Here is a 72,089-nt window from a genome sequence, read left to right as displayed (position 1 = left end):
GTTAGATTGACTGACTCTAGTACGATCCAAATAATACTTATAAAAATTTTAGTTCAATAACTCTGAACCGAATCCAATGGATAGACATATATCAAACTTGTTTAGATAATTAAATCGAACACGAGTTAATTCATAAGACAAATCGCTAGTCAATGACCGAGCGCAAAATCAGGTATTTAAAGGAAGTTTGGACGAACGTCACTGAAGTCTTGAACGAACATCAATAAAACTATTGGACGAACGCTAATTAAATTTATGGACGAACGCTATTTCCGCTTGTTAATAATTACAAAAGGAACGAACGTTCGATAAAGGACCGAACGCTACTTATCATTTACACTGTTGGGACGAGCGTTCGATATAAGACCGAGCGCCACTTAGGACGTACGTTCTTAGGTTAAGGCTCTTAGCTGAATTCAAATTCATAGAAAATTGGGATTCATATAAGATGAGATATTTAAAGTTTATGTTTTAATAATTTTGACTAAGACTTCAAAGGACTATTATCAGGCTTCTCAATTCTCTACCAACACTTGTGATGTATACGTCTGGCCGAACGCACAACGTAAAGCTATATAAGAGGGCGTTCGTCCTCGAGGATAATCCTTTCCAAATGAAAGGGTTCGACCCATTAAAAGAATTTACTACGAATACCGAACGGTCAAAGACCATTTCGATAACGAACGTGCATTTTCATAGGATTCTCATATTTAAATTCCACATACAGTAATCATATTTTCCAGCAAAACTTTCATGCATTAATTCACTCCTATCATAGTACAATCAAACATTTTCATTGCATCATCTCCTCATACAGTTCATGTTTCCAATAAATCAACCATAGCATATTTCCTCATCAAAATCATATAGTACAATCTGATATCATAATTCATACTCAATACTATTTACAGAACATACATTTAACACAGTGCAACATCACGGATCGTTCATACAACACAGCATAACGCAAGAATTAAATTTTATAAGCTCCCCTTACTCGGATTCAGTAGTGAACGTTCTAAGATGAATGGTTTCTACTCGTCCAAGGTGACTTCTATCCTCAACGTTCCTCTTAAACTCTTCAACTAAAATTTACAAAAGAAAACGAAAGAACTGAGTTCACGCCCATGCATGCAGATGAGTACGGTTTGCAGAAATTCCAGAGACGAGCTTTCAAGTGAAACTTACCAGAACTGGAAATGGTTCGGTTCAAGGTGAAGCTCACGGTGCAGGGAACGTTTCTGTGGTCTCTGAAACGTAATCGGAGAAGAAGAAAGTGAGTTATGGTAGAGAGAAGGTGGAGGTTCTAGAGAGAAGGCAGAGAATCTGGAAATCAAAGGTTTGAGGAAGAAGATGAAGCGTGCAGAGAAATGTGAAAAGTGTTTTTCAGAAAATCAAATCTTTACTCACACAGGACGATTGTCCAACCGCCTGCTGCCACTTGGAGTCCATTAACGTTTTAGAACGTTCCAAGTAACACTTGTCAGCATGCATGCAGTGTGAGGGTGAGTGCGTTTTAATGGAATGGTGTGCGTGTCATGGTGCATTTATGGGAGCCCAGTGGTGACTCAGCGGAGTAATTATTGGGGCGTGACAATCCCCCTATCTACAAAAATTTTCGTCCTCGAAAATTAAATCTTACCAGGGAATAGATGAGGGTATAAGTCCTTCATGGCATCCTCAACCTCCCAAGTAGAATCGCCAGTCTTGTCGTCCCACACCACTTTCACTAGACGAACGTCTTTCCTTTTGTGTAGTTTAGTGCGTTCGTCTTCAATGCGAATCGGCTTCATTTCTAGCGTTCGATCTTGTCGAAGACGAACGTCCTCCAGCTCCAATATGTGCGAGGGATCAGCTACGTACTTCCGGAGTTGAGAAACGTGAAACACTGGATGAAGGTTGGACAATTGTGGAGGTAAAGCTAACTCATATGCGACAGGTCCAATCCTTCTCAAAATCTGATATGGCCCCACGAACTTAGGAGACAACTTCTTTGATCTCAACGCTCGTCCTACTCCAGTAGTTGGATTCAGCCTTAGAAAAACATGATCGCCAGCTTTGAACTCCAGGGGTCGTCTCCTCTTATCTGCGTATGACTTTTGCCTGCTTCTAGACGTCTTCAATCTCTCTTGAATTAATTTCACCTTTTCAGTCGTTTGTTGAACGAGCTCCGGTCCTGTTAATACGTTCTCTCCTTCTTGAAACCAGCAAAGTGGTGTGCGGCATTTGCGTCCGTACAGAGCTTCGAAGGGAGCCATTCCAATGCTCGACTGGAAGCTGTTGTTGTAGGTGAACTCCACTAAAGGCAAGACTTCATCCCAAACGCCCATGTGATCGAGTACGCACGTTCTCAATAAGTCTTCAAGCGTCTGGATCGTTCTCTCGGATTGACCGTCCGTCTGAGGATGGTACGCTGAACTCATTTGGAGTCTGCTGCCCAGTTCACTTTGCAACGATTGCCAAAACCGAGAGGTGAATCTTGTGTCTCGGTCAGAAATGATGCTGGACGGCACTCCATGCAGACGAACGATCTCTTTGATGTAGAGCTTGGCCAAGTTAGTCAACGACATCTTCAGGTTGATGGGTAGGAAGTGAGCACTCTTCGTTAAACGATCCACTATTACCCAAATGGAATCGTGATTCTTGAATGTGCGAGGCAAGTGTGTCACAAAGTCCATTGAGATGCTGTCCCACTTCCATTCTGGAATCTCCAAAGGTTGCAGTAGGCCGCCCGGTCTTTGATACTCAGTTTTAGCACGTTGACAGGTTAGGCATGATGCCACAAAACGTGCGACATCACTCTTCATTCCTGGCCACCAAAACGACTGCTTGAGGTCATAATACATCTTAGTCATGCCGGGATGCATGCTAAGACGACTGTGATGTCCTTCCTCCAATATGATACGCTTCAGCTCTCCATTATTTGGAACGCACGTCCTACCCATATAACGTAATAGGCCGTCCGTTCCCGTGTTGAAAAATCTGGCCTGATCTGTACCGAGCGCGCCTCTTATCTTCAGCAATTCTTCATCTTCCAGTTGCTTCATTCTGATCCGCTCAAACACATTACTGGATATCCTAAGGTTACAGCATTTGATGCTGTCCGGTTCCAAGTCGAACTGTAACCTTAGATCTCTAAAACTTTCCACTAATCTTAACTCACGTACCATCATGGACGACACATGCACCACTTTTCTGCTTAGAGCGTCCGCCACAACGTTCGCTTTTCCAGGATGGTACAGCAACTCGAAGTCATAATCCTTCAAGAACTCAAGCCACCTCCTTTGTCTCATGTTTAACTCCTTCTGATCGAATAGGTACTTGAGGCTCTTGTGATCGCTGAAGACTTGGAAAACGGATCCATACAAGTAGTGTCTCCAAATCTTCAAAGCGAAGACGACCGCTGCCAGTTCCAGGTCGTGCGTCGGATAATTCCTCTCATGTATCTTCAATTGCCGAGAGGCGTACGCCACTGCCTTCTTCTCTTGCATAAGAACGCACCCCAAACCTTGGTGAGATGCGTCACAGTAAACTTCGAAAGGTTTTGTAGTGTCCGGAATCACCAAAACTGGAGCGCTCGTTAACTTATTCTTCAACTCTTGGAAGCGCTCTTCACACAAATCAGTCCATGCGAACGGTTGGTCCTTTCTTGTAAGATGAGTCAATGGTGCTACTATCTTAGAAAATCCTTCAATGAAACGCCTATAGTAGCCTGCGAGTCCCACAAAACTTCTTACCTCCGTGACCGAGCGTGGACTCTCCCATTCCAAGACCGCTCGTACTTTAGCTGGGTCAACTGAAATCCCACCAGCGGACACAACATGACCCAAGAACTGTACTTCCTTCATCCAGAATTCACACTTAGATAACTTAGCGTACAGTTCTCTTTCTCTCAACACTCCAAGTACCAACCTTAAGTGTTCTTCATGCTCTTCACAGCTCTTGGAGTAGATGAGAATATCGTCAATGAACACCACCACAAACTTGTCCAAGTACGGCCTGAAGATTCTGTTCATGTAGTCCATGAAGACTGCCGGAGCGTTCGTCACACCGAACGGCATGACCACATACTCATAATGTCCGTAACGTGAACGGAAGGCCGTCTTTTGGACGTCTTCTTCCTTAACCCGAATTTGGTGGTAGCCCGATCTCAAATCTATCTTGGAGAAGACGCTCGCTCCATGCAATTGATCCAGTAGATCGTCAATGCGAGGCAATGGGTATTTGTTCTTGATGGTCAGCTTATTCAATTGACGATAGTCAATACATAGCCGTGAGCTGCCATCCTTCTTCTTCACCAACAATACGGGCGCTCCCCAAGGCGACACGCTTGGACGGATGAACCTCTTGTCCATCAATTCTTCAATCTGCTTTTTAAGCTCAACCAATTCAACAGGTGCCATCCTGTATGGTTGAACGGATATGGGAGCTGCGGTCGTTACCAGATCAATGGTAAACTCAACTTCACGAACGGGTGGTAGTCCAGGCACCTCATCCGGAAAGACGTCCGGGAATTCGTCCACAACCGTTCGTCCTTCAGTGTACTTATTGGACGAACGTTCACAGTTCTTATCCGCAACCCCTATGTCTTCATGCGTCATAATCAAGAAACAACTCGCGCCCTCCATAATGTCTTCTTTCAACTGGCTGAGCGTCACACCCAAATACTCCTCGTCTTCTTCAGGAAACACCAACTCCTTAGCTCCACAATCTATGAGAATGCGATTGGTATTCAGCCAATCCATTCCCAAAATTACTTCTAAGTCTTTGAGAGGCAAACAGATGAGATTCACCTTGTACCTACGTCCTTCTACCTCAATAGGGCATCTAACACACATGGTAGACGTCCTAACTTCCCCAGCTGCTGGTGTTGATACCACCAAATCAAACTGCATCTCACTCTCAATTAATCCCAGCTTATCAACGCACGCCTTTGAGATGAAGGAGTGCGTTGCCCCCGAATCATATAACACATAGCAATGAATTCCATGAACTAAGCAGGTACCAGTGACGAGCGTACCTGAGCTCGCTGCTTCTGCCCCAGTGATTGCATACACACGCCCAACAGCTTGGGCTCGTCCACCTCTTCCTTGTTGATTCCTTCCAGCGTTCGGCGGCCTCATCACTGCGCGTCCGCCCATATTACACTCATTCTCCAGATGGCCATTTCGCCTACACCGAGTGCAATATTTTACTCCAACCAGCTGAGGGCATGATGATCTGAAATGTGGTCCTCCACATTGAAAACATCGAACCGGCCCCTGTTGCCCAGATTGTCCAGCAACCACCAAAGCCTGAGACCCGCTATTCTGTGCTGGACGTGCGTACGGTGTCCTGTTACGATTCAAATTTGTCCTTGTCAGAATTGGACCCCGAGACGCCTGTTGTTTCTTCTGCTGTTCTACCTCAGCCATGTTCTTCTCCAACACTTTAGCCCTCTCCACCATTGCAGGGAAAGACCGAATGCAAAGACTGGAGATTAACACCTTCAAATCGCTTCTCAATCCATTCTCAAATTTTCTACATTGCCACTCCTCACTTGTGGCCATAGTATTGAACCTGACGAGATGCTTAAACTTATTGGTGTATTCGGAAATGGACATACTCCCCTGAACCAATTGTAGAAACTCAACTTCCTTTGCAAATCGGACGCTATCTGGAAAGTACTCCTCATAGAACTTGCCTCTAAATACTTCCCAGGTAATAGGACTGTGAGCGTCCGTTAATATAGCTTTCGCGCTCGCCCACCAGTGGCTTGCTTCTCCAGTGAGTAAATACTCCGTGAAAGCTAAGCGATTCTCATCTGGACATCTCTTAGCATCGTAAATCCTCTCCATGTCACGCAGCCATTGATCTGCCTCATCAGGAAGGCACGTTCCACTGAACTTGGCTGGGCGATGTTGGAGAAAACTTTCTAAACTCCATTCGGCATTTGGTTGGGCAGCGTTGGAAGAGGACGCTCCAGGCGTACCTCTAGTGGCAGCAATAATTTCCATTAGCTGCCTCTGTGTGGCTTCAGAATTGATGCGTGCAGCCTCCAAACTCTGTAGAGCAGCAGCGTTTTGCTCCATTAAGATAGTATTTTGTTGCTGCAATCGCTCTATCACAGCCTCCAACATTCTATTGTTGTTGGGAGCGTCAGACTCGTTAGGCTGTGGTGGAGGAGGGAGTCTAGGCGCCATCGTTTTCTGAACCAGAGAAAACGAACGTTAGAACTGTCTAAGAGTTGTAACAGTAACTCATTAAACATAAAATAAGCACACAGCAAAACGTAATGCACTCATAACCTACAGCGTCCTTAAGAGAACAAAACTGCTCTGATACCAATAATGTAACATCCCAAAATTATACAGTCATCAACTATATACTTAGAATAATCACATTAATTGATATGGCAAAACAGTCTTAATAATAATGAAGCAGAAAATTCATAAATGGCCGAACGGCCTTTCATGTATAAAATAATGAGCGTTTACAAAATGAATGAGGACGAACGTTTTACAAAACATGACCGAACGTCCTAATATTTACAATCAGCAAAATGGGCGCTCGCTCACAGCCGCTCGCTAATCTAACTACACTAAACCGAACGCCTCTACTGTTCTGCCTTCACTTCAACTTCAACTAAGTTTTCTTCAGCAATGATTTCCTCCTCAAGGGTTTGCTCCAAAGATGCATCTCCCTCTGCTCACATCCACACGGATGATCATTGCATTTGACAAGACGGATATACATAGACAAGACAACACAATGGAAATGCAAGGGTAAGCTTATTGAATTTAATTCAAGTCAAACATACAGTTCATACTTATCAATTTCAGCAAGTACTTACACAACATACACATACAATTCATACATTAATTCCATCCAAAATTCTGATACTAGACCGACCGTCCGGACTGTATGAAACCTGTGTAGCTAAGGCGTCCGTGCACCCAGGTGGGGTAACTGGAATGCTCATCAGTAGCCACCTGAGGTTAGTCTTTTTGTCCAAGTTACAGTTATGGACTAGACCTCCTGTCATTCCCACACATGACATACTCATCTCTACCTGAGAACGAGCACTCACGGAATATCAGGATGAACCACCATCTATGCTTACCACGTTCATACTAACAAATCTCAATTTCCATTCAAGAGTCGTTCCTCCCTGGAACGCTCGTTCAAAAACCATAATCACAATTTCAACTCTTATAGTGTTCGCACATATTAATTATTCCTCTTAAATACATTTTCATTCTATGTTCCACTTACATAAAAAGACGAACGTTCACTCCCCTTCATAACGAGGACGAACGTTCAGAGTGAGACCGAGAAAAGACTCCTTTGAATCAGTTAGATTGACTGACTCTAGTACGATCCAAATAATACTTATAAAAATTTTAGTTCAATAACTCTGAACCGAATCCAATGGATAGACATATATCAAACTTGTTTAGATAATTAAATCGAACACGAGTTAATTCATAAGACAAATCGCTAGTCAATGACCGAGCGCAAAATCAGGTATTTAAAGGAAGTTTGGACGAACGTCACTGAAGTCTTGAACGAACATCAATAAAACTATTGGACGAACGCTAATTAAATTTATGGACGAACGCTATTTCCGCTTGTTAATAATTACAGAAGGAACGAACGTTCGATAAAGGACCGAACGCTACTTATCATTTACACTGTTGGGACGAGCGTTCGATATAAGACCGAGCGCCACTTAGGACGTACGTTCTTAGGTTAAGGCTCTTAGCTGAATTCAAATTCATAGAAAATTGGGATTCATATAAGATGAGATATTTAAAGTTTATGTTTTAATAATTTTGACTAAGAGTTCAAAGGACTATTATCAGGCTTCTCAATTCTCTACCAACACTTGTGATGTTTACGTCTGGCCGAACGCACAACGTAAAGCTATATAAGAGGGCGTTCGTCCTCGAGGATAATCCTTTCCAAATGAAAGGGTTCGACCCATTAAAAGAATTTACTACGAATACCGAACGGTCAAAGACCATTTCGATAACGAACGTGCATTTTCATAGGATTCTCATATTTAAATTCCACATACAGTAATCATATTTTCCAGCAAAACTTTCATGCATTAATTCACTCCTATCATAGTACAATCAAACATTTTCATTGCATCATCTCCTCATACAGTTCATGTTTCCAATAAATCAACCATAGCATATTTCCTCATCAAAATCATATAGTACAATCTGATATCATAATTCATACTCAATACTATTTACAGAACATACATTTAACACAGTGCAACATCACGGATCGTTCATACAACACAGCATAACGCAAGAATTAAATTTTATAAGCTCCCCTTACTCGGATTCAGTAGTGAACGTTCTAAGATGAATGGTTTCTACTCGTCCAAGGTGACTTCTATCCTCAACGTTCCTCTTAAACTCTTCAACTAAAATTTACAAAAGAAAACGAAAGAACTGAGTTCACGCCCATGCATGCAGATGAGTACGGTTTGCAGAAATTCCAGAGACGAGCTTTCAAGTGAAACTTACCAGAACTGGAAATGGTTCGGTTCAAGGTGAAGCTCACGGTGCAGGGAACGTTTCTGTGGTCTCTGAAACGTAATCGGAGAAGAAGAAAGTGAGTTATGGTAGAGAGAAGGTGGAGGTTCTAGAGAGAAGGCAGAGAATCTGGAAATCAAAGGTTTGAGGAAGAAGATGAAGCGTGCAGAGAAATGTGAAAAGTGTTTTTCAGAAAATCAAATCTTTACTCACACAGGACGATTGTCCAACCGCCTGCTGCCACTTGGAGTCCATTAACGTTTTAGAACGTTCCAAGTAACACTTGTCAGCATGCATGCAGTGTGAGGGTGAGTGCGTTTTAATGGAATGGTGTGCGTGTCATGGTGCATTTATGGGAGCCCAGTGGTGACTCAGCGGAGTAATTATTGGGGCGTGACAACTTGTAATAATCCAATTATCTCATTATATATATATATATATATATATATATATAATTTTATTTTTCTTACTGATTAAAAGGAAAAAAATTTAAAAAATATATTTAAGTTATTATATTTTAAAAATTATATAAAGTACTGAATAGATAAATAGCGTTTAGAACATAAATATCTTTTAGCATCAATTTATCATCGGTCAATAGAAATGCAATAAACAGTAAATATAAATTTTTATGATTCTTTTTCGTTAGTCAAATAGCATACCAACTTTTACAATGCATGCCTATTATTAAATCCAAAAACATTTTTTTCGTCCAAAAGTAAGATAAGAATGTGTTTTTGGATAGGTCTAACGCCAAAAAATGATACATGAAGGCAACCATTTTAGATAGGAATTCTTGACTAAGAGAAAAACTGGTTACCAGTATAAGTCCAAAATGATAGAGCTCGTAGACTCATACTTGGATATATAAATCCGAGTTAATCCAGCTGACAGCAGCAACTGTTAAGAAAGGAAAACAGCTGAAATTGGTAGCATCCAGAGAGTCTGATGAATAAAAAAATAGCAGCTAAAATTGGTAATATCAGTTGTGTAGCTAGTTTAACTAGAGCTAGACATATGACGTCTTCTGTGTGTGCATACAGTGCTCAAAAAATAGTTTCCCCAAGTTCAACCTACTTAAAAAAAACAACTTAGGGTGAATTTGTTTTGCCAGTACTATATTTGGGATATAAAACTATATCTGGTTGAGTTGATTTGTGAATCCACGATTTACTTCCACCAATAACAAACAATACAACTTTTTTAATTCATATTTGACTCATTCCTAAACAAATAAAGAGGTGCTACTAATAAGATGATGTTAAATCAAGATTAATATATAAATAAGTTATAATTAATGACATTACACTTTTATTACGGAACTAGTATATGAATTGATGAATCTTAACTCGAACCATTACTATGCATTAATAGATTTTAAAAGAAATTTGTTATCTCATATATAAATAGAAATGGGAAATTTATATTTTAATTAATTTTAAAAAAATGTTATTTAAAATTTAATTTTTTATACCTTTTTTAAGATAAGTGATTTTTTAATCATGCAATCTTTGTATATACTACTTTACATAGTTTAAGTAACATGTTGATTTTTCAAGAGATTGTTTATAGGTTGAGTGAGAGAAAAAGTGAAATGATTATCTCGTATTTGGAAGCATATCACCAACCCTTTGTTCACTTGAATGGATTTGGGGAGAGTAATTGAATGAATTTAAGAGGATTTCAAGGTAAATTTTTTACTGTTTATTTGAGTGGATTTGGAGGTAAGTGAGAGTGGATTTCGAAGTAAATTTTTTTAATCTGTCACATCAATAAAAACCTACACTAATTTTTACAAACTTTACTTCCAAATTCACTCAAATAAACAACAAAAAATTTACCTTCAAATCCTCTCAAATTCATTCAATCACTCTCCTCCAAATCCATTCAAGTGAACAAAGCCTGAAGAATTAGGAATGACACTCAACAAATATATTTGGTGTAGCTCAAACGTTGTGCTTAACACTCAAGTGTGGTATAAATGTATAAATGTTTCTTGAACATATGTTAGTGCATAACATGGTCCTAGGTGTTTAAGCGTTGGTTTGATGCACAAAGTCTTATGATAGTAAGAGTTTTCAGAACTTGTACCATTTCTTCCCACAAGTGGATATCATTCAAGCACTTGCTAAAACACTCGAGCGATGAAGTTGTCATTGGAGTATAAAGGTCTATGAATTTTTTTTTCTAAAATTGTATTTGACTCATGCAAAATGGCGGTTGATGAGGTAATTCAATAAGAGTTCGTTTAAGAAAAACATGCTTAAAAGACAATGATGTTATGTTATGTAAATGTTGTTTAGTCGTGCTATCACTAAAAAGTTTCTTTGTTAGTAATGGAATATTATCAACGACAATAAATCAATGCTAAACTTATATTCATCAACAAATTTCACATTTTAATTTATTGATAGATACTTTTGTCGGTATAAAGTTTGTTTGTAAAGTTCATGAGAAAGACTCATTGGTAAACTATAATTACTATTCCTGATGAATATTTTTATTGATAACTTATCATCTTAATACTAAAAACAAAAGTAGGCAGAATTTGCCAATAAATTACAATTCCTATTATCAACAGATATTTTCATCAATACCTTATCATCATAATTACTGATAATCTCATCTCGTTGGTAATTTGATTGACAAATTTGTCACCCAATTTAATGGAGTTTTTTTTATATATCAAGGGAAGATGGATGATAAGAAGGGAAGAAGATAAGATAAATAGAAAATTAAGGATGTGTAAGAGGAGAAGATAACACGATGATGGTGACGATGGTTGCTAGAATTAAACAAAGAGATGAAGGAAGAGGAAGATTAAAAATGAAAACAAATAGAAGCATGACGGTGAGGATGATTTGAAGGTAACAGCGGTGGCACAACAGACCCACAACAACGGAGTTAGGAGGAGGAAGAAATATATTTGACTTGTATTTATAAATTTCTCTATAAATTTCTAATTAAGATTTATTTAATAATGACCAAATTTTGTTAAACTTTACTAACATGTTTAACTAAATTCGATGATTAACTTGATTTAATTAACAGTAATCGATTTCATCTAAATTCAAACAATCAATTTGGTACAATTTGATTGGTATGTACCTATAGTACAAAAACCACGTTAACTATGATCGATATATGATATTCTTTGTCATAACTATACCATAATTTTAGGGTTATAAACAATTATATTAAGTTATTTAATAATAAAGATTGCATAAGTGATGTAAAAAAATATATCCGCTAATTGATTATTTCACATTATATAACTTTAGTAAAACACGTGTTCTTTTTTATTATAAATAATTAATTCAATTTTAAAAATAATTGAATTTAAACAAATAGTAATATGAAAAGATAAAATAATAAAATAATACTTTAATTTAAAAAATAATTAAATTTAAATCAATGGTCATTAAAAGATAAACATAGAAATGTGATTATTTTAGTTTAAAATAATAGTTACTTAAAATATACAATTGAAAAGAAAATGTATACATGATAAATGAGAATTTTTTTTTTATATATAGGTATAAATGAAAAAAAAATGTAAAATTATGGTGTTTCTATGACTTACATATGAGAGAACACGACGACCATTTTATGCTTAAAGATATAGGTGCTACCACTTTAGGATCTAATTGGTTTAATACTAAATGTTTAGAGCCTGACAATATATAGTAAGGATAACCGAGAACAATCACTTTGTAATGTAGATAGTGATAAAGGTATACTAGTAGTAGTAAGAGATAACATCTCCAACTTAAACAAATAATTATATACTTAATCAAGTAAGAAGTGTGATTTATAACCTGGGAAAAAATTAAATAATCTAGTGATAATTATCAATTAAAATTTCTAAATGATTAATATGCATTTGAAATTCCCAATAATAATTTAAAGATTTTGAACTTCACTAACTAATTACGTACTATTTATATGTCTCAACATAGAAATAGACTTTTTTATTTGTATTACTTTAATCTAAACTAATATGGTTGCTTCTCACATATCTTTACTATATCATTATATTATTTTTTTCTAAATTATGTTTCCGCATAATTATGTATTATGTGTTGATCTTAATTGGATACACGAGTCGTGCATGTGAACTATAAAATATTTAGCAGGACATGTCGAGTGATTTTGATCTGAATTAATTTAATACGAGATGCAAGCTTATGATAATAATTGCATATTAAAAAAATAATGATACAATAATACATTTTTATATTTATTTGACATACAGTATAAAAATAAATTATTATAAAAAAATTGATTTTTATATTTTTTTCAAAAAGATAAAAAAATAATATTAAATAAATATAAAAAATTTATACATTTTCGAAAATCATTCATTACTCATTAAAAATACTTTTAATACATGTATTAAATGAATATAAAAATATATCATCTTATCCATTGTAAACGTTTTCGTAGAACCCATCATATGTGCGAATCGCACTAGCCCAAGCATGTATCTACAAAGTGCGGCACACCACTTAAGATGTCGAAAAATTGGCGGCATGGATACGCCAAATTTCACCTCCGCCTCATGCTGCACTCATCTTCTTCCTCTTAAAAATGGGTGCTATCTATCACAGTGAGAAACGCAAGGAAACAAAATGAAACCATATAGCTTGTTTTTTTTTCTGTTGAAATAAAAATGAAAGTAGAAGAATCTGGTTGGTTCTTGGAGCATTAGATTTCACATGGGAAGCATAATGGCAGTGGCGTGAATAGAGGGCAAGGCCAGTGGCAAAAGAAAAGAAAAGGTTTTTTGTGTGTGTGTGTGTGTGGGTGACAGAGAGAGAGAGAGAGAGAGAGAGAGAGAGTGATGGGTGAGAAAGATTGACAGTGACATGAAAGCACTGAGTAGTGTTACACTATGGTGAGTGAGGCGGTGGAAGGAGGAGGTATGCAGGAAGCGAAATGAAAGAAAGAAATGTGTTTGGAATGGAATCGATGCTGCACTGCTACACCCTCCCTCGATACTAGGCTTTCTGTTCGGTTCTTTCTGACGTTATTCTATTGTGTGACCTTACTGCAATTAAGACCTACACTTGTGCACTTTATTACCGATTGTTCCTTTTGCTGTCTTTTCTTTTTATGGTTCATTTTACTTTTCTTCCTTCCCCCGATACACTATCAATATATTCAATCAATCCTTTCACCAACTATTCTTTCTAATGCAAACTCACTCTCTTCAATCTCTACAAAAGATTTTCAATTTATCAGAATCTCCCTCTACCCTTTTTTCTCTTTCAGAATTTCCTTTTTTTTCTCCTAAACCAAATTAAGTGTGGGCAGAGGTGCATTGAAGTAAAAGAAAAAGTTGCTTTTTACTTAGATTAATGAATGTTATATAAAGTTTGTAATGGAGAAGATTCTGATGTGTAGGTGAGAAATAGGGTGGGTACGTGTTGTTGTAGGTTGAAGAAAGAGAATATAAAGAAGAAATTTCACAGAAAGGAACATTGGACGATACTTCAGTCACCTTGACCATTCATTTGCTTAGTGACACTAAAGCGTCTAAAGATGCAAGATGCTCTTCTGTTAATTCACATGATAATATAATAGATACAAAAATAATAAACCCTTTGAAAAAATACATACAAAAACCCAAAGGCATTGCATAATTTTTTAGGAAGGCTTTACAAGAAAACCCAAAGGTAACTTTAGTGCGAAATTTGTCTTAGGACATCTAACTTCATAATGTTGTGGACTTAGCTAAAATGGACACCTACTACACCAAAACTCACAACGTGTGTTCTATCTTTTTTGCTCTTTCTGTTCAACCAAAAATCCGTCATACACTTTATATTTATGCCATTTATGTCTTTTTACTTTTCCTTTCAGAAATTGAATTGATAGTACACAGTTTTATTCAGACCAATTCCATTTATTTTTTATAAATACAAGTCTTTTCACTTAATTATTTAATTAGGAAACTAGAGTCATGTTATATATATATATGAATTTTAAGATCTCAATTATGCTGACATTTCAAAATCTATCAATTATTTATCATTACATAATTTTTTTTAAATAAAATAAAAAATACAATACATTTGAGAATGTTTGGTATAAATGTTTAATAAGATAAATATATTATTGGTTTATTTATCTAATTTATTGGCAAATTTAATTAATAGAGAAGTGTTTGTAAACTAAGTCTATAATTCATATGAGATAGAAGTTATTATAACTAGTTTATAACCTATAATTTATTTAATTTTGTTTAACTGCTTGCTAGTCAATAACTATGTTTTAATTTATTTGATTGATAAAAAATAATTAATATAATAATTTGTAACTTAATTAATTTTATTCCATTTCTATCTCTTGTAGTGTACTATAATTTTTATTAGTTTTAATTTATTTTTATCCATTGTAACATCTCATTTTAATAATATAATATTACTAAAATAAAACATTAAATAGATGATGATAGAACAATTATGTAAAATTAAATCTTCCACAAGAACAAGATTTACATCGGTAGAACCATCTGATTTTCCGTCTGTTTCACTTTTACCCCTCATTGAATCAACTGAAAAGAATGTCTTCCTAAACTCACACCATTTAGGTGACCATCACAAAAAGAGAAAACAACATGTAGACATACAATGCAAAAGCAATGGTAAGCTAATGGTAAAACAGTTTATCATTGGAATGGGGCACTTGGGGAGGGGCTAGGAAGCGTTCGAGCCTCATGATAACAAACTGCACACTTCCAAAACTGGCCTTTAATGTACTTGAGTTTTGTTCTAATGATTAAATGGATTCCTTACACCTTATAATTGATGAAAAATCATATTTAGAATTAAAGTAAAGTACTCATTTGATTTCAAAACTAGGTGTATTAAACCATTTAACAACTCTAAAAGTGTCCAAACTCAAATCTACCCTTTCTAACTCAAAAATTTATAAACTAAAGATATGAACAAGTTTGGATGGACTTAAAACAAACGACAAGTTAATTGAAACCGCTTAGTATAAGATCGAAGCTCATAAACAAAATTATTTTAAACTATTTTAGCAAGCATTTTTATATTAATCAAAATAATTATGAGCTACTAACAAGTTTATTAGTATTACTAAATATACTTTAATAATTTATCCGTTTGAAGTTAACTTTTTCACAATCTTATCAAAATACCAGGGTGGGCATCTAAACTATTAGTTATGGATTGAAGAAAAAATGTAATTTTTGAAGAAAAAGAGAGAATGAAACCAGTCTCTTTTATTCGGTTGAGGGTATTTGGAGGAGATGATTTGGGGGAGAGTGATTAAATGAATTTGAGGGGATTTGAGGGTAAATTTTTTGTTGTTTGTTTGAGTGGATTTGGAGGTAATTGAGAGTGAATTTGGAAGTAAAGTTTATGAAAATTAGTGTAAGATTTGATTGATGTGACAGATTTAAAAAATTTGTTTAATTGATAAAAATTAAAGATTATCAAAATGCCCTAGTTATTAAAGTAATATAAAATATTATTTGTTAATGTTATATTTAATTATAAAAATGTATATAAAGAGTAAAAAATTAACATTAATTCTTAAAATTAATTTTAATATTGTACAAAAATTTTATTTTAGCAAATGTAATATTATTTATTAACAAGAGGTATGATTTTATTTGAATAGTTTTAAAGAAATAAATAATTAAACAAAGAAGTTATAACTATAACTACTACTACTGCAACTATAAGGAAGATTTAGATTCTGTTTTATTTATTTGTTTATTTAATTATAAATTGAAAAGAGATTCACGTTGGTGGTGGAGAACGTTTCTACGGCGGCGGAGTATCTTGACGTCAAGCTGATTTCCGATGAGAAAAACCTTGCGGGTGTTGACATCCCCGATACCACGCATCAAATTAGCACAGGTGCGTTCCTTTTTCTTAGTTGCGGTCTATACACTGCTACTAAATTGGGAATTACGAGATTGAATGAATTGGGGAATATTTTGCAGATTCATGGTTTCAGGTGGGGTTTGTGCTGACGAAGGGCATCAACAGCGCGTATGTGCTTGGATATTCATGGCGCATGCACCTTCACCACCAAGCTTCAAAAGAAATACGCCAAGGGAATCAAATAAGAAGACGTTGTAACCTAATATAGTATAAAACGCAAGCACACACACAGAAGGAACCGAATACGAAAGTTGGTAACCGAATACACCATTCTTATTGCCTACGAAGAAGCTCTCGCCAATGGTTGTGTTCAGCACGGACAACCACTCACCCCTACCATACGTCTCGACTCCGAAGATTTGCGTCAACCACGGTGCCGTCCAAGCAGAACGCTGGCCGAACACTTCCACCACCTGTTCCAACTTACGTTTTGGAACCGAATACTAGGGTAACCGAATACGCCTCTGCTGGAATCGAATACGCCACCCTCTTCCTACCTTCCCAGGAACGGAATTTAACAAATTGGTGGTGGAAGACACACATGACTTTTTATTTACAATTCGCGCAAATTTCATCCTAACGCGGGTGATCAAAATTTGAAGAATCTCCTAAATCTATCGTCACTCATCCTTTCTCGTCCTCTAAAACAAAGAGGACAACAAAAATATTTCATAGCTCGCAATTTCGCATTAACAGTATAATCTATTCATGCTAACACAGGCTTATTAGAAATATATGGAGTTAGGTTTGAAAGATAAAAAGAAAACATTAAACTCCAAACCTGAATCTTCCAAAAGAGAAAATTGACCCTTTATGTGGTGAAAAAGAAATACAAAACTACTTTATTTATAAATCACACAGACTCTTCTAATCTTTCTTGTAAAACCAGATTGCACAAACTACTTTATTTTTAATCTTTTAATATTATCTTGTATAAAGAAGTTTCACATGCTCTCCCTTTTGGTAAAAAGCTCTAAAATGATGCAATTATTTTTTAAAATAACTAAAAGTGGTGCAAGTTTTAAAAAAATTATAAAAATATAAATAAGTTGTAATAAGTTGTGTTAGATTAATATGATTTTAATTTACTAAAGTGTAGTATATTTTATACAACTTTAATTAAAATTAAAAAAAATTACAACACACTAAAATTGTATGAAGATACAGTTTTAGTTTATATTACAATGTATTAAAATTGTATCACACTAATATAACTTTAGTTGAAATTGGAAACAAAAAAGTTATAATGTTATGAAATCATAACAAATAACATAATTTCATTTTAATGTGTCAAAAATATGTAGAGCTCTCGCAACTTCTTTATAATAAAATTATTTATTTATTTTCATATTTTTTTATAATTTTCTTAAACATCATTTTGATAATTATGAAGAAAATTTTACCATTTTGGTATTTTTTTTTCTCATTTTCTTAGTTCTCTCCTTTATGCCTAACAAGTCAAATAACTCTTGAATTTACCGTTATTACACACAAAAATAATAATGTGAAACAAATAGACGCAACTTTTTTTAATAATTCAAAGTTATCATTAAAATTTATCAAATTATTGTTAAAAAATACATTTAATGTAAAAAATAAAATATGATATCCCATGATTGTAAATAAATATTTGTTTAAAATAAAAATAATACAATAGATATATAATAAAACTAGCTAATAAATTTTGATATTATATTGAGGTGAATTTAAATTTAACTTGACTTAAAATGTGGTAATTGTTCTTTGTTATATAATGTATATTGCATCATTCAATAGTAAATTATTTATAATTTTTACTGTTCTTTTGGTTAGTGCTTACTTATACTTTAAGATAAAAATATTTTCAAGAAAAAGAAAGAAAGAAAATTAAGCAATAAATTAGAAATTATTTTTAATAGATATTGTAGAATATGTTTGGTAATGCAATTTCTATGTATAAGTCGCTTTCAATATCTAAATAACTTGAACAACTCATTTTTCTGTCGGATCCCTGCTTGTTGTCTGGTAAATATTAATTCTAAATAACTAACACAAGCATTATCGGACTGAACATGAAATTTTTTTTATATCGGGTGATAATGAACCATGTTGGTTTTTTTGAGAGAGAACTCAAGTAATGCTTCTCTAATATCTTTTAATCTATGTTGATCTCTACTGAACTTTGTTTATGAGAATTTGTCCACAAGATGACCATTAATGAAAATTTCAACTGTTTACTGTAATTTAAAATATAATCTATATATTTCTTATGAATTTTAATTATAGAAAATAAGAATTTATCTGTTGTAATATTCAAAAGTTTGTAGCATTTTTTCGAAGAAAACAAATTAGAGTGATGCTCCCTCCACCACCCCATTTTCTTCCTATACCTTTTCAATTTTTTTAAAATTTTAAATTTATTCTTTTTACTTTTTACTTTTACCAATTTTACTTTTTATTTTTTTAAACCCTAATTTCAATCTCCTTTCACTTTCACTCTCCGGAGCAAGCCCTCACCCCTAGTATCACTTTCTCTCTTTCTCTTAATTTCCATTTCCATTAACACAACATTTTCATTTTCTTTCAAATTTCGCGAGATTCATTGAACACCTAGTGATAAACTGAATTAACTATTTTTCTTTTGTTCACTTTTTACTTTGTACTCAACAAACATACTTCTTTTTCATTGCATTGTAAGCACAGATGTAATTTTAAGCATAAATTTTCAAGTTTGGTTATTTAAAACAAGGAAGTGGGAAAGAAATTTTTAACAGATTATATTATGAAATTATGATACTTCAAAACTCATCAGAAGTTATAAATATTTTAAATTTATGTCATGTATAATTTGTTTTTTCTGTCAACTTTTGTGTTAACAGAGTGAAAATTAAGAGAGAGAGAGAGAGAAAGTGACAATGGGGGGTGGGGCTTGTTGCTGAGAGTGAAAGGGGATGTGAAAGTGAGAGAGGATTGAGATTAGAGTTTTAAAAAATAAAAAGTAAAATTGGTAAAAATAAAAAATAAAAAGAATAAATTTAGAATTTAAAAAAAAAATTAGGAAGGTGTAGGAAGAAGATGGGGTGATGGAGGGAGCATCACTCTACAAACTAATAGTGATAGTCTAAGATGCTAGTTAATAGCCCAATCTAGGTTAAAAGAGCCGGAGGCCTTTTCTGCTTGTGCCCCACATTTTTATTTCCTCACTCCCAAAGTTTTCACTCTTACCCATTTTACCCTAAATAAATTTGACTAGAACGGACACTCGTTTAATGATTCCGGATCCATGAGAAATCCGGGGTGTGCGACATTCTTCATATGATTCTCATATTAGCATGTTGGGAGTTATATGCAATGCATGTTTCTCATTTTTGCAGTTGATTTCAGATTAGTTGTAACTGTGAAAGATGACGTGGGTTGATTTTTTAGGGTGCAGAAAGAAATGGCTGTCGTTTATCCAAATAGCCCGTTTCTGCGTTTTTCTGTACCAAATCTATCTAGGCCTCGCAAGTTTCAATAAACATTCATGTTTGAGTTAATTTAAATTAACTTTTGTTTAGTACGAGTGATTTGAGATTTAATTGAAACTTATTATTATATTTTATCAATAAATCAAATTATGTTATAATTTTTAAAATTTTGAATTAGTTTAGATAAATTTATTATCATTTTAAAAAAAATGATTTTTTATAGATTATATTATCTTTAAATTGTTATGTTATTTTAAAATTGTACTGAAAGTTTTTCTTTAAAACTTTTAATCTAATCTAACCCCTTTTAATAATGAGTTAAGTTAGATTAAATTTACCGTTAAAATAAATATAAAATTTCAATCTATTTGAATTCAATATTCTTTTAGTAAGTTTAGTCATGAGTTTGCACAAATCTAATTCACTGTTCTTCCAAACTTGAAATCTCTTATCCGGATACTACCTTTACAAATGTCACCAATGAAATACAGGCTTTCACATTAATTAGAGCTTCTAAATTTCTACGCTAAAAGCTAATCCGGTTTCAAAATATATAATTTGTCATATATAATGAAAAGTTTAATTAAAACCAAAATTAGCTTTTATATAAATATTATATTTATTAAATTAGAATGAAAATTTTAAGAATGAAAAAATTAGTTTAAAATTTTAAGAAGTTAAAAATTGTAACATTCCATTATAATAGTATAAAATTATTAAAATAAAATGTTACAATTATAATAATAAAATAACTAGATAAAACGAACCTACCACAATTTATAATATCTACACATGTAAAATCATCTAACTACCCATTTACTTCACCCTGGAGTAACTCAAAAGATATGTTCGTAAGCTCACACCATTAAGGTGATTATTGCAAAAGAGAAAACTAACACCACTAGACAACACAAAAGCAAGAGTAAACTAGTGATAAAAAGTTTAACATGGTAAAATAAAGTCTCATCATATTTACACTTGAACAACATGCATCAATTTCATAAATTACCAAACATCCTTTCACACTCACTAAATTATCAAAATATAACATTAATTTCCCTTACCGGTTAGAAACTCCGATCAACTATAACTCTACTCGTTCTCTCAACTTAAAGAGACCATAGAACACCTACTGACAACGAAAACATGATCAGAGTATACCATTAGAACTATTAATCAGTAGAGAACCTAAAAGAAGATTCAAACCTTACATGCGTCAAAACCAGATACCACGTGCATTGGAAAAATGTGAAACCAGAGAAAAATGACAGAAACTAACTTTCTCTTTTTGAAATCAGATAAACTTGAAAATCTTACTGCGAGATCACACATGCGGTCTCTAATCTTCAAACAGATGAACAGGGTGTGAGAACCCGTAAAGAGGAGGGAGAAAACTCTAAAAAAGTTATTTATAGAGAGAAAGATTGTTTTAAAATAATGAAACTTGTTTATAATTAAACTATTTATATTAAAATCATTTAATATTACAATATTTGAGTCTCACTACTTTTAATCCAATATCATTTTTAAAATATCATTTTCTAAGTCTTCGCAAAAATTATATAAAGTATTAAATAAAAATTAAAACTAACATGTTTTACATTGTTAAAAGAAACCACTGTAATTATTATTGTGATAAAAAAAACAAAAAAGTCTAAAAATAATTATTTTTGCAAAATTAAATAAATTTGACAATGTTATTTTATAATCCATTAATATAATTAATATAATGTATATAATGTTGTGTGACAGTTTTATTCAATAATTGATATGATTTTTAATACTTCTGTGATTTTTTTAAAATTTTAAACTAGTGTTAGTTCTTACCTTTAAAATTTTTATTCTAATTTTAAATTAATTCTAATCCTAAATTAAAAATATTTAATAAAAATATGATTTTTATTAAAAATATCGGTATAATATTTACATAAAAAATAATTTTGATTTCAATTTAAAAGAGATAAAAATATTTAATTTTAAAAGTAATTAAAACTGAATTTAATAAAATTAACGAATATAAAAATCATATTCAAATTGAATATACGATAATAAATTAAATATATGATACTGATAAAATTTTGGATCGACTTATAAACAGTTTTTCAGATAAAAATAATTAAAAAATCACAAATTTACATATGACATACATATTTACTATCATATTCACTATCAGTATTTAAACGACATAATTATAAATAAAATTAGATAAATAAAATTAATAAAAATAATAACCACTCTAATATTTAAACGACACTATCAATAAAAATAATCAAATTAAATAAATTAACAAAAATTTGATTCAAATTATAACCACTCTAATATTTATGCTTTCTCATAATTAGCTATCAATGATAGGGAAGGTTTGAAATCCATAAATATTAACAAATTATAATTAATAAAATTATTAATAATAATTAAAATAATCTGTTTCAAAATTAATTTTGATTGTACAGTTTCTTTTTTCCATTTCTTGTGTGATGTTAGTAAAGGTTTACCTTTATTAATTTGACTTCAATTAATTAAAGATAAGATGAAAAGTCAACGAATATGCGTGTGTGGAGAAGCATTAGTCAACTTGTTTCTGACCACCTCTGCAACTTGCGGGCGAATTTTAAAAGTTTGTCGCTCATCAGATGATATCCCTTATGATTTTATACTGATAAATAAAATTTTAAGGAAAGAAAATAATTTTTTATACTGATAAATAAAACTTTAAAGAAACAAAAAAACTTTTATAAAGTGAAAGGTGTAAACCATTACAGATATTTTTTATTGTGTTTATGTGCATATCTAAGAAAATGAAGAAATGAAAAGGTGTTTGTTGCTGTTGAGCAGCAGTAAGGTTTGAAAATGTGTGTATTGCATTTGCAGTTGAAGAGCAGAAGGAGGAAGGAAGGCGTGTTTTCAGTTCGCACTTTACAGCCATAGCCGCAAAATTGGTTGTCGACCCATTCAATCACCAACTCCAGGTTGAGATAAGATAGCCTCGCGACCAAACCACATCGTATTGTTTAATAATTTTGGTTTTCCTATAAACTCTCCCCTGAACAGTTAATTAAGCTGCTTAAATTCAATTTAACTTCAAACTTCAAAATTCAATTTAATCATCTTATCTCCTTTCGCTATCCTAATCACCATTGAATCTTTGAACTTTGAACTTTGAAGACACCTTCTCCTTCTTCTTTATTTTCTCCTTCTCCTTTTCTCCGTCTTCGTCGCTTATGTGCAAGACAAAGATGGCGACCAACGCCTCAAGTCCCACTCCCACACCGCGATCACAACAACGCTCCACTCAAAGCCCAAGAACATCCTCCCCAAGGTCCACACTCAGGCCCAATCCTGGGCCCACCACTTCTTTCTCAGACAAACCCTCCACCTCTTACGCCTCCACCGCCAGCGCTCCCTACAGCGGCTCCACCGGCTACCGTCTCTCCTCCGACACCTCCATTGCCAGCCGCACCTCCCTCACCTCTCTCCGCGACACCCTCCCAGAAAACCCTCACATCTACGACTTCTCCGAAATATGCGCCGCCACCAACAACTTCCTCGCCAAGCGACACTCCTCCTCCACCCCCTGCTGGCGCTGCACTCTCCGCGGAGCAGACGTCATTGTCTTCCAGCGCAAGTTCATCCGCAAACTCCAGACGAATGAGCTCCAGCAACTGCTCTCCGTCGTCTGCCGCAGCCACCACGTCAGCATCATCAAACTCCTCGGTGCCTCCGTCTCCGGCGACCACATCTACCTCGTCTACGACTTCGTCAACGGCGCCAGCCTCTCCGATTGTCTCCGCAACAAGAACAACCCGCGCTTCACCGTTCTCTCCACGTGGATGTCGCGAATGCAGGTCGCCACGGATCTCGCTCACGCACTCGATTACATTCACAACAAAACCGGTTTGAACATCAATTTCGTCCACAACCGTATCAAATCCAGCGGCATCATCGTCACGGAACCTTCTTTCAACGCTAGGGTTTGCCATTTCGGCACCGCGCAGCTCTGCGGCGAAATCGACCTCGAAAACGAACAATTAGGCGAAATCAGTGAGATAGGGGAGAAATTTCCGCCGTCCCCAGCGAGATCCAGGCAATTCGAGGGCGTGCGGGGTTACATGGCGCCGGAATTTCAAGCCTCCGGCGTAGCGACTCAGAGGTCTGATATATACGCTTTCGGAGTGGTGTTGTTGGAGCTCCTCTCCGGGGAGGAGCCACTGAAGTTTAAATATGACGAGAAGACGCGCGAGTTTTTGAGGACGTCGGTGATCGAGACGGCGAGAGGCGTGGTTGACGGCGGCGATGGTGGTGTGCAGGGGAAGCTGAGGAAGTGGGTTGATCAGAGATTGAAAGATTCGTTTCCCGTGGACGTAGCGGAGAAGCTGACACGTGTGGCACTGGAGTGCGTACACGTGGATCCAGATAAGCGACCGAACATGGGACAGGTGGCAGGGAAGATCTCGAAGTTTTATTTGAAGTCGAGGATGTGGTCGGACAGTATTAAGGTTCCTGATCTCACTGTTTCACTGGGTCCTCGTTGAGTTGTTAATGTTGGCGGCTTTGTGTTTTTTAATTGGTTTCAATTAAAGTGAAAGGTCGTTGATTTCACAAGATAGAACTGTAGAGTGATAAGCAAATTAATATTGAAATTAAGAATATTCTTTGTGTTTCTGGTTTCTCAAATTGGCTTGATACTGATTGGTTCTTGAATTAAGTTGGTTCTAATGCTTTGATTGCGACTGGAGTTCTGGAATATGAATTTTTTAATCTGCCACGCTCGGAAACAATAGTAAAATAAAACACGCCTTTTATTACTTTCAGATTTGAATTTCAAAGGTGGAATGGATAGTGCTGGTGGTGGTATCATCCCAAATACCAAACCAAGTCTTCTCTATTATTTTCAGACTGCCTTTTCTCTTTCAAATTTAGAACTAATTTTGTAATCTAATTTCGTAAGAGCTTGTTGGTTTAGAAATGGATACTACTCTTTCTAAAGATGAGAGAAGGTTCATTGAACAAAGTTTTATCAAACAAAATGAGAGATCTAAGCTTCTGGTGATTATTATCTTAGGGGAGCTTCGAAAACTGTGGAATAACTTTGTACTTAATCTTTTCTACTTTTTTTTTGTTAAGCAATTTTGTATTAGTGTCAGTTTTGCGGTTCCACTTTTTTTTTCTATATCCATCGAAGTATTTTTAAAAAATAAATAACACAGTGCATTAAATATTATTATCTTCAAAAGAGATTCTCTATCGTTCGTTGCTTAACATGAAAAAAACTCGGGTTATTAAGTTCAAAAGGAAATCTCCACCAATCATTGCCCAGCGTAAGAAAAGACTATCAAGCTATTATGCTCAAAAGGGAGCCCTATCGCTCGTCGCTCAATATAGGAAAAGGTTTTCGGGCTCTTAAGCTCAAAAGAGAATCCTTGTCGCTCGTCGCTCAACGTAGGAAAAGGTTCTCGAGCTCTTAAACTCAAAAGGGAATCCCTATCGCTAGTCGCTCAACGTAGGAAAAGGTTTTCGGGCTTTTAAACTCAAATGGGAATCTCTACCGCTTGACCTAAAGAAAAAAGTTCAGAAAAGAACTCGTATCAGTCAACTACTCAACAAGTTCAGTCCTTTCCCACTTGGACCACCTACGTTTAGCTTTATCAGGTTCCAATGCCTTCTCATTATAAAAATAAAATATTAAATATTTTATTTAACCCATATTTTTGTGAAATATACCAATCGGAATTAATTGTCATTATGGACAATTAACAGGTATTAATAGGTCATATTGCCTTACGCTTTACAAATATACGGTATTATTGGGTTTGATTGCCTAAAAATATATTGCACTAATGGTTAATCAATGGACTTAGCTTTCACAAGTCCTATAAATATACAATTGATGTTCAGGTACAATGATCATTTTCTATCATAATAAAATAGACCTCTCTTTATGAGACATATCTGATTTGAGCGTCGGAGTGTCTTCAGGTCAACAGCTCATCAAAGTGGATTGCATTCTAGGAGAGGATTGAAGATCAAAAGAGAGCAGAGAGCAATGAAGGACGACCAACCCTCAGACCAATTTAACCGAAACATTTTGGCGCTCACCGTGGGGTCGAGCAACATCCCCATGAAACCACGAGGAACCAGACATGTAGACGTGCGCTCGGCCTCGACATTGCTACTTTAGATCAATACCAGGTTTTGCAACAACAGTACAAAATTCCATAATAATTTTTAAAGACATGTCTTTTATTTTGAGAACTTTGAGGAACGTTCAACCTTACATCCAACCTTGTCACGTTCCAATACTTTTTATTATAATTTATAAATTATAATTTTTATTTTGTTTAACTCATATTTTTGTGAGTAAAAATATATTCCATAGGAAGGTTCAGTCTTACATTCAACCTTGTCATGTTCCACTTTTTATTATAATTTATAAATTATAATATATTGAAGCATTTATTTTATTTTGTTTAAGTCATATTTTTGTTGTGAGTAAAAATATCCTTACGGGAAGATTCAGTCTGAAGGTTCCACTTTTTATTATAATTTATAAATTATAATATATTGAAGCATTTATTTTATTTTGTTTAACTCATATTTTTGTGAGTAAAAATATCCTTTACAGAAAAGTTCAGTCTTAAGTTCACCCTTGTCAGGTTCCACTTTTTATTTTATTATAATTTATAAATTATAATATATTGAAACATTTACTTTATTTTGTTTAAGTCATATTTTTGTGAGTAATGTGCAGGAGTCCAACGTTCAGCCTTGTCAGTTCTAATGACTCTTCATTATAAAAATAAAATATTAAATATTTTATTTAACGCATATTCTTGTGAGTAAAATATCCTCCACAGGAAGGTTCAGACCAACGTTCAACCTTATCAGGTTCTAATGTCATCTCATTATTGAATATCTTATTTAACACATATTTTTGTGAGTAAAAATATCATGCACAAGAGGGATCAGACCAACGTTCAACCTTATCAGGTTCTAATATCATCTCATTATTGAATATTTTATTTAACACATATTTTTGTGAGTAAAAATATCATACACACACTAAGGTTCAGACCATTTTGTGAGTAAAAATATCCTGTACAGGAAGGTTCAATACCTTACCGCTTGGTCAGTTGGACCATCAACGTTCAACCTTGTCAGGTTCTAATGATTTCTCATTATAAAAATAAAATATTAAGTATTTTATTTAACCCATATTTTTGTGAGTAAAAATATCCTGCGCAGGAAAAAGTTCTAGAAAAAGAACTCCTATCAGTCGCCACTCGACTGAGAGAAAAAGTTTTGGAAAAAGAACTCCTATCAACGTAGGAAAAGGTTCTCGGGCTCTTAAGCTCAAAAGGGAATCCCTACCGTTTGTCGCTCAACGTGTGAAAAGACTCTCGGGCTATTAAGCTCAAAAGGGAGTCCCCACCGATCATTGCCCAACATAGGAAAAGGCTCTCAGGCTATTATGCTCAAAAGGGAGTCCCTACCATTCGTTGCTCAACGTGTGAAAAGGCTCTCGTGCTATTAAGCTCAAAAGGGAGTCCCCACCGATCATTGCCAAACGTAGGAAAAGGCTTTCAGGCTCTTATGCTCAAAAGGGAGTCCCTACCGTTCGTCGCTCAACGTGGAAAAAGGCTCTCGGGCTATTAAGCTCAAAAGGGAGTCCCCACCGATCATTGCCCAATGTAGGAAAAGACTTTCGGGGTATTATGCTCAAAACGGAGTCCCTATCGTTTGTTGCTCAACGTGGGAAAAGGCTCTCGGGCTAGTAAGCTCAAAAGGGAGTCCCCACCAATCATTGCCCAACGTAGGAAAAGGCTCTCAGGCTATTATGCTCAAAAGGGAGTCCCTACCGTTCGTTGCTCAACATGGGAAAAAGCTCTCGGGTTATTAAGCTCAAAAGGGAGTCCCCACCGATCATTGCCCAGCGTAGGAAAAGGCTATCGGGCTATTATGCTCAAAAGGGAGCCCCTATCGCTCGTCGCTCAACATAGGAAAAGGTTCTCGGGCTCTTAAGCTCAAAAGGGAATCCCTGCCGCTCGTCGCTCAGCGTAGGAAAAGGTTCTCGAACTCTTAAGCTTAAAAGGGAATCCTTATCGCTTGTTGCTCAATGTAGGAAAAGGTTCTCGGACTCTTAAGCTCAAAAGGGAATCTCTATCGCTTGACCTAAAGAAAAAAGTTCAGAAAAGAACTCCTATTAATCAACTACTCAACAAGTCCAATCCTTGCCCACTCGGACCACCTACGTTTAGCTTTATCAGGTTCCAATGCCTTCTCGTTATAAAAATAGATATTGAAGGGTTTACTTTATTTTGTTTAACGCATATTTTTTGGAGTGAATATTTCTTGCACAATATGCCGCTTGGTACAGAAACGAATGAAGACTTAAAGCGCATCGAAAATAGACTCCTTAAATACAACGTGAACGACTTCTTTTAAAGCTCATAATAATTCATACGCACCTCTTTTAATAAAGAGTTTGCTTGGGCTTGGGGGGCTTATGTACTATATGAAATATACCGATTGGAATTAATTGTCATTATGGACAATTAACAGGTATTAATAGGTCATATTGCCTTACGCTTTACAAATATACATTATTATTGAGTTTGATTGCCTAAAAGTGTATTGCACTAATGGTTAATCAATGGACTTAGCTGTCACAAGTCCTATAAATATACAATTGATGTCCAAGTACAATGATCATTTTCTATCATAATAAAATAGTGATATCTCTTTATAAAACATATCTGACTTGAGCGTCGGAGTGTCTTCTGCTGGTCAACAATTCATCAAAGTGGATTGCATTCTAGGAGATGATTGAAGATCAAAAGAGAACAGAACAAGGAAGAACGACCGACTTTCATACCAATTTAACCGAAACAAATATTATATTACGTAACCATCAACATAATTTCTTAATAGTATGCTAAATCATTTCTGTAAATTTATAAAAACAAAAAAAAGTAAATATATTTGAATTCTATGATTATTAGTTCAGTTGGATATAGAAATGCTAGTTTTATTTTAGTGTGGAAAATAACATTACATTCCTTCTTTCTTCCTTTTAGTTTAAAAAATCTCTTTGAATTAACCATGAATCGCTTTCTTTCCTTTGCATATTCTTCTTAGTAAGTGTTACGTAATATTGTATATTTTATATTGGCGTATTTGTTGATTCTTTCGTATATATTGTCCATGTGGAATTCGAATAATGAACATGGAAATATGTCATGTTTCAACATTAAATTCCAAGTACATGATCAAATTGGAATGACAACAACCCATAATGTCGGATATGCCGTAAAATTGGCAAACTTCATCATCACAATCCAAATATTCAAGCCAACACGTCTCGTTTCTCCCCTAACACTGCAATCTAAAATTTAGCCATCTCTTTCTCGAGCACCATCTCTCGTTCTTGATTATAATAACATTTTGATCAATACAAAATATTAAAATATTTAGTTTTAATATCCTTACACACACATTAATTATTGAATTTCTCTAGTTTAATTTTTTTCATTAACCAACTTATGTTATGTTGTTATTATCTTGTTTTGTCATTTTGTTTACTTTTTTATCCACATAAATAAATGTGACATTTATTAGTTAATGTAAATGATAGTAATTAATTAAACTAACAGATGTTTTTATTACTTTTATTGAACACATGTTAGATTCCCTTTTATTATTAGAGGTGATGACAACAATTCTTTAATATTTATAAATGATGACATAATATTCATCTGAAAACATGTTAGATTTGCTCTTACCTGAATTATTAGTAGTTATGACAATAATTCTTTAATGATTATCGATGATAACATAATATTCATCGCTAAGTATGACGATTTTTTTTATTAACTAGCTTATGTTGCTATTATCTTATTATGCCATTTTGTTTACTTTTTATCCACGTAAATAAAAGTGAGGTTTATTAGTTAATGTAAATGATATTACGATTAATCAAACTAATAGATATTTTTATTACTTTATTGAAAACATGTTAGAATTATTCTTATTATTAGTGGTGACGGAAATAATTCTTTAATGATTATAGATGACCACATAATATTAATTTGAAAACATTTTAGATTCACATAATATTAATTTGAAAACATTTTAGATTCACATAATATTAATTTGAAAACATTTTAGATTCACTCTTACTTGTATTATTAGATGATAACAATAATTCTTTAATAACTATAGATGACGATGTAATATTTGTCATTAAGTATAACGATTTTTTTCATTAATCGGCTTATGTTGCTATTATTTGATTTTGTCATTTTGTTTACTTTTTATCTACATAAATATATGTGAGGTTTATTAGTTAATGTAAAAGGTATTACGATTAACTAAACTAACATATATTTTTATTACTTTTATTGAAAACATGTTAGATTCACTCTTATTATTATTGGTGATGAAAATAATTATTTAATGATTATAGATAACGACATAATATTCATTTGAAAACATGTTAGATTCGCTCTTACTTGTATTATTAGGGGTGATGACAATAATTCTTTAATAATTATAAATGACGACATAATATTCATAGGTAAGTATGATGATTTTGTTATCAACATGTTTATAATTAAAAAATATATATTTATCATTTATTATTTTATATTAACCACCAAAAATTATAAATTTGAACATATAGAGAAAATTAAGACATATAATGAAATAAAACAACATATACAAGTTTTTAAATAAAGACTCAATTAAAAATATAGATATAAAACTTAATTAAGGTATTCCATAAATTAATGTCTTCTTAATATCCTCCAAGTTAAAACAGCTATAGTTTTGAATTTGAATTTGAAGAGGTGTATACCTGAACATAATAAGATGACCATAAATAATAAATCATATTTAATGTTTAATTAAGGATATTTAAAATTATATTTACTCTTTTTTTTATCTGTTTTAATTATGAGAAAAAGTGTTCATTTTAATAACACGTTTGCTATCACTTTTTCTATCATATTTTTAGTCCAATAAATAATTTATAAATGATTTACGCATATTTCTTTATTGTATTAGATAGAGAGATAAAGTAATAAAATAGGAAAATGTACTACAATTTTATTGGAACAAAAATATTATTATAATATTTTTCTTCTCGCAAAAATAACTTTGAAAAACGTATACAAAAGGAACGGGTGAAGTATATATCTACAATTTATGCTTATTAAATATTTCTTAATCCATGTGCATTAACTTAAACATTACTAATTATTGTTAATTGTCAGACTTTTAAAATATTTTTTAGCTGTCATCTTTAAATTTAAATACAACTTTATTATTCTTTTACGATTTGTGTCTGTACCTTTATCATAATGTATTAGATTACACATATATAATGTGGTGTAAAAAAAGGTAGAGTAGAAAATTTTATAAGTATTTTACCAAATTCGAGAAAATTTATTACATGTATCGGTTCTTCAAAATAATCTTCAATGACAAAAAAGAAAAAGAGATATTTTATTTCACTTCAGGGTAGAATTTTAACTAAATGACAAATTTTAAAATCAATTAATAATTAAGCATTAATATTTTATTTAACATGTTCCCAAATTAATTATGCTCCCTCTCAAAAAAATATTGTATTTATTAAAAGAGAGAAGTTATTAAAATAAATTACTTCAAAGATAATACATTCACTGTTATTATTAATATACATTGATCCCAGTGTGCCCTGAAGTTTCTTGAACACAAATTAAGAGTTTTTAAACATAATTTTATAGAAATAATCTCACTTAAGGGCTCACTTGTATTGAAATAAAAGGATAATCATTTCGAAAAAAAAAACATTAGTGTTTAAAAAGTGAGACCATAAGACATTTTCTTGTAAAATTGTAGTCATATTTCGAAGAAAATATTTAATGAGATTCTTTTAAGTTGAAAATTATCATGGTCGTCATGTGATGATGTAAGTATTCTGTGGTACTGCTGAGACTGTATTAATGTTGTATTACCAAAGGATTAGTTTAATGAGAAGAAAATATATTTTTTTTAAAGGAGAGACTAAATTAGCATGAGAGGATATGAGAAGTGAAAGATTGACAACAAGGATTATGTATGGGACATTCCAGACAACAATTCAATTGTAATTGATTTGAGAAGCCTTTTACATATTTCTTCCTTAATATATTTTGTCTTATATAGAAACGAGAGAAATATTTAGGTTGACGTTTTCGTTGATGCATGATTAAAATTCTGATACATCTAAAAATTTAGATTTTTACGATTATTTTATTCTTATACTTTGTTAAATGAACATAAAAGTGTATTATAATACCGTTTTAATATCTAAAAACAGTAAACCAACTATAACACGAACACACACCAAACATATGATTGGTATTTGAGATGGGATAGGAAGAGAAAGAAGAAAATAGATTTTGGTCATTTCTGCAAGATGAACTTTAGTAGTCCAACAAGAATTTGAGTAAGACTAAATAATAAAAGTAAACATCTGAATTTGTTTCCTAGAATATGTTGATTAATAGTATTTATGCAGTTTGGTTCTGTGCCTACACAATTTAAACCATGATTAAATTTGATAGTTTAATTGTCACGAAATCCTAAATCGGAATGTTGCATCCACTCAAAGTCGAAATGGAAAGGGGGGATGGGCTGTTCTGTCCTTGCAACCGCAGCAACGGTGACTAAGTTGGAATCCTGAGCAGTAATTGTGTCTAGTGGCACCAAGTTGGTGGTGGTGGTGTTGGCCATGAAGGTGGCGTTACTGTCCACCGAGGACATGATGGAAGGCACAATGCCGGTGCCAGTGGCGGCCACAATGGCGGGTTCAGCCTTGTGCAAGAGCCATTCGATGGTTTCACCGTCGGTTTTCTTGCCTAGCTCACGGGTGAGTTGGAAGATACGAGCAGCACATATTGCTGATAGGCGAACTCGACGGTCTCTCCCATTCACCTTGATGTGGCGGTCGCCCTTCATGCCCCTAGAAGAACGTCTTTTGTTTCTCACCATTGAAGAACCTTCATTAGCTGAAAAAGATTCATATTCCCTCTCTACTATACTGATGTTATTCACTGAATCCATTGAATTCATGATGTTTATTATCCAGTTTTAGCTGCAACAGCAGGTTTATATAAACTAGTTTTGAGAACTCCTTACTCCGTAAGTATATTATATTACTATTAATATTAATGTTATTATTAATTATTAATATTATTAATGTTCATATTATTATATTACACACAATTATGAGGTCAGGGATTGACTGCAATGTTTATTCTTAAGATTCATAATGATAATTAATCAAGGCCAGCGCATGATCAGAGTTTGAATATCTGGTTTTCTGACACTTGTATGGGTAAAGTCATTAATACTTTTTTGTAACTCCCTCTTGAAGTAATTAAGCATGAGGGCATCATCCATAGGAAACAAGGTGCGTAACAGGTTTCTATTCAAATTTGGCTTGTGTTCAGAATAGAACCAGTGGGCCTTTAGAAAGTGAAATTGCCGTTACCAAATGCACTGAGAATAAGCCTTGACAACCGTTTTGCAGTCACTGATGACACTACAGTTCAAATTTTCAACGTTCTTAGTTGTCTTCACTGCATGGACTTTAACAAGCTGAGTAAATAATTGCTATCCTCTCCATAAACAACCCCAATAATTTATAAGATATTAAATAAGAGAGGGGTAATTTATTTCCGTTAATGAACCACATTGTACTTGGAAACATAGTCAAATACACCTTGATGAAATATTATAAACACATTCTTTACTATTTAATGGAATTTATTGAAAATTACAAAAATGTGTCTTACTTATTAATAAGTTTCACTGTCTAACTCATGATTTGTAGTTCCTAATAAATTTATTTAACGTGCAATAGAAAATGTAGAGAAGCATGTTTAAATAGTGTGTTGCTAACACTGATCTCACTAAGAACCTAAGATTGTGAGTGAAATTAGTCCATTTCTATATACCGAGGCTGCTGCACCCTTCATGTGAAAGCACTCACATATCTGTATTCTGATTTTATGTGGGCAAATTATTTATTAAATAGCATTTATTTTCACCCCATGTAAGGGAGGAAAAAAATCTCATTTCACAGAAAGACCTGGTGCTTATTTGGATGTCAGTGTCACTCTAAAGTTACTTCTACAGGTTCGTAGTCATTAACTTATTATGGTTCGAGATGCTCTTGTACAGAAAATATTCGAACCTTGATTTCACACTTCAGTTTAACATGTTTGATTACAAGCCTCAACAAAGTAATGCTGACAATAATATTAACACTAATTAGAACATACCGCACAGTTCTCTCTATACAGAATCCATTTCAGCCACACATGTATCTCCAAGACCACTCATGCAAAGGATTGATGATTATCTCCATTTCAAGATCTGGGGCCTCGGATTAGTGTTAACGCCATGTGTATTCTTTTTGTTATTCTGCATATCATATTCGTGGCAAAACAAAAACTCCGTGATTCGGCAAAAATAATGGATCACGCTACTCATTTCACTGGGTTCTCTTCCAACATATCTTCATCACAGTTGTGAGGAAGACTAAAATCTGACACCTCCTCAATATCATCTTCAGGCTAATAATGAGAGAGATATACATATGGTTACCAAATCAAAATAAGATGAAAATGTCGAACACATTCAAGACAGTCAACCTACCTGCCATAATTCCAATAGTTGCCATAACAAGAAACCAACAATCATGACCAAGCAAAACAGCTTGCCCGCCCACGCTCCACAGAAGAGATATCTAAAAGAACAGAGACTGTCAGCACAGGTAGAAGTAACTCCTTAAGGTCATTACAGCAAGTATACTTTAAAATTGAAATGGCATCAATCTTTGAATAAAGAGGAAAACCTTAGAATTATCATAATCATAATCATATCATGGTATTAAGCTGTTGAATGAAGATCCAGAAATACATTTCTATACCAAGTGTCAACAACCATGTGTTACTAGCAGATTAAACCAAGTTATGGTGAAGTGGTTAACAAGGTCACGTAAGTAAAACTGAATGAACATTGGAGTTCCTATTACCGTATCAACTATATGTTAGCATCGCAAGCAAATTGAACCAATGATGTTTAGAGAGTACCGTGAGAGTCTTTCAAGAAGATTTTGGTTGGAGCACTTCAAAGCACGATCATATACAATTTCAGTCCTTTTGGCAACATCATGCCAATTGTATAGTTCTCTCATCTACAAAAATAACATTAAAAGAGGGTCTAACTTATCCACTAAATGCATCCGAAAGACCACGTAATCAACAACTCACCCGATTATGCATGACTTGCGGATCAATCTTTGGCAGAATAGATATTGCCTTTTGAATTGCATGTACCATATCACCAGGATCAGGCTCTGCCAAAACAATCATTTCATCGGGCAAAACCTATAAGCAAAGAAGCAAATTGGTATAAAGTCCCTCAGATAGCAGTATACATTCTTAAACTGAACCAGTATAGAGGGAAATACTTTGCATCTACCTCAGGAACTCCTCCCACTCTTGTGCTCACTGTCAATAATCCACAACTTGCAGCTTCTAATATGGCTATACAAAAAGCTTCTGTTAAAGAACTGAAACAGTGCAAACATTATTAATGATTAAAATATATATGCAATTAAGCATTGTAACTGTAGCTGACATGAGAACCGTAACAATGAAAGAACTCTAGCGCCTAGGACTGCCCAATGTCCACACTTAGACAACAGAACTATAAATCCATTGTTCCAAAGCTTAAGGTAAAAAGAGATTTGCTACAGGAGCCAAACCTGTTTAAGAAGATGTGTCCAGATATCAGAACAGATCGAACTTGTACATGTTGCACAGCTCCCAACATTTCCACTCGATCTTGAAGTGAATGCTTTTCTCTCATCTCTTCCAACCTCACACGCTTAGGTCCATCACCTCCAATAATGAAACGAACCTTCAATTGGATATGCGTTATGCCTTTGAAAGTATATGATTAAAAAAGAAGAAATAATCCAAATCATTTCTATAGCATTACATATTTCTCTTTGAACTTGCTCTCGGTATGTGCACATCTATAATGTAATGATAATATATGCCTAAATCTGCCAGACACAGCTATTTGTTCTGTCAATAGATAAAAAGTTACATCACAGCCCAGACACAGCCTGAATATTTTTTGGAAATATAAGCAGAAAGTTCATTCTGGAGCACTTTTCAAAGGATTAGTAGTGTGTGCATCGGCCAAAGTACCATACAATCTTCAAAAGAAATGCCTATATACTAACTATCTGAATGCAGCTCAAGTTGCCTATTCATGTACATTTTTTTACTGAATATTGTAAGAGGAGGATTGGGGAACATCGATCTTTCACCACCTATTTAAGCTTGGATTTTAAAATTAAATGAGATCTTTCACACATGTCTGAGTTGGCTGATAAGAATTCATTGATATTGAACAATAAATGACAAAATTAAGAAAACTATTTTTTTAATAACATTCCTGTGTGCCCTATGTAATTCTTCATCATGAAAGTAGTCTCCAGTATGAAACTATATGACGCCCTATTTTCAATCAGATGGTAATTCTCCAACTCATCAGAAAGCATTATGAAAATAACTCATTAGGGAATGCTGTGGCTTTATAATCATAGCTGATAAACCATTGCATCACATGTTTGTTATTGCTAAAAACTCAAAAATTCAAGGATCTAAAATTACAAAAAACAGATATTTAGTGATAGCACGAATTACAAAATTATAATCCTACAAATAGAATTGAAGAAAAGGCATGGTTCAGGTATTGCATATATTTGATACACGAACTATAGCCATGAAGAGCAGTACTTGGGCTTTTCTCAACAGCGTCTATAATATCATTCAGTCAGACCAACAGAAAAAGTGCACAATGAAATTTTACCAAAGTTTGCAACTTTGAACACTGTAATATAAAGCTAAAGCACTCTGAACAGAGCCTTTAGCTTATTCACATCTCTTCCATGTAAGAAATTGAAATCAAAATTTCCTACTTATGCAGGGCAAATTAACAGTGTTTTCATCAACTCACATTAGGATGTAATCGGCATACTTCCGGAATGACTTCAACAAGTAAATCAACTCCCTTTCGATAAACCAATCTGCTGATAACAACAATAACAATTTCTGGTCCGCTTGGACGATTCACTGCAGGCTTGAAAATGGAAGTGTCCACAGCATTAGGTACGACAAAAACCTTCTCAGGTGGCAAACCTGACCGCAGCACTGTGTTTTCCTTGCTTGTATGGGAAACACAAATGGCTTGACTCACATCTGCCAAGGTAAACTGTAACACCTTGTTCATGTGAATACTTCCAACATCAGAAAAACCATACAGTGAATGATCTGTAAACACAACCTTGTATCCCATGGTTCTTGCATGCATAAGAGCTTCATGACAAAATGTTGAAAAGGCTTGGTGTCCATGCACCACTGTAATTCTTTCTCTGATAAGAATAATTCTAATAATTGGTAGTAATCCATAGAAGGTTGGTAATGTATTCTGCATAACAAACGGCCTCCATGGAACATAGTAGACTTTCAGACCACCAGTCATATATCTGACCCCAGACCGATTTCCATAAGAATGAGTTGCAACCACCACCTGAATAGTCATTTTATTTGAATTCACTTCATTACAAACACCCTCAGCATAAGTAAGAAAAAAGAGTAAGTTATTTCATTCCCCTATATTTCGCATTTACAGCATAAACCTTCCATCCACATATATAACGGAAACCGATCTCATGTGTAACTAAGTCCAAGTGCCGCTAAACCTAATCAATTTGTTAACTCAAGTGTCCACTTGGTTTGCAAGTAAATCAATTTATGGAACACGTCCCAATGCTAAAGATGAGCTTAATTTACAGAACTCGTTTAAATCAACAATTCAGAATCGATTCTACCAAAATCTAAAACAAACAGGCACTAAATTGTTGGATTGTCTACAGTCAGCGTGTACAAGCGTGTTCACTCATTAGTAACTTGCAATTGTAAGACGGTTCATATTTTATCTCGATAAATCAAAATCAAAAAACGCATTTGAGATTTGAGCCACCGAATCTCATCATAAAAAAAAAATACAAAAGCTCTCATAATTGAATGAATGAAAGAAACAAAAAAAAAAAGGCTTACCTTGTGGCCTAGCTTGAGCAAACACTGTGAGAGGTAATATATGTGATTCTCCACACCACCAAAGTTGGGATAGAAAAAATCTGACACCATAAGGATTCTATGCTTTTGAGGATCACCCATCATCATGTCCCCTCACACACATATAGCTGCCTGCATCATAACAGTAATCAGAGAAATCGCGCGCTATGGAGGTTCTGAAAACCCTAACACGATTGAGAAATGAAAGACTCAACTAGAGTGGAAGCAACGACTCACTTGAAGACGCTTTATTGAATACCCATGACCTTCCAACAATGGTGGAAGCAATGACTGACTCAATTGAAGAAGCTTGTGTGTCTCACCAGAAAAAGAATATGATCACAAAATCCTTGCCAGAAAAATAGATTTGAAAACCGAGACTCAGTGTTCAATCCAAACAGAGAATGTTACTTTCCAGCGAAAAGAACACAAAAGAATTTTTCTGCCACTTACCAATTTTGAACTAGGGCTAATTTATCTAAATATTTACCAACCCTAATAAGTTTCATGTTCCAAATTTTGCTAAAATGAAATAACACCATAACATTTTAAATAAATAAATAGTTTTTCTTATTGCTGAAAAGAATGTGCCAGTACAAATCGTCTTACACTTATATAAATTAAGAAATTATCAACTTATATATATATATATATATATATATATATATATATATATATATATATATATATATATATTGAATTCTTGCAATAATTATCTCATAAATCATATTTTAATAAACAGTGTAAAACTATAATCATTAGAATTTAACAGGCTTGCATGAAACAATTGGTAGTTGTAAGAAAAATCTTCACAGTTTTTAGTTACCTAATATTGTTGTTAAAACATAATACTAAATTGACGTTAAATATAATGTTTTTAAAAAGTATTATAAATAGTTTTTATTAATAAATTATAGAAAATAATATTTTCGTGAAAATATAAATATACTTTATATTCTATATTATTGTAAAAGTTCAGAATATATCGTATTAATGTAGTAAATATTTTTGTCCTTATATGTTTAATAAAATTTTAATATTTATAATAATAAATTTAAAATTGTATACATAAAAAACTTTATTATTGTTTGATAGTGTAAGAATCTTTTTGTTAACCAAGTGAAAATTAATTTATAAATCTAAACCTTTAAAAATTGAAAATAGGTATAGGCCCTTTCCTAATCCCTAACAACCCTCGTTACTAATTATCCTCATTGTTCATCTAAAACATAATTAATTTCAAACTTTCTCATTAATAATTATCCTTGTTTCGGATGTGTAGGGCTGTGTCGTCTAATATCACGTCTTCCTCTACTCGTACTTCGTGTGTCCGGTCCTCCGTACTCGCTCCTCAATTTCCTCTTCAGTCCGCGGGTGGGAGACCTACGAAAGATTCTCTCATGCCAAAGTCAGTTGAGAGCAATGACGTTGAGAGCAATGACGTTTTTCTATCGAATAGTAATAAATGTGCAGTAAATGCAACCTATCTACCACTCACCCTGGATCTGTATTTATAGTTTTCGCTATGAGCTTGGGATTAGTGAAAAGTTAATCACGGCCCAAATTCAGCCCAATAGCTTTTAACCTCCACTTACATTAAACCAGACGAATTAGCAGTATGGTCGGCCGGTCTACTAAGTTCGACCCTTGGATCGGCCGGCCCTTATGGGCGTCATGTGTAACAAACGGCGTGTCTGGCCGGCCTTCATAGTGTATCCGGTTGATGAGGTAAAATCACGGCCAGTCCCTATGGGCGCCATGTGTAACACACGGCATGTTCGGCCGGCCTTTGTAGTGTAGCCAGATGATGAGGTAAAATCGCGTGATCTCGGACGTGTGGGCGTCCGGTTTGTTGCATCGATCCTTCGATGACAAACCAGAATAGCGCGTTTGGTCTAATGTAGACGCCCGGCCTATCTGGCGTCCGGTCCCAACTGGTACAATCCTCATTGTTCATTCTAAACCATAATTAATTTCAAAATTTCTTCCAAAATCATATACTATCCCAAAGAATTTAACTAATTAATTATTATTTTTAATTCAACCAATCCTAAAAAGCCTTATATTTTGTCCCAAACAAATTTAAAAATTTAGGAAAAAAAATCAACAACGTAATGTTGTTGCAAAAGTAAAATTAACTTTAAGGTCGAATGTTACATGGGCCTTTTCTGTATGGGCCTTTTCTTCATTGATACATGGCCCAATAAAAACATTAATGAAAAGTGCAGACCGAAATATAATTAAAGGAAAATACACCAAGAATACAACAGAAGAAACTTTGAATGTGAAATTTTATAATATTTTCTCTATATATAAAAAATTCAATTTTTACCTTCCTTTTTGTTGTTTAATTAATTAAAAGACAAAACAAATCTAAATAAACAGCAAAAATAATAGTCTAAATTACAATTGTTTAATTCTTGATTTGCATCCTCCCTTTTTTTTCTCGATTTTACGGTTTCAATTTTAAAATATAATAATTCGGGTTCAATTCTTAACTTTATATTTTAAATTATAGTATTAAGTTTAAGGTTCTAGAGAATCAGAATAAAAAAAATATTAAAAATTCGACCGAAATTAATGATTTTATACGAGAATAAAAATATGAAAATATTTGAGAAATCAAAATTGTGACTCAAGAATGAAATAAGAACAAATATTACTACTTAATGAAGATAATGACAATGATAGATATTAGGAATTGGAATAATTAAATAAGATTAGTTAGTATTTACAAAGTGAGCTTTAGAATATGAAAGGACTCTGTGCTTTCCTTAGAATCAATCTGTCAATCTAATATTGATCTCTCAAACTATAGATTAGTGCGTATTGGAAGTTTTTGGCTTATCTTATTAAGGAATAAGTTAGTGTGCCCGTCTACATGTTTTTTTACTTTTTAGTTTATATAAATATTTTGTAATTATTTAATTAACATTTTTATTAGGACAAAATTAAGATAATTACTATTATTATGTGTTACATTATTCTATTATGATCCATAGTTGAAATTTAATAGATAAATATTTATAATTTAAATTAAAATAATACTGTATATTATATTTTTCAAAAAAGTTAAATTATATAAATTATAGTTTCTATTTAAGTTATGATAAATCATTTTTAATTAATTGAAAGAACTTGTTAAGACTAAGGTACTTTTATGGGTTAAAATTGCTAATCCACAATGTTGAATTGATGGTCAATTAAAGGTGGACCCAGTTGGGTCATCCTTACAAATTTGTGGAGCGGACAATAATCATAATATTAGAAGTATAATTAAGCTCATTTCAATGGAAAAAGTAAAAAACAGATAAACAAAACCATAACAAAAATTATATATATATATATATATATATATATATATATATATATATATATATTAAGAATAAGTTCGATTAAGTTTAATTTTAATTTGAGTGTAAACAAATTTGAATTTGATCGAAGTTATTTTTATATATTGTTTTGAAATTATTTTTATGATTTTGTTGTATAATTTGTTATAGAATCTTATTTTCTCAACGTGATATTACTGATTTTTCTATTAGCAAAATAACTTAATAAAATACAAAAAGGAAGAGGTGTTTATTTTTTGTAATGGAAAACAAAAAACACTAATAATTATGTTATAATGCGCTCCTCAGTCAACTCGGTTTATCACGAGTTTGGACCTGTTGGATTAAAAAAGATTTTAAATTTTGATATGGACTAAGTTTACTAAGAACTCGTTTACTTGGATTGACTCTGTGGTAAAGCGAGTTGACTAACTAACCCACATAATTATTACTTTATGCTTCAATATTATTAGTTAACACTTTTTTATTGCACTATTGATAAATATACAATTTAAATGAATTTTAAGATAATTTTGACACTTATTATATTTTAATTTTGTTTAGATTATATTTAATTCACTCCTATTTAGTTTTTTTTTTGTAATTCTTAATATCAAACAAAGAGTCAAAATGGAAAAATGAAGAAAATAGAAGAATTTTAAGAAAAAAAATTAGCAAACTAACTTCAATGCTGCTGCTAAAATTCGGGCTTGAGTCATTAAAGAAAACCTCAAGCCCTGACCCGAGGCTTAAGCCACGAAGAATCCTTCATCCATAAATAATCTCAGGAGGCTTCAGTGTGAAACACAAGGTCTAAGCCACACATAAAACTCACCTTAGAAGGAAACATTATAGTTAGAGCCATGGAAGTGTAAGGCTTGAGCTACAGAGGAAACCAATCATGGAGAGAAACCTCAAGCAACCACCTTTGGGAGGATCTAGAACATCACTTTTACGACTTAAGCCAAAAAATGTGGAGCTGAACCTACAGAAAGGAATTTTGGAAATATCTACAGTAAATCCCTACGACTCAAGAATCAAATTTTGCAACTCAAGCATCAAATTTTGCGACTCAAGCCAAACCATAAATAGTTATAAATATATACATCATGTCTTCATTTTAGGCATTGCGTGGATGACCAAAAATATAGTAATAGAGTATGAATGGGTTTGTGAGCCTTGAGAGAGTTGCTTTCATTGTAAATTTTATGTTTATATGTTGTTGGGATTGCATTGCAATATTCTATGAGTAGTTGAACTCTCTCGTGTTGACATTCAGTTTAATCAACTTGACTCTTTGTACTTCTACTTCATAGATATTTATTTATGCTTTCATTCAATCTGTTTGTGAATTGATTTATACTTGTTGTTTGACAAACTATAACTTGTCTTATCTAACTTGTTTGAGATTGGGTGAGAACCGGTCTCAAGTTGTGGTCCAATTAGTTTTTTTGTGGACTTTTTCATGTTAGGAATAGATCTAAAGTGTGCAGTTGGAAATAAAGTCATAACCTTAATGCAGATGAGTTGGTTATGCAGTCACTGATGATTCGAACAGAATAGAAAAATAATAGTCTAGGTTTTAGATGTCAGGAATGGACCTAGAGTTACATTCAAAGAGAACTCCCACGACAATAAAATGATTTTGTAGGTTCGTAGACAACAACAATAGTGGTGCAGTGGAAAAGGTGAGATAAAATTCACTCATAGTCTCTGCTTTAGTCAATCTATATATTATCAATATTTTTCAAATACGTACTTTCCATCAAAATACAAAAAATCCCAAAAAAAATATGCTTGATAAATCCCTGTGGATACAATAACCTCCATTCGGTTATATTACAAATAACTTGGTGCAATAAGCCACACATTTGGATAAATCTTTCAAAATTTGATATTATGTGATATTGGGGATTTCGGGGGTTTAAGCCTAAAGAACATAAAAATCACAACTCAAATCCAAACCCCATCAATTATAAATGGGAATAAAGAAAAAGATGGTTTAAGAAAACAAAATATTGTGGATCTATTCGTTCAAGACTCTAATATTATAGATAGATAAGTGACATAAAAATTATCAATGTTAAATACTTATTTGTTTTACTTTTTGTGATTGATTTTGAATTCTATTTGAAGTTTAAGATGATTTTGGATTGTATTGTGTGTTTTTAATTGTCTTTAGAGTTTAATATTATTTGAATTGAAAGTTATTCAGATTTAAATTAGAAAAAATTTGTTTTGTGTTTTTGGTATTGAAAAAAAAAACTTTTAATTAAGTGAGCTAGTGAGTCAATCTGTTTAACTCATCAACTCATGGCAGACTGGTCCGAATTCAAATTTTTTTCGACTCATTACTAAATGAACCGGATTGGATTGATTAAGTAAGCGACCAACTCGTGATGAGTTGGGTCGGATTGGATAATATGGTTTTATAGAATTATTATGTTATAATCATATTATATTGTGTAAAAAATAAATAAACCTTATCATTTATTGAGTTAAATAAGATTTTAGTTCTTAAATTTCGACACGAAATTGAAATTCATCTTTATTCGAAATTTTAGTATATTTTAATTTTCAAACTTTAAAAATAAATTGATATACTTTTTTAATTTAGTTATGTTAATTTTATTCACGTGTCAAATATACTTCGTACCTGTAGATTTTGACACAATATTTGAAATATTGCTAAATTTTGCTGTCTAAATTTGAAAAATAATTTTTAACCTAGTTACATTATTTTTTTATGTGTAAAATATGTTTTGTGTTAATACTTGAATTGTTTTCTCAGTTGAAAATCCCTCTTGCATAATTGTATACAATAAATTACATCATTCAAAATAGAAAACATCAAAACCAATCGTTAATGTGTATTTGATTTTAACACTTTTATTTTTTCACTCAAGATTAATAATGTAATGTTCATACCTTAATAACATTTTACCACTCATGTTAAACATATTAAACAACTATTTTACCAATAACTCATACGCACACATAACTTTAATATATAAATAAAATAAGAAACAATATAATAATATTTAAACAATTTATTTAATTTTGATATAGTTTTATATACGCTAATTAAATCAAAGTACTTGATTTAAAATAAAAATATCCAAGGTGATATAATATTTTAATTTTAATCTATTATTGATTTTTTTTTATTGGTTTCAAACATCTATAGTAATGGTAACTTATATATAAGAACATTAATAAGTTTATGATTTTGGTCATAGTCAGTCTATTTCAATGGCAAATGGAATTGAGCATTACCCTACCATAACTTCTAAAATAAATGATGATGGCCTTTGTTTTACCACCACATTTCCTACGCGAGTGACACAAACACAAACAAACGTGTCTCAATTGCTTAAAAAGGCAAAGCTAGACCCTACATTTGACGGGTCACTGCCTCAACACCTACAATATGGGTCCCTTCACAATTTAATAACTCCTGTTCTATTATGGCTCCGCATAATTTAACACGTATTTTATTATTTTTATTTAATTATAAATCTCATAACTTTTTAAACTCGAATTAATTGTTTTTTAATTTATGAAAATAAGTATTCTATCTTAAATGAACTTCATCTTCACAATAGCATAAAGAATACAAATTATAAAGAACAAAAACATGTTTAGAAAACAATAAAATAAGACCGCGTAAATAGATTTTTTTTCAAGAGACAAACATATTAGTATCCTCCCATCTAGCATTGATAAAAAAACATATGCAACGGATTAAAAGTATATTTATCTACATAAATATTCTCATAGAAACTAAAATTAAACATTCATAAAAAATAAAGACTTAAAATAGATATTTAAAAACTAAAAAAGAAAAATTGTGGAATCAACAAAAGATTATTCCAGTTAGGAACAAAAGAAAGCATGATGCAAAAATGATGTCACGATCTGGTCAATCCAGTTATGACTGTGTTGACTCTTTGTTTGAATATTGAATGGTTGTAAATAAATATAGTGTCAATTAGTGAACAGGAAATTAAACAATATCTTATAATATAAATGTTCACAATCACAGAATGTTTCTCAAACAAGCAAAAAAATTGAACTTTAAGGTATTTTAAATTAAATCACACACTCTATTAAATAATGATAGACTAGGCATCTAAATAGATGTCAAAATATTTTTTTCTCATATTATAATATATATATGTATATTATTTTTATTTTTGGAGGGACAACTGTGTTGATACAATAAATGCTGCTGAGCTAAGTATACGATGAAATTATAATAAATAACAGAGTCAGGTGAACTTCGAAAAAGAGGCTCTAATTTGTTTACCTCAAAATCTTACATAGAATTATATCATTAAAATTTCAATCTTATAATTTTTTCTTATTGAAATATATTAACAACAGCATAAAATTTAGCACCTAAAACTTATAAAAACCTTGCAAAAATGTCCTATTTTATTACACTTTTTAATAAATTTTTTGTGATTAATGGATTTTGAAATATTAATATAATTTAGATGTCAAAATTTACAATGATTTTTGACGTTACTTAGAAAAATATCTTATAACATAACAAATATTAACAATAAATAAATAAATCAAAAATTCATATAAATAAACTTTGAAAATCTGATTTTGTTCTCTCGTTTTCCTTTATAATTTTATCACCAAACTAATTATAAAGTGTTAGTCTGAAATTAAACCCACAGCTCTTTTCATCATTTCTTCAAACTTCACCACCATACCAATTTCAAAATATGATTTTGTTCGAATGAGAAAGTGGAAGTAAAAGAGTTTAGTGAGCATGGCATCCATGGTATGTGAGAAGTGTAGATGATACAGAGAGAGAATAGAAAAATTGAAAGTGGAGGATAATAAAAAATAAAATAGGAAATTATTGTAGGTTGACCTTTAAGTATCTAAAACTAGAAAATAAAGATTAGAGGGGGAATGAAAAGTGACAGATGAAGAGGGTGCGTGTCACGTGGGCGGCACTGCTAGGTGATATAGCATTAAAGAAAGTGTACGGAGGGCCCCAAAGCCACGTGAAGGGAGCATGGAGTGTGTGTGCGGTTATGTGTGTGAAGGAGCAGTTTACACGGTTTTCACTTGTCCATCGTCACCTTCTTCAAATATCTCCTAATGTGATCTATAAACACGAGGAGATGAGGTACCACATCGAAAACTTGTTCTCCTAATAAGTTATGATTAACTAAATGAAAGTACTGAGGTGTGATGTCAGGTATGTTAGAGAATGTACTGTGGTGAGTGGACCCATTGAGTTTTGGACACCAAGTTGAAATGGAAGGATGAATGTTGGAAGCGTGTGCGTGTTTGTGTGTTGGTGCAATTATTCACCACTTCAAGCCGATTCATTGCCTAGTTAGTAACGATCATCGCATTCAATGTTCAATCAACACTTCTCAAGCATCCCCTGCTTCGTCACTTTCCACAGGACCACTTCCCTTCTTCTTTCTCTTCTTTCTCTTCTTTCTCACTTTCCTTTTTACTCATATCTTCTCTCTCATCAAACACAAGCCCAAGAATAATCTAATCTTCCTGCTAATTAACTCATAAAACACCATTGTAACAACAGTTATCTTTTTCTTACTTCCCATGCGAACGTGGTGAGGGTGAATTAGGAAGGACAAACCAAGAAGAAAGAGATTGTATGGTGACTGGGGATTCTGTTGATGGAAAGAAAAAAAACAAGAAAGACGCAGCGGCAGACCGTTTGTACGGATTGGGCCATGGCCTTCGGATGTGGAACAGGTGGTGGGAGCCTGCATTTGACAACAGAGGCAAAAATTTGAATAATTTTTTGCTTTATAATAATTTTTTCAAATTTTGTATATTGTTTTAAATAAACAAATTATTTTGGTTTTTCATTTTAATTTGGTATCTAGTTTTATTTGAGTCTATTACATTATTACATTATGGTTTCTTAGAAGTTTCAAACTGACTAAAAATAGTTTCAATTGAAGGTATTTAAGTGAATGTAAAAATCACTTGTTATTAGAATATCTTTTATTTTTTAATATGTTATTAGAATAATGGTTAGAAATTACATACTAATTAGAGATAATTTTTTTTAAATATATAAATGAATATAAATATTATTTTATGAATTTATTTTTTAAAATTAAATTAATTAAAGTTTATTTTTTAAAATATTAAAGAGGAACTTATTTTGTTTTTTTATTATTTTCTGTCAGATAAGATTATTTATTAATATTTTTAAGTAATAAATTATTTCTTGAGTAAAAGAATAAAATTAACATATTATATATTTATATTTATATTAACGTCTTGTCAATTCTAAAAAAGATGAAGACGACATGCATAATTTTTTTTGGAAAATAATTCTTTTTTAAAAAATAAATATTTGACAATTCATTATAAAAGTAAAACATTCATAAAAAAATATTTTTTTGTATTTTGTAAAGAAAAATGTAAAAATACAAAATAATGAAAAGTAATTATGAAAAAATAAGAAAATAATTTAGTATCTAAATATCATTATCTTTTCTTACCTCTCTATTTTCTTTTAAGTTGTATTCTCAAAGAAAAAATAAAAGAAAAAGTTACTAGCCAAAAAAATATTATTTCCATCGTATGTTTTAAAAGTTTTAAAAATCTACATATATTAGTTTTCCTCACATAAATTGCACATATAAATAAAAAAAAAGGTATAAACTCTAATTAAAGAAAAATAACATTGTTTTCGTTTCATTAGTTTTTTTCTTTTTTCTTCAAACTAGGTAATTTTGGTAAAGTACATAGTCAATTATACTCTATCATAACATATGACAAATAATTCATCATTTGACGGATGATAGTAAATTGTAAAAAATAAAACATTAATAATTCCTTTTTATCAAAGAGATTTTTTTTTATCAAGAACTATGGGTAAATTTTGCAGATTTATGGAAAATGAAAAAAAAAAGTAAGTCTTATTTCAAAATTTAATCACTGAGTAACTAAATTTTGAACTAATTTCTTAATAAAAAATAATAAATGAAAATTATATTATATTTTATAAAATTAATAATATATTTACAATTAAATTTTAATTAGATGATGTTTTAAAATATAATAACTATTGTCATTAAGAACACTGTGATAAAACCATTGCTTCAATTATCATAGACTTGTTCACACTAAAAGAAATTTCCTAAAATTCTTCTTCTGGTATCAAACTTAAGTCATAGAATAAATGTTATATTTTATATTTATTTATTTTTATCGTCGAACACTATTCAATTGATTAAATAATTTTTTCAAATTTTATGTACTATACATGTAAATCGGGCCACTTGATTCAGTGAAATAAATATTACAATGAATAATTAAAGTGAAATAAAATCAATTCTAATAGTGATATTAGGGTGAGATTTTTTTTCTTTTCATTTGACACATTAATTTGATACAGTACATGATTAAAATAATCATAAAAAATGAATTTTTATTTTTCTTTTAAAAAATAAAATAAAAATAATATCAAATTAAGCAAAACATTTATGTGTGTCAAAATAATATTTAATAAATAATTAATTTTTTATGATTTTGTTTTTCAAATTTTAGGTACTGTTTACTATATATCATGCACAAAAATTATAAACAGCTAAATAATATGTTATATTTATTATCATGAATTATTCTGTGTAAAACCAAAGCAAAACAGTTTGTTTCTGTAAATAATTTTAAAATATGTTTTAGTTTCTCTAATTTTTTTGGCAAGTGAGTTTCTTGGAAAAAAAATCTAGTTTATTCTTTATAAGTATCCCCGTTTATAAGAATTATTTCTCTTAGGCCATTCACTCTCATTTACCTCCAAATTCGCTCAAAAAAACGATAAAAAAAATTATTTTCAAATCCTCTCAAATTCCCTCAAATCCATTCCCTCAAATTCACTCAAGAGAACAGGGCCTTAGCAACGGGGAAAAATAAAATACTTTTATGCATAAGAAAGTAAAATAAAACGTGGAAATAAAAGTAGAACAACCATAAACATAAATTCGGTAAAAACAATATTAAAGTGAGATTCGTTGGTGATATTAAGATAAAAAAAATTGATATATGTAGGGAGACATAATAAAAATATTCAAATATAAATTTTTTTATTAAAGAATGTAGAAACTAAATTTGAATAAAACGACACTTAAATAATTAACAAGTATGATTTATAAGAAAAAGTGATAATATGATTCAGAGATATCCAAAATTCAAATATATTTTGAGTGAATATCTTGTAATGAGATAATTATTATTTATGATGGTGTTCCTTATCGAAATGATTCAATAAGATATATAAAGTAAATTATTCAATAAGAATCTATATATTAATTTTGACATTTCAATGGTTAATTGAGAGAAATAAATATGAAATGGAAACGATTAAGATTATTGATAATATACTTTACTGGATATGATAAAATTTTCTAACATATTGTTTAGTAGAGAAGATAGCTGAAGATGACAATAATAAAACTTTACTTTTATTTCATAAATATTGTGATGTGTTTGGTGAAAACAATAAAGTGAATAAACATAATTTTAACCTATTTTTATTTATCTCTTTAGCATTTACTCTATGAAAGTGAAAAGCATGCGTCTTTTGAGATAGGAAGTTTTTAGAAAGAAATAACAGCAGATAAAAAAATTGTATTACTTCATTTCAAAACCTTCAAATAATATTTATAAATCTCTTTTCTTAATGATAATTTTTTTTATCTATATGTAATATGAAATTTAGTGTAACCTTTAGGTTCAGAATCATATACACGGAACATTGTAAAATTCCAACTAGTAGGAAGGTTTGAATTTTTATTACAATATAAACAATGAGTTTAAAAAAAAAAACAGAAATAGACATTATTTTGAGTATGAAGTTAACCTCAGTTGTTCGGTTTTTATATGTCATTTTAGGTTTAAGTTTTAAAACCTTTTGCATATGATCAAACTCTTGGAATGATACTTGCATAAAGTACTTTGATGTCCAAGTCAAATTAATTTGGAGAGATAACAATGAATGTTGTAATTAATGCGCAACCTATACTTTAACCTTAAACATTTATTTATATATTTTGTGGTAAACATTTAATTAAGGTTGGTCTAACTACGACCCAAACATAAATAATCATGTTTTGACATTGGGTTAATTAGTTTTAGGGTTGATTTGATGGTACGGTTCAAATCGATCAGTCTCATGTATAACTGGACGGTTTGTTAGACGATCGTCTAGACTCAACGACTTGTCATTCGGGTTGTTTAGGTGGTCATTCAGTCCGATGTATGATCGAACAATCTATTAGGTGACTGTTTGGATTCAACAACTTGTCATCCGAGTGATTTGGTTGATCATCTAATCTGATGTATAGCTGTCTAATTTGTTAGGTGATTGTCTGAATTCAATAATCTTGTTATCTTTGATAATTGACTATCCAAATTATAATCGATCCAACAGTTATATCAGCATCATGAATTGAGAAGTTTTATTATAGTAACCTCTCTACTAAATCTTGATTAAAAAACTCAAATTTATATAAAGAAAGAACAACTCATTTGGTAAATTGATAAATGTAAAAAAAAATTGGAATGAAGTATTGGAAGTAGGTGGTTGAGGACAAGGGCACAAAATTGGGGGACCCGTCTTTTACATTGTAGGACTCCTCTGCCGAAGGGATGGGGGCACCATTAGGTAGTGCATCCCAATAGACTATGACAATGTCTATGCCACTTTTTTCTAAATTTTTTGTGTTGATACTTCTTTTTATTTTTCTTCATGAAAAAAATTTATTGAAAGAAACTTCCCAAGCTATAGCACCAGAGTATTGACCCATCAGTTTGACTAGTTTGTCACAACAAGTATTATTGAAAGAAGTTTCCAATTGGACTGTGTTCAGAAAAATCCTTTAGGACACAATTTTCTACTCAGCATCTAGACTCATCTACCTACCATCAATGCATATTTTCTACCTTCTCAGTCTAAATCTTTTATATTCTTTCTACCATAGTAAATTTGAGTTTTTTCTTTAATGGTTTTTTTTTAAATTGTTTTGATTATTATCTGCTTTTTTATGTTTTAAAATGAAATTTTGTTATTTAGTTTTGGAATTAATTAGAGGGACATGAATGTTAATTTTCATCATCATTTTATATATATTAGGAAATTATTTTAAATCTAGTTTATCTTCACACACAAATTAGCTTATAAAATGATAAGTGTCTTATTCATATAATTTTATTCTCACTGTCTCACTCTAAGACATGTATATTTGAATTTAGATTCTCTAATTAATTTGTTGATTATTCTTTCAAGATACAATGATATATACTAATTATGATATTTTAAAATACATTAACTTTTTTAATGTGACATAGCAAGTTCATCAAACTTCGTTAAATAAATACTGTTTTAATATTAAGAAGTAATCTAACTCATTTTTACAAAATAAAATTCTAAAATGAATTATTACATTTATATAATGTGAATTAGTCTTAGAATTACTATATTTATATAATGTGAATTAGTCTTTTATTTTTAGTGGAGGTGAGATATTCAACAATGTGTTTTCACATAACAAATAAAAAAATAACTTAAGTTTTAACCTCACTGAAAATTTGAGTATTTTTAATAGACTGTCTAATAAAAATATTTTTTTTATTAAGTGTTCAAAAGTGATGGTTTAATTTTGTAGTTTTAAAAAATATAAAAAAATTAACAATAGAAAAAGGTGAAGTTTTGAAACCTAATTATCTTTATAACAAAGGACATTCTTTCGTTTTATAAATTAAATACTAAAATATATATATAAATCAATGAGATAGAAAAGAAAATAAAATTAATTAGATTTTAGAACTTCGGTTCTTTAGTTGTCCAAAATCATGGTATTCTCAGTGAGATCACAAAATCAAAACGACAAACTTAATTAAAAAGTATAAAAGTTTTAGACACTCAATCAAAAAACATAAAAGATAATTAATTCATTTTTTCTTTAATTTTTCATATTGAAACATGTAAGTAAGCATAATACAAAGCAACGACTATATAGTTTTCAAATTATGGATAAAATCAAACTGTAAAAGACATAATTGAACATTAGATAATTAAAGTTTCTTTGTTATTTATAACAAATTTTATCACTTAATTAAAATTAATTTGTTATTTATTACACTTATGCTTTGTTACGTATATTCCTTTAATTATTTTTTATTTACATTTTCGTTTGGTTTATTTGTTGACCATAGTCTTATTTGATGATGATTTTGATAATAATAGTGAGTATTTTAACATTTAAAAACTGATTTTTTATTTTTTTTTAATATAACAATCCATTATGCTGAGGTTATAATCCACTGTCTTAAATGATGTTAACCAAATTTATATAAATAATAAATTATAAATAATGAATAATCGTTTATGTCAACTAAATTAAAATGCTTGCTTTTTATAATCAAACAATAATGAACAAATAATAATTAATTATAGCAAACTTTTTTGGAACCATTTAACCTTTTATAAATAATTGATTAAAATTGTCATAAAGTATTTTCTAAATTAATGAACGGACAAATTAATAAATCGTCTTTAACAATAATTGACTATTATATTAAGTTATTTGGAAACTTCTTTCTAAAGAAACCTTTTTCTCTTGCAAAAACACAGTTATGTTTTCTATATTGTATCTCCCCAATTTCACTTTCTTCTTCTACTACAGCTTTCTTTAAATTTCAATTGCATGTTTTCCATTCTTACTGTTTTTCTATTTATTTTTCTTCATCAAAGCCTTTTATATTTCATATAATTTATTAAATATTCTCGCATGGGTTCTGTATTATTTTCTCTGCACATTTGACAAGTATTTTCTTTTACATTCATCTCAAATTTACACTTAAAAGTTTATTTATATATTCATATCTTTTTCTACATGTTTTACGAAACTCTATTATTCTAAGATCTGTATTAATCTTCGTATTTGGATCAAATTCATAATGTTTTACAAAAACATTCCAAAATGTTTTGCACGCAAGTGCACATACTCATAAGAAACAGAATAAGGATAACTATTCAATTTTGAGTCCATAAGTTGAATTTAAACTTAATTGAAATATAATAAAATAATTATGAGATCATCTATTATATTTAAATTAATTTTCAATTTTTTTGAAATTATATTTTTTTTATAAAAAAACTAAACTTCAATCTCAAAACCTCTTCTAAAGTAGATTAGAATCATAATTAATGTAAGTTTGATCTAAGTTTAAGACTTTATATCATACATATTATTGTGTTATTAAATAAAATATATAATATATAGTTTAATATAATTATTAATTATAATCTATTTATTAATTTTATTAATTTCTTAGAGAATAAAACTTTTAATATTTAATAAAGCAATACATAATACATTATGATAACGTCTCAAACACAAGAGAAGGAAACATGAAATCTAGTCAAAATGTGAGAATATTTGATTAGTTCTAATAAAATTCGCACTATTTTTTTATAATTACTAAATATTATATATATATATATATATATATATATTAAAAACAAATAAATAATTGATAGAAGTTAAATATAAATTTAAGTCATATATTAAGAAAAGAAAAAAATAAGCCACATATAGTAAAAAAAATCTACAAATATATTATTTATAAATTTATTATTTTAAACTTTTAAATTGAGATTACTTAGTTTTTGATTCATATCTAGAAATTAAATGATTATCTTATATACTTTAAAAATATGTTTAGCCAGTAAAAAAAATTAAATATGTTTAGGCAAAGATTTCAACGTTATGTTGTTGCGTAGTTTTTCCATATAAACAAACAACCAAGTTGACTGAAACATTTTACAAAATTTATGATATTCTGATTAAAATGTTTGTACATAGTTCTTTTACAAATAAAAAACATCTAAAATTGCGACAAATTAAGAGTTAATTGATTTTTTCTTGTATTCAAAATGAATATTTGTTCTAAAAAGAAGGTCTATCTGTTGACTCTGACACACTGAACTTTTATAAATATATTTGACCAAGTTGAGTTTTTCAATGGATAACTTTTTGACCCGGGTCTATGTGGGTCAAAACCAAATCATGTGAAGAAGTTCAAGTTATAATATCTCTACCAAAACCTCAATCTTAGGGATTCAATTAAAAGAATTTATAAACTAATTTCAAATTTTAAAATAAAAAACAACATATTTATTCAACAGAAAAGTCATGAAATCTTCTATTTGAGGGATTGATATATTTTTATTTTTAGACAAATTATTACAATCAATCAACAATTAAGTCAGAAGTGTTAAAAGGGTAAAACATACCTAAGAGTTGTAATCATAAATGAATAATAAAGTTGTTATAGTACAAGCTAGTAAAAATATTAGGTTGAGATGGATATCACTTGAGTCAAGCAATCTGTTTTGCATATACTAGGTCTTTTTGAGACTAGAAAAAATGTTGGATGGTTGCAACCTCTTATTAGGATTAACAATAATGAATGTTGTTCAAATTTATAAATTTGTGAACCTAATTCAAAGTTTGGAGAGGTAGTCTTAAATGCATTCCTTTATGTTTAAAATATATTTAAGGTAAATTTTGATATGTTAAAAAGGAGAAAATATACATTTTTAAAATAACCCATACTAAAACTCACTTTTGACTTCATTACTACCTCTCATATTTTTTATAAATAAAATTATGTATAATAATAATAATAATAATAATAATAATAATAAATTATAAATATAGTCGTAAAAAATATACATGAGTATTGGCTGTCTAAGTCAACATCCAATCAACAACTAAATTAATAACCAACTAAGTTTAATAGCGTTTATTTTATGTTTATAAACAAGTCATTAATGTCACCAATGCCACTTTTTCTGGTAATACTTAGTATCACCTAATTTGTTTCATGTATATATTTAATTGAAGTCATTTTATGAAAATGTTAAGTGAATCTACATTGTAACATAAAAATTTTCAAACTAAATATATGAGTTTTAGACTACCTTGGAATGACTGAAATTGGGAATCTTGTAAAATGCAGTTGTCACACTTTAAAACATTAAATAAAAATAAAGACTTCAACCATATATTATGTCCTCATGCCTACAGTCTTAACGGAATATATATATATATATATATATATATATATATATATATATATATATATGAAAATATATTTTAAATTTGATATCAATATACATGATTATACTGTTACAATTTATAAATCTTACCAGTAATAATCTTACCAAATGACCATTTAATTTTTTTATTTCATAAAATAATAAAATAAATAATACATGTAGGTGGTAGTGTTGATGTAACCGTTCTATCACAAAACAATATATTTATTATTTTTTATTATAATTTTAAAAACTCATATCAAGCGTCATAAATGTTTACCTCTGATAAATAAGGAAATAAATCGATAACCGTCTTAGAGACTGAATTCAAATGTTTATAAAATTTGTTTTAATTAGAACGTTAAAATTTAGACTTGCTAAAAACAAATAAATTTAATGGACCATTTATGTAAGGTAAATATAAACAATAATAGTTAACATTAATATATTAATTTTTTTCTAGCGTATTAAAATTGTGCAAGTATTTGATTTTAAAATATTAAGTTTTATTATATAGAAGGTCAAACTTAAAAACTTATTAAAACTAAACTCTTCCGTAGTCTTTTTCACAAAATAAAATTTTAAATATTTTGTGATAAATATTGGAGCTTTTTATGTTAAGTTTATACCAAAATGAACAAACATATATATATATATATATATGAGTTTGCTAACGCACGCTTATTTTTTCAGTTGGTATATTTTAACAATTAGTAGACAAAAATACCGTTATATATCATGGATTGGATTCTAAGTTTTAAGGTTAGAGGAATTTTAATAATTTTCATTCTCAAAACTTAAAAGAAACCCCCAAACCCTTTGCTCAGCTCTCTCATTCCTCTCAATCATTTCTTTTTCATCTCTCTCACTCCAACCTTTTTTCTGTCATCCCTCACTCCAACCTAGCCCCAATTGAAAAAATCAGAAAGTTTTTAAACAATTTGCCTTTGTAAAGAGTTGAGTCATTGACATATTCACCTTCAGGCAAAGATTCATTCAAAATCTCTTCAATTTCACCATCTTCACTAACCTCTCTAATTTCATCATCTGCATATGTTAATCATCTCTAAAAACCCTCCAGGCCAGAAACTCATTATAAAGTCATTTTTTGTAAGAAATTGTTTAACAACGAGTATTTCTGATTTTTTTCAGCCAATTACCAATTCCTTTGATGTCATTATGCTTGTGAAAATTAGATAAAATTAGATAAGACAAAAATTATAAAATCATTTTTTGTAAGAAATTGTTTAACCGCGAGTATTTCTGATTTTTTCCAAGTCAATTACCAATTCCTTTATACTTGTGAAAATTGGATGAAATTAGATAAGACAAAAATTATAAGATGAAAACTCATTATAAAATCATTTTTTTGTAAGATTGTTTAACGACAAGTGTTTCTGATTTTTTCAATTGGGGCTACAAAAATTGGATAAAATTAGATAAGACAAAAATTATAAGATGAAAACTCATTATAAAATCATTTTTTTGTAAGATTGTTTAACGACAAGTGTTTGTGATTTTTTCAATTGGAACTACAATAGGATGATAGAGAAAAGATTGGAGTGAGAAAGATGAAACAGAAAAGGATTGAGAAGAATGAGAAATGTGAGTAAGAGTTTGGAGGTTTCTTTTTTCTTTATAACCTTAACAAGCGCGTTAGCAAACCCTATATATATATATATATATATATATATATATATATATATATATATATATATATATATATATATATATATATATATATATATATATATATATTAAACTCCACTTTTGGAAAAGCCATTTCTTTTATTTTGAAAAATAAATATTTATTTAAGGAAAACCGTGTTCGATCTATGTTACGTTATTATAATTGATGAAAGATAAATTTTGTTTAAGCTTATAATTTAAAAATAATTTTGAAATGAAAGGAAAATTGAGGAGGTTATTTTTTGTGGCGTCATCCCTCCGCCAACGAGTTGAAATTAGGGTTTAGGGGAAATTAGAATGAGTATCTTGGCCACATAAAACCAGGTACACAGTACCATATATACAGCTAAGTCCAACCAATGAGAATATAGAGAAACCAAATCACCAATTTCATTACCAATATATATTTTCCACCATCACACAGATTCACCTTCCTCCCCCTATATATGACTCCCCCAACCTTCTTCCACTGTTACCATTCAACACACACTTCCTTCTCTCTCTCTCTCTCTCTCTCTCTCTTCCCACCTTTTTTTCTTTCGTTTTCTCCATACTTTTCCTCTCAGCTTTAGATCTTAGTCGTATTGGAACATGCTGTGTATGGTTTTTTTATATGTTCTATATCTCTATATCTCCTCCTTCCGATTCTAACTCTGATCTATAATCTATTTCAAGGGTACAATATAAATATGAAATATTTCGATGTGCCCTTTTTATCTTTTGAGAAACTACTCCTTCCTATAAGGATTTGCCAAGGTACGTGAGTCTTTCCCTTTTCGAGGGATTACTGTTTGGTTTTGATTCTAACATCAAGGGTTCTTTTTTAAAATCTCTTTTTGTTTACACAAGCGAAAGTATGGTTCTTTTTAATCAACACAGCAAAACAAGTACTTTGTAAAAGTATAGTTAGCTGGCTTTGAATCCGGCTGGTTTGGTTTTCTTCAATCGTTGGAGGGTCTGAAAGTAAGCGCTTTTGTTGTTCTTTATGGAGTGGTTGAATTTTGTTGTTTTCTTTTTTATTTATTTTAATTGGGGTTTTGGCTTTTCTTTTGTTCTTGAGGTATGAATTGAGTTCATGTGGTTAGATTCCATTCGGGGTACCCAACTGGCCTCGTGTGGCAAACACAAACTGACCACTTGCAACAGGCCACATCAGCGACTCCTCGTGGCCTTGCTGCTAAAATTCCACATAAAATCTCAATTTTCCGTGTCCCCTCTTTCTTTTCTATTTTTTACCCTCTCTTGCTTTCTCTCTGTTTCATGTTGTTCACCTTTTTTTTTTTTTTTTAATTTATTTTCCCTCTGGACAAATTTCCGTGACATTAACTGGTCTTCACTATTGGAGTAACCTATTGAGCTTTTTAGCCATACATACGTTTCACTAAAAGTGGCAATAATGCTTTATAGCTTCTAAATATATACACATGTCTATGTATGTGCATACCTCTCTTTTTCAGAAGCTATAGTTGCATGGACAGATTGACAGTCGTTGTTTGCGGATGTAGCATCATCAAGATTCACATGCAAATGAAGGTGGATGGGACTGTGATGCAATCTAAGCGCTGGTCTTTTTGATGTGAGAATCTTGATGATGCTGCATCAGCCATAAACGGCTTTAAAAAGTTGAACAAGTACTGCGAGTAGAGACCCCCCAATTAAAGAGTGAAGATAAAAAAGAAAGAAAGTGGTAGGTATACACATATGCACACACATACACAGCTCAAACTTCCAGGCATTGTCCATGAGTTCACGATGCATTACAAGGAGAGGTGACTCTTTCTGCTTTCCTTTCTGTTGCTGTCAGGTGCCTTTTTTCATCTATCTATCTTTTCTGTTTGCAATTTGCAGTGCTAAATTTTTGTTTATTCACATTACTGGATGCCCTTCCTGTCTTTTAAATATTATTTTTCCACACTAATTAGCTCTTTTTCATTTGCAGACAGTACTAGGTTATCGAACATTGGCTATTTGGATTTTGGAGGCTCAGTGGAGCGGCTGAGTGTTAGGTCCTTTATATGCTGACTTCACAGATCTATGAATATTCCTTTTCAACAGGAATGCTGCAAGAGAAATGGTGTCTTTTCAGTTTCTTAATATATATTCAAACATCACTTTATCCAAATCTTGAGCCAATAAAGACACACACACATAATGCAGAGAGTAAGAGAGAGAAATTAATATTTGGATTTTAGTTCGCCATATCTCATGTTTCTCATGTCATTTTGTATTGTAAGAGAGAGTGCTCAGCTTCTGTTATTCAGATCCACCCATCATACTTAATCATCTATCAAATCCTATAACGCTTATATGCACTTTTACCAGAAGATATACATATACATATATATACAAAGTTCTTCAGCCTGCAGTTTTTGTGGTGCCAAATTATAGTGAATTGTTACCTTGATAAACTAGTGCTTTTAATTACTGATTGTTGTAGTTTTATCGGATGGGGGGTGGGATTCCCGTGTTTAACAGTAACTCCTTGTTACGACATTTAATATTATATGGTGGAATTAATGAAATATATTATAAATATGGACATTCTTCCAAGTGGCTTGCATATGAGGATCACTGAAAATTGAAGCTGGCTTGGAACTTGGTTTTGTCCAACCACGGACTTTGTCTTAGATTCATGTCAAAGTTTTGGCTTTATCATGCACAAAAATCACTACAATATGAAGCCCTGGTCGGTTCAACCCTTGGTAGATAATCTCAACAGCAGAGATATTTCATCCCATAGATCCATTATTATTTACCCCTCTTGTTTTATACATTATTGGTCAAAGATCTAAGTAGTAGAAGGTTTTTATTTTGCAGAATAATATATTGTTGAATATTTATGACAGTGATAATTCAGTCTATTTAAGATGTTATCATGGAAATTTGTGTGCTGGCATTGCTGTCCAATCTTGGTTCACATATATTTGCTCCACTTGTTCAAATTATGCCACACACTCTCTTCACTATCTTGCCCTATTTCTTCGTACTGCATACAGATCTTGGTGTCCTCTCTCCCCTTGCTGGAGGATACAAGGCCATTATTTTGTTTGGATTTTGACTGACATACAAGGAGTTTAACGATCATAGTGTCTCCTTTTTGCCATAAAAGTGGATAAATTATTTCTGTACAACCAATATTAATCATGAGAAAAACGAAATAAGTCTATGCATGATGTTACAACTAATGAAGCGAGCATATAGAGAAAAAGAATTCAACCAGAATGATATCCCAGTATAAAAGTCATCCACACTATTATTGAGTTATATATGAACTGATATATATATATATATATATATATATATATATATATATATATATATATATACACTTAGATACTAGATTTAATAATTATTTTAAATTGGAATATATCTAAGATTATTCATTTTTATATTAAAATTAAGTTGAAAAAATTAATAATGTAAAACTGTGTTAAGAAAATACTATATGGGTAATATAGTTGTAAAAGTTTAGAGTGTTCTATATATGATCAAAATAAACGGTGAAGTTGGTCAGAATGATATTAGAATTTCCCTAACTAGTAAGAGAAATATTGTCTATTTTTAACCCTAAACCCCTTACAGTAAATGTGTTAAATAAATTTTTCTTTGCTTGTGCAATTAATCAGTAACTATTTTATTTTGCAATACCGTGTATGATGCAGAAGCAAATTCATGACTTCATCGTATACAAGAAAGGAGTAAAGAAAAAAATTATAAATAAGAATAAAAGGTAAACATTTATATCAGGTGGTGTTTGTAAAAATAACTAAATTATAAAGTTGTCTTACATTTGTAAGATTTTGATTATAAACTTTATATAGGTGGTGTATGTCTGGTTATTTAGTTTTATATCCTGAGTTTTACTAACCTCATTACCTGTCATTATACTTTTATATCTCCTCTTAATTTTATTTTTCCATATGCAACAGCAAATAAAGTACGGAACCCCTAACTTCAAATTCAGGAAAAAAAATTTATTTTAGCATAAAAATATATTGTTTATAAAGTTAAAAAAACAAAAAACTAGTTTTTTTATTCAGTTAGAGTTATAAAAGATATTTTTGTTTAGGTACTTTGTTTTTTTTTTAAATAACTGTAGGATATGTTTAGATTTTAATCATAAGAAAAAAAATGTACAACGACAAAGCAAGATAACACATGTTCCCCATACATTGGCATCTTGCTGTTAGCATTTGAGACAATGTAACAATCCATTGTTAACCATACTCACATATATGTCTAGTCGTAGGGACACCTTCGCATGTTGAGATAAACATTGTAATATTGTTCTGTCACTCTTAGCACATGTTTGGATTATGAAAGTGAATTTTTTTGTCTGAGAATTATTTATTGTTAACGTTCTTCATTCTTTCCCAAATCTTCAATTTTTTTTCCCATATATTAATTTTAAAAGTATCTTTTTTATTTGTTCTTATATAAGAAATACAATTGTATCTTGTTTTTAGAAGGAATTGAATCTACAACTTATTTCACTTTTTGTTTCAACGTTACTGTTAAATCAACTATATAACTCCTAATTTTGAAGTGGGTAAGAGAAGTTATGAATTTAACTTTCTTTACTAACGTGATACTAATAATTAACGTTTGTCGATAAAAAAATGATGTTATGACAAAATCATTCAATAATATAAAGTCATTAAGACCTAAGCTTTGAATAATTATATTCAGAAAATTCAATATCAAGCAAGTTAGATTTGGTGATGCCGTGTTGGAGATGAAAACTTAAAATTCAGCCTCATTTCTATAAGTTGGTTGTTCTTTATCATGGCTAATTTTTTTGGTAACACGTTTGAAAGGGTTTAACATATTCAAATTAAAATAGAACACATTCGGCTAAGCATAAGAAGGGGAAATTGGATTGGATAAAATTTCCAGAATGTAATCTAAAGCATTTTGAATGAGGCATGGTTTGAAGAAGGGTGAGTTTCATTGTTTAAGAAAATAGGGAGAAATTAGAGGGAAATTATGATAAAGGAATTGTTGTTATTATTAGTATGAGTGGAAAGTGAGAAGGTTGAAATGAAAATGAGTATTTATGTTGGTTGGAATGGGTAGTGGTAAGTGGGGTATTTTGGTCCCCACGGTTTATGTGTATAGTACATGTTATGGTATGTTATGGTCCCTCACTGTCACTCACACTGTGTATGTCATACTACTAGGTGTAAATGGGGCAGACATGCACTTCAAAAGGCCACTCTTCGCTCCATCTACAAACTAATTTATTCAATCCATGAATCATGATGCAAAATAGTTCTAATGTTTCATAGTATACGCACCTAAACTAACAAATGTGTATATTCAGTTTATCACACTTATTCACGATCAATTTATGGGGAATCTTCACACAAGATAGTTTTAGATAGTTTTAGACCAACCACGTAACGTCCCAAAATTGTATCTATTCATCAGCCTCAAAATATCATGCTCTCAAAAGAAAAAAAAAATACATCTACTCTTTTAAGAAAAAGATGTAAAACAGAACCAAAAATCACGTCTATCTAGATTTTTTATTTTGATAACCATTTAATAGTCTTATATCCTCTGAGAGTCAGAAACTTAAGATAATTTAAATATTTTTTTCATAACCAATGTGTCACTTAAGAATAAAACTCTGATAGAATACAAGTTTAAAAACGGATAATACCTCAGATACATTGTAATTAACCTTAACGATATCACTCGATCCACTTGAAATTGAAACATTGACAATCATAAATTGTTTTAGGTCTCAACTCCTAAGTGATGTGAGACTATTAGGTATATAGTAAAACAATTTTAGCAAAAAAAGAATATAACTATTAATATAAAAACTGCAATCAAAATGTGAATAATTTTAATTGTAAAAAAGTAAAAGATATATAATTGACATAAAATATGAATGATTTAGTATTTAACCGTGAATACAATAAGTTAATATATTTAAACACATTTTAAGAAAAAATCACTATTTATATGGATCACTTTCTCTTTACATTGTTTTTATATTTTTAAAATATTTGTTCATCTTTTCGAAAATTTAGGCCCACCTTAAGGATCTTGGTGAAGAACACAATAAAATTGTCCAATCAAAATTTCAAAATTTGTTTAAAAACAAATTCTTAAGTTGGTTTTGAAAGTTTTACATGTATGAAAGCTAAGGATGTTGTATGAGATTTCATTTATTTATTTATTGTATGTTAAGTAGTGGAAAATTATAATATGTCAAATAAGTCAAATTTTTTTAAGATGTTATTTTAGAACAAAATAGTCCATGTTAGACATAAGAAATGAATAAAAAATTCATATTGGAATTTTTGGATCACTTTTTATATTATATTATGTGGAATTTATAAATTAATTAAATGAAAATCCAAAAAATTTGGTTATTAGGAAGTCAAATTTGTTAGGTGAGTTGTTTAAATAAAAACTATCAATGATTTGGTCATTGGGAGAGTAAAATTTTGTTACGAAAAATTCAACTAATGGAAAAACCGAGTTTTGGTCGGTAAGAAAGTAAATTCTCATTTAGGGAGCTGTTTTTAGAAAAACTCTCTATGGTTTAGCCATTAGTAGAATGCTTTGGTCATTAGGAAGTATAGTTTTCTCTCATACAAATTCTTAGGGTATATTGATGCCTTTAGCTAGGCAAACAAATATTTTTTTTTAAGTGTTAAATGTTAAAAGATATTTATCCTTTAGTAATTGAATTGAAATTAATTGTATTTGACTAAAATTACATTTTATTACTATTGTGATATTACAAAATGACATGTGGAAACAACGTTATCTAAAATGAGAAAATATTGTGTTTATATAATTTTCACTCAAATTGATACATGAATATCACACATTTCTAACTGGAAAAGAAAAACTCATTAAACACTTGAGATTAAAACAGAAATATATTTCTAGAAGGTTTACTAGATCCCTCACACAATCTTCTATTTATATTAAAGAACAGGTACACAAATATATGAAAGATTAAGAGACTCCACTAAACATTAAAAAATAGGTACAAAAATACATAAAAGATTAAGAGACTCCACTACAAATATAACTACAGAACTACGCATTATTATAGGTTCGATTAATAAATATCTAACACACTACACCCTATGTAAGCTTAATGATAATACATATATAATTATTCTATTACAAATCTTAGAAATAAAAAAAATCATTTCAACTTTAAGTTTCTCTTCAATTATATATGTGTACCAATTTCAATATGTTTTATTCATTGATCTATTATTACGTTACAAACTCACATATTTCTTTAGTTTAAAACCCAAATCTAATAAAATATTTCATAATCACAAAAGTTCATATATTTGAAAATGTTAAAAAATCTGTTTTTCTACTACCGATTGTTTTCTGATGTATCTTCGTATTTTCTTCCTGCACTTGTATAAATGTAATTTCAAATCTGAAACACATTTTAAAAAAATAATACATTTCAGTAATCCATAACATATTATTAATAATATTCTAGATTACAAAATCCCTAACGTATTATTTATTTAAATGCAATATGTTTCTTCTTTTTCCTTAATTCACTTATTCCCACTCAATCTCGCACCCATTGACACAACCCGGTAAAGAGGGGCAACACACTCTGCAATTTCTCCTCTTTATTACTCTAATTATTCTCAAAACAATTAAATGCAAAAACATTTTTCAAAGAAACTCTGTCTGTAGGTATGGGCACCACTGTCACAATTCGACGTGTTTGCTGTGCAACTCGAATCTAGCCGTTCACAAATCACGCTGTCACTCCTATGCTTCGATCTCTCTCCGATCTCATTACTGCCATCGACAAGGACACCAACATCTCTCTCATCTGTTGTAATTTTCTTCTCTTACCTGATAAAAATAAAAATTAAAAAAATAAAATTGGAATTTTAAACTGTGTAGACGTAAAAGAAAAAATTATGGACGTGCAGTAAGAAATACCCTTTAGTTGTTCTTCCATCAAACAACTGCTGCAGTCCAAATGATGAAGCGGGCTCGATGGTCCAATCCAATCATGGAATGGGCTGCATGAAATTGGGCTGCACTTCTTAACCTACAATGGGCAGTCCAAAAGCTAATTGCATCCCACTACATTCATTTTTTGGGTGTTTCATCCTGCACCTCTAAGCATCTCATTCTGCATCTCCAATTTCCTAAAATACTCCTAATTAATTAGATGGTTATTTATTAATTTTATTTTTATTGAATATTTTTCTCTCTATTGACTACAATTCCATTTTTCCTCTATCACCAAACATCCACTCGTGCATCCTCTTTCATTTGTATTAAGAAACCCTACACTCTAGTACCCAATTTGAATTGCACCTATGATAATATTTAATTTTAATGTATGTTTAAATTATATTCGTTATATATTTAATTATTGTTATATTAGTTTATAATTATTTTAAAATTTATGTATGAGTTTATAATGTAATTATATAATTTTTAATTGATATAAATTTAATTGTATGAATTTATCAAAATTAATAAAAATAATTTAGAATAAAAAAAACTCAAGATGTGTCTCTCAGATATGAGAATCCGATTATACGTGTATCGGCTGTGGAAATCCGATGCTTTGATTCTATGATGTCCATATCCGATTTAGGTTTAATATTTTACATAAAAGTTTTATCATATTACTTATATAATTATTTTATTAGTTTATAATTATATTTAAAATTATAAATCAACTTTTATGAATATATAATTTAATTAGATAATATATAATTGTTAAGAAATAATTTTTATGAATTTTTTATATTTAATATAAATATTTTAGAAATATTAAAGTTGTGAAGATTTGTATGGGATATGAAAATCCAATAAATGTGTGATCGGATGTCAATATCCCATTGAAGAGTGATCAGATATGGAGATCTGATTTATGTTTTGCGTTTGTGTTTTTCTTTTTTTTTCATTTATAAAATGGATAACAATAAGGGTGTTGCTCCCTCCACCATCATCCCTTACTCCCTCCACCTCCCCAATTTATCTTATTTCCAAAACTATCCTTCTGTTTTAACTTTTTTATTTTTTATCTTTTGGGATTTTTTAACATATTTCAAAACCCTAATTTACCTCTCACTTTCATTCATGCGGTAGCTGCACCCCACCACCACACCAAATATTTCACTCTTCTTCTCTTCCCATCTCCGTTCAAGGTTTTCTTCTTCTTTCTCTTTTTTTTTTCTTTCAACCTTCTCTTCCTGTCTTCCCTTTTCCTTTTCTTCCTTCCAGTGTTGATTTGGAGAAGCGTAGAGGAAGAGCGTAGATCTAGCGGTGGATCTGGCTTTTCATCTCCATCCTAGGTTAGCCGCAAAGGCCAAAACGGATGTTAACATCCGCTTAAGGTGAAACGGATGTTGACATCCGTTTTACCTTAAACAGATGTTGACATCCGCTGAAGGATGTTCACTCCGTTTAAAGTTTACATTTTTATTTTAGGGTTTATTCTAGGATTGATTATGCACCTGAGGAACCGCACCACTGAGACCGACACCACTTGATCGATTCTTTCCACCACCACCAACCTTTGCAACCTCTGACTAAGTACACCACCAAATGAAACTACACCGCATATTCTCACAGCGAAACAAAGAGAGGAAGAAGACTAACTTTAAAATGAAAGAAAAGCTTCTTGCTCATGTAGGGGACTAGTAATAGGTCATTAGTGAAATGGGTTGGGAGTGGGTAAAAATTAAAAAATAATAACTCTAAAAATAAAATTTTACTGAAGGACAAAACAGTAAGGGGGAGGTGAAGGAAGCAAGGGATGGTGGTGGAGGGAGCAACACCCTAACAATAAATATGGAAAACTTTGGAAAGGAACATTATCACATATAAAACTAATATATTAACACTTACACCCTAAGGCTAAGTAATGCAACTTTAAATAATCAATTTGCACACATAATATTGGGACGTAAGCAACAACCATGAAAAAGTAGACAAAAACAACTGACAATAGGGAAAAGGAAAAAATTATACACATTAGATTCTGAAAAATGAGCAACACAAGTGCCATTTGTTCAAAAGGTCAATGAATCTCAATGAATGCACCACCTTTGCGAAGTTGTGGCTGCAGTGCGACGAAGGTTCGCTCTGTCTGCGAGAATGGAGAAATGAAGACGAAAGCAAAGAGAGAGAGAAGCGCGTGACTGTGTGCCTGTGTGTGCTACTTGTGTGTACTACTTGTGTGTACTACTTGTGTGTACTACTTGTGTGTACTACTGGATAAAGGAAGAGGAAAGGTAGAGGGAGAGGGAACCACGAGTGGGATGGTCTGTGTGTGGAAGAATGGAGAGACGAAGAAAGCTAAGAAAAAATGAGATGTGATGCATATTTGAAATGTGAAAGAGAGAAGAATGAGAGAATTTAAAGTATATTTGTGCATACTGATAGCCATCAAGAATTTTTTACCACTTTTGGTTTTTTGAAAAAAAATATTAAAACCTTCTTAGTTACGAGGTAATGTAGACATTTTATAAAACTTTGGAGGTGTAGGATGAAGGACTTGGAGGTGCAGGTGAAACACCCTAGTGTGCTATTTTACTATTGGCTTAATCAAGTTTGACATCTGCTTTCAAAATGATTATATTTTTATTATGTTTTTATTATTTAAATAAGAATATAAATTTTTTTTATTTAATACATTTTTAATATTAATGATATTTTATATTAACTATAGAATCTCACATTTATAAATACATAAAAATAATTATGTAGGATAAAGAATCAAAATAACAATCTTATCATGCAGTAAGTAAAAAAAATAACAGATATTTAATTATAAATTATAAAAATTTAATTAATTAATAGACAAAAAAGTTAATAAAAACTCAATTTAAGTATTTAAATTTATCAAAAAATTAAAACTAAATTAAATAATTATAATTTTAGTCAATTGTATATTTGGTTCACGCTTCTTATTCTTTTTCTCTTTTTTTTTTTAAATTTTAAATAAACTGAAATTTTAAAAAAATAGAATATAAATTACAATACTATACCAGAGTATTTTAGTAAATTAGAATACTGGTTATTGCGAGTATTTATTTACCATATTCATTTCTTATTCAGTGCAAATTTTATCTATAATTATTGTGGATTTTATCTGTGATTATTTGTGAGTACGGATTTTCCTACATTCCTAATTGTAACCTAATAATGGAAAAAATATACAATTTTATTCAGTTTCTAATTATAAAAAAAAACTTAATTGAAAACTTAGTCTTTGTAGTCATATAATTTTAGTTTTGTATATTACAATTGCACAAATTCCCGGAGACATAACATTAGCCGGATAATAAAAGCCGAAGGGATGTGTATGTATGAATAGTTAACTTAAAAGAAATAATATATTAGAAGTTGTCAAAAGAAAAAAATGCGTAAAATATATATGTTAGGTAGTTCAAATGTGTGATTTTGTTCTTTGAATTTTATTTTTGAGGATTAGATTCCGTTTGTATTTCAACTTATGTGATTATCCGTTGACACAATTAAAACCATTTTTAAAATATCCACATACTCTCACGAATTATGCAAAATACATATTTATTAAAAAAAATCAGCAAACAAATGCATTGAAGATGACTTCTATCAAATTATGGGTGAATTATATAAGTCATTACTATTACAAACAATCTAATTAAAATAAATTATTAAACAATAATGAAATTAAAAAGAAAAATATCAAGTTCATGTAATCAATGAATGCTTAAAAAGAGAAAAGAGCTCTTTGACATTAACATGATAAACACTTATAAAATGGAAAAGCTCTTATATTCAATTAATATGCGAACACAGTAGCAATTATATAATTATTATTACAAAAAGGTCTACGTTTATGCTAATTACAATACTGCTTAAACTCTAAGAGCTATTGAAAGGGTAGGTTGAGTGTGTAAGTTATAGTTTTGTTTTGCCATCAATTGCAACAATTTTCAATTACATAGCTAAGAAAATTTCATTATTGGCTTAGACTTTGTCTTATTTATTATATATACCAAAGTCAACCTTCGACACAATGGATTGAGATGACAAGTAATATATAAGTAGATATGCATATTATATGATGATATGATATCATATGAGATAATATTTTTCTAGGAATTAATTATATATATATGATTTATGTGAAATCCACTGTCTACAATTAATTAACTAAAATGTTGTTTAGCTCTGTCAAACATCTTTTAATCAAGTTGGCCATGTTGAAATGTCGTTTTAATACAACTTGCATGCTGACAACATCGATTATGGATGTTGTATAAGTGAGTGTTTTTAAAGTTCAACTTAATAATTTGATATAATGCCGACAAAAACCATAACTTTGACCTTTTTTTAACTACTGATTTCAGAAAGGAGATCACACACTATATATGGAAAACAAACCTAATAATCTAATGAAGATTAATGAAAAGTGCTTGTCTTTATTAACATTTGAAATTAGTTATAAAATTAATCATTAAATTTGAACAGAGTTTGAAAGTTTGACTATTAAAACTATCAATTAATAAGATAGTATTATTTATATACATATAGTTTTTTTGAGCTATTATAGTCAATAAGTAAAAGGTATACATGTAATAAACTATTATTAGTACAACGAGGAAATGACATCGATTATTTTTTAATATATTTTGGTTTTTGAATCGAAGTATATATAGGCGAGACAAGTTTTTTATTTCTGTTCAAATGCAATCAAGACAGTAGAGTTTGTTCCTTTTTAATTTTATTTTTGCCAGACTTTTGGCCTCGGATGCTGGAGAATCGAGACAGTAAATGTGGGTCTTCTGCCTCGGTTGTAGATGAACCAAGGCAGTAGAGGTGATTTTTTTTTGTTAGCCTTTTTGTCTCGGTTATGGCTTGAACCGATGTCATAGAAGATTTTCTGCTTGCTAAGAAATTCACAGTGACAAACACAACCAAAAAAAAATTCACTTACCAAGACAAGGAAGATCATGGCAGGGACGACAAGGACTGTGACAGTGACAACAGTGGTAAGACGACAACAACGGTGTGTGTATTTAATATGTTAACTATATTTGGAAATACAATTAATATATTGAATAATTCAAATTGAATATGTTATCCGTATTTCCAAATTATGATTAACATATTTACTTTAAGATTTTCTTTTTAATTTTATAATATGTTTTATTTATTATATTTTTTAATAAAAAATATTTTATAAATTAAAATACTAATATATATATATATATATATATATATATATATATATATATATATATATATGTGTGTGTGTGTAATTATATGAAAAGTATTAAATTAATTAAATATTTATTATATTATTAAAAATATTTTTTTTTATTTTTTATATTATACAAAATATTTTTTTATTAATTAAAATGTTAATTTTTTAATTTTTTAATATGTTTTATTATTATTAATAATAATATTAAATAGAAACAAAAAAATTAAACTAAAAAAAACCTTAACTGGTATTCAAATGTCGATTAAGTAAATTTCTTAATCGGCTGTCGATCGCCGATTAAGTAAATTTCTTAACAGACTTTCTAAGGTTGATGGATATTTATGGCATTTTGGACGTGCAAAATGAAAATTGAGAGACGGAAGGAGAACTGCTCTAGAAAGAATAGTGAAATTGAAAAGTTGTAGAAACTACTTTCTATATCAATTATATATAATACCAGTATAATATATTTTCAGTTTATTATAAAATTATCACTGTACCACTTTTTATACTCATTATTGGTTTAAAATTATTATTTTCTTGCTTTTTATACTTGGTGGATTAGAACTACGAATGACAACGGATCGGATCGGGTACGAATAGTATTTACCCGCAACCCGATCCGTCGGATAAAATTGTATCCGCTATCTGACCCTCTACCCGGGCGAGTACCCGTTTAGAAAATACCCGCGGGTATTTTAAAACTCGCGGGTACCCGCATATACCCACAAAAACAAATATTTTATACATTTTTAAAATAAAATTACAAAAAATATATATAATATAATATAAATTAAATTAAATATAAATTAAAGTTTAAATTTAATTAAATTTAACCTAATAAAATATAATTTTATTTTATTTTTAATCAAATTTAATTAAAATATATATAAATTAATTTTTTTTATTATTTTTTTTGGGTAACAGGTACTCGCGTGTCGAGTAGTATACTACCGTACCTGACCTGTTTAGAAGTGGATATTAAATACTCGCATGTAGTAAATATCCGCGGATAGTAACTAACCGCCGCGGATTTTATCCGCGGATACTCGTGCCTACGGATTTTTTTGTCCTCCTATATAAAATATTGTTGTATATAAAATATTGTTGTAAAAGTCATATTTTACACTAGTATAAGAATATAAAATCAATGAAAATATGGTAAAGTTTGGTTATGTTATTTATTATTACTCATAGATATTTATAGCAAATATTTAAGAAAAGATCAAATATAATACACTTATAAAACTGATTATTTAGTTGCACACAAGATACATAACTTACAAGATACACTAGTGCAATCAAGGTATACTGCCTCAGTCATTTTCACTTATAGACACCGGTTCTACGACCGGTGCATATTCAAACGAGGTAAAAAGAATGGATTTTTTTGACTTGGTTCTGAACCGAATCAAAAGGATTCAGATTCTGACTCGGTTCATAGACAACCGAGGCAGTAAAGTTTTTTAATTTTTTTTATTTTCAACCGAGATCAGTGTTGTTACGTTTGTTTATTCTCTTTGTGGTTAAACTTCTTTCTCTTTTCTGCAATTTTCTTCATCCATGTCTTTGGACAAAATTACTTTGACAAACAAACTCAGATGTCTAAGAAGGGGGAACAGGAAGCAGAG

The 72,089-nt window shown here is 31.0% G+C and overlaps 3 protein-coding genes and 1 long non-coding RNA gene across 4 annotated transcripts; 2 read left to right on the top strand and 2 right to left on the bottom strand.

Annotated features, from left to right (window-relative positions):
- Positions 1–22,645: 22,645 nt before the first annotated feature.
- LOC124842689 (Protein kinase superfamily protein) lies at positions 22,646–24,566 on the top strand. The gene has a single exon (XM_047319229.2). The coding sequence runs from the start codon at positions 23,121–23,123 to the stop codon at positions 24,429–24,431; it is 1,311 nt and encodes a 436-aa protein (XP_047175185.1). The 5' UTR covers positions 22,646–23,120; the 3' UTR covers positions 24,432–24,566.
- A 7,921-nt stretch (positions 24,567–32,487) lies between these two features.
- LOC124842684 (uncharacterized) lies at positions 32,488–32,985 on the bottom strand. The gene has a single exon (XM_047319224.1). The coding sequence runs from the start codon at positions 32,983–32,985 to the stop codon at positions 32,488–32,490; it is 498 nt and encodes a 165-aa protein (XP_047175180.1).
- A 1,114-nt stretch (positions 32,986–34,099) lies between these two features.
- Positions 34,100–38,547, bottom strand: SETH2 (UDP-Glycosyltransferase superfamily protein). Its single transcript, XM_047319227.2, has 9 exons — positions 38,322–38,547; positions 38,067–38,216; positions 36,964–37,536; positions 35,699–35,853; positions 35,413–35,503; positions 35,202–35,318; positions 35,022–35,125; positions 34,585–34,675; positions 34,100–34,502 (listed from the first exon to the last, which is right to left on the bottom strand). Exons 2-9 carry the CDS (start codon positions 38,190–38,192, stop codon positions 34,416–34,418), a joined length of 1,344 nt encoding a protein of 447 aa, XP_047175183.1. The 5' UTR covers positions 38,193–38,216; positions 38,322–38,547; the 3' UTR covers positions 34,100–34,415.
- A 19,019-nt stretch (positions 38,548–57,566) lies between these two features.
- LOC124842682 (uncharacterized) lies at positions 57,567–60,109 on the top strand. Its single transcript, XR_007029198.2, has 2 exons — positions 57,567–59,031; positions 59,167–60,109. It is a non-coding gene; the product is annotated as an uncharacterized LOC124842682 (long non-coding RNA).
- The last annotated feature ends 11,980 nt before the right edge of the window (positions 60,110–72,089 follow it).

Source organism: Vigna umbellata, chromosome 6 (genome assembly GCF_029865625.1).
Source record: "Vigna umbellata cultivar VRB3 chromosome 6, Vumbellata_1.0, whole genome shotgun sequence".
NCBI lineage: Eukaryota > Viridiplantae > Streptophyta > Magnoliopsida > Fabales > Fabaceae > Vigna > Vigna umbellata.
Note: the sequence above shows the minus strand (reverse complement) of the source record. Positions and strands in the feature narration are given on the sequence as shown.

Excerpts from the sequence above, each read along its gene's own strand:
- SETH2 (XM_047319227.2), bottom strand. The coding sequence starts at position 38,192 with ATGATGATGGGTGATCCTCAAAAGCATAGAATCCTTATGGTGTCAGAT. Across the intron at positions 35,319-35,412 it reads GAGTGGGAGGAGTTCCTGAG|GTTTTGCCCGATGAAATGAT; the intron begins GTAGATGCAAAG and ends CTTTGCTTATAG. Across the intron at positions 34,676-35,021 it reads CTTCTTGAAAGACTCTCACG|ATATCTCTTCTGTGGAGCGT; the intron begins GTACTCTCTAAA and ends CTGTTCTTTTAG.
- LOC124842689 (XM_047319229.2), top strand. The coding sequence starts at position 23,121 with ATGTGCAAGACAAAGATGGCGACCAACGCCTCAAGTCCCACTCCCACA.
- LOC124842684 (XM_047319224.1), bottom strand. The coding sequence starts at position 32,985 with ATGGATTCAGTGAATAACATCAGTATAGTAGAGAGGGAATATGAATCT.